Source organism: Fistularia commersonii, chromosome 28 (genome assembly GCF_037954325.1).
Source record: "Fistularia commersonii isolate RoL2024-O1a breed Wild chromosome 28, RoL_Fcom_v1.0, whole genome shotgun sequence".
Classification (NCBI taxonomy): Eukaryota; Metazoa; Chordata; class Actinopteri; order Syngnathiformes; family Fistulariidae; genus Fistularia; species Fistularia commersonii.
In genome coordinates this window covers 8,885,779-8,952,710 of record NC_141311.1, presented here as the reverse complement: position 1 = coordinate 8,952,710, position 66,932 = coordinate 8,885,779, and the positions used below count along the sequence as shown (strand labels likewise).

Genomic DNA, 66,932 nt, shown 5'->3' with positions numbered 1-66,932 from the left:
AATTTTTTGTTTTGTTTTCTTACTCTAGTTCTCTGAGATACTTAGTTTGAAAGGGTCCAAAAACCGTAATGGGTAATCATGTCTGACAAATAATCCTGAAACTGTGTGACAGTTAATAGTTCGTAAAAAGAATATTCCTCTGAAATAGAAGCACTCAGGCAGCCAGAAGCATTCTGGGTGAGTGATACTCTCTTGGTGCTTCTCAAATCATCTAAATTGTTCAGCTTCAGAAAAAAAAGAAAAACAATGGAGCTTGAAAACGCAGTGTCTGGATCTGCTTTGCCATGCTGGGCTAAAGATTTATAACTTAAATGTATTCATAAAATCAAATGCAGTGAAGCTAAAGTAAAAAAGGATGACGCTAACTTCACAAGGACTTCCTGTTTTTAACCCCAGTCAGATTTGTGGAGGCGTAAGTGTGGAGAAAGTAGGGGATTCTCGCTACGTGTAGCCATGTAACCCGTGTTAACCTTTCAAAATGTTAGGTATTTACGTGGCAAGTGGCCCAGACTCGGACACATCCTCGTCCCCTGATGTGGGATCTTCTCAGCTCCACCACTTAGGTGTGTTCCTCAGAGTATCACTGCCATTGAACAGCGCAGACAATTAAGTCCTATTGATGTGATCACATGGCATGCTACTTGTTGTCGTATTCAACATCTTTAATGAGAAAATTGTCTTTCAAAAATCCTTGGGATGGGTAAAGTTCTGACAGACTGAAGTGCTGTTCCTCAAGAGCAAAGAGGGTAGGAGAAATACTGCCAGCTTGTAAATGAGGATTTAATAAATATATATAATGTGTCTGTAAATGTTGTGCATATCAAGGAGAAAGGGAGGGGAAGAGCAAATCCATGAAATGCAACCTGACATCCTGCCTCAATCAATACTTGAAATAAAAACAAAACTAGAATCGTTTCCAGTGCTTTTGGAGCAGCGGGCGTCCAAAGACCCGGCCTCTGGGCATGTCCTGTACAAGAGAGCCCTCCTGTGGTTGAAAGCAGAACAACTGCCGAATAGGAAATTGCGATATTTGAGACGTATAATATAACGAAATAAAAACTTCTTTTTTGTGCTGATCTTGTCCCTTTTTGCTGTGGCATCAGCATGTGTTGTTATCATTCATTCTGTTTAGAAGGTCCTCCACCTCCGCCCTCGAGTTGCGTTCCAAATTCCTCCTCAGTTCCGTCAGATCCGACCTTATCTCCTCAAGGACGCTCAGCTTGGAGAGTTTTTTGTCAATGGACAAAAGAACCCGGGTCCCGTCCGCCCCGGTGTCATCAGGAGGGTCGGGTTCTGCAGGCTCACATGGCTCTGTCTCTTGGCCCATAAGCACCTCAAAGTACCTGTCGATGAAGGCCTCTAGCTGGCGCAGACTGTAGTCGCCCTGCTGACAGGTTGGTTCCAGAAGATCTGCTGACCGTTCTCCTCGTGCAGGACTAGACGGGGAGCACCTGAAATTATCCTCTATTGGCGTGTCACATGCTGGAGGTAAAAACAGAACCACCGATTGACACGGAAGCAGCCAGACTGGGTTTTGCGGGCTCAGTCTCCAGCCACTGAAGGGATCGCCGGGGTTCAGCCACACTGGCAGGTTCATCAGCGATCTACGGGGATCCGCTGCCGAGCTCCACGGCCTGCCTTTACCAGAGAGAGAAGCAGCCAAGATGGGGGTAAAGTCCTCCTTGCTATCAGGTCCACTACGACCTCCTGCCGGACAAGACGCCACCAGACCATCGTCCCCTGGGACTCCCGAGCAGCTCAGTGCAGGACAGGAACAAAGAGGGGTCGACTCGGCTGCAGCAACACAAATAATTATCACATCATCTAAACCGTCAAAAACCCTTCTACCTGTGTAAGCGCTTTAAGATATGTCCTCATCTTTAACACTTTTTTGAACATATACATTTAGACATCATAGGAAAGTGATATAACTTGTCTTTAAAATGCTTTTTTTGAGTTTTCAAATCATTTTAGCTCTCAGGTCATAATTCTTTGTTGACTTAGTTGAAAGTTCGAAATTTCCCCAAGAAAGGAGGATTGACTCACTCATAATTTTTTTTTTTACTTAAAAGAGGCATTCACTTTAAAACAAATATACTACTGCTGTAAATAAAATGAGAATGAGACAACACTTTATTTAAAAGGCAAACTGAGTACTGATGCTAACAAAAAAGATTAATAATTTACAAAGACAGATGAAAACATACTTGAGACCGCCAAACAAGTAAACGTTAAGAACATATAGCTGGACGTCACTTACAGAGATAGGAGAGTCGATGTCCGAGGTTCGGAAACACAGTGGAACCGTTTCTACACGCCATTGCCTTGTCTCCATGTTTCCCTCCTGCCGCGGACACGCCTCCTGTCATGTGATCAGCTGTGCAGCTCCCTGGCGGACGCTCTCCACCCAGAAGCATCTCCTCAATCAGATCCATCAGCTCATCGACCTGAGTGCCGCCCCGCCTCTGTTCGTTGTCCAGGACGTGGTACCTGTTCCCACACCGTTCCACCAGCCCCCGTAGCACCTCGCCCTCGCTCTCTATCCGTTGCTCGACGCTCGTGTCCCCCAACCAGTCGCCAAAGCTGAAGAGCACCAGGGCTCGGCTCCACGCCGGCCGCCCCGCCGCCTGCAGCCGACTCTCCAGGACCTGCATTTGCGCGTCCTTGAACGAGGAGCTGAGGTTGACGACCAGGAGAACCACGCCGGCGGGGGGAGCCGTCAGGAGGTCAGAGGTCAAGTGGAAGCGGTCGGACGTGTCCAGCACCGTCAGGACGACTTTACCTTTTTTCTTGGTGCGGGACATGTTGTGGTTTTCGAAGCTTGTTCCGTTTAGGATGGTGTTCGCGCAGGAGCTCTGACCGCTTTTACCGCCGCCGACTAAAATGACGGTCAGTTGCTGAAGATGGTCTACCTTCCCTGAAAGAAACAAAGACTACTCAGTTCATTAACAGAACTACAAATACGGAATTTATTTCAAATAATATAAAATATAAACAAAAAACAATCATTTAACCACACATAATGTAAGAATAATTCCATTTATTTCCACAGCACTCAAGAGGAAGCAGACACCCCACAGCTGTTATTTCAGCACATCACACAAGATTTTTTATATTTTAAGATTAATGATTGCTCATGTAAATAAACGGGAAACACCGATATTGTTTATCAGCTAATCTGGTCTGACTCACCCAGCTGTGACCTCGCCATCTGCCTTTGCCTGTTCTTCCTCTCCAGCCTCTCTTCCGCTCTCTTTCTCTCTCTCGCCTTCATCCCGTCCAGCTGCTCGAAAGCCGCCCGGTCCATTTCAAAGTACAGGCTGCCCTCGACGCCAGCCACCATTTCCTCAATTTTCCCAATCAGGTCTCTCACCTGGTATCCGTCCCCTTTGGTTTTGTTGTTCAGGACATGGTACCTGTTGGCGCACCTGTCGACGAGCCACCTCAGTGGCTCTCCTTCGCTCTCGATGTAAAGCTCGGGGCTGCTGTCTCCCAGCCAGTCCCCGCAACTGAAAACCACTATGACCCGATTCCAGATGTTCTCGGATATCAGCTGGAGGTGCTCCTGCGCGGCCCTCCTGTAGGTTTCAGTGAAGGCCCTGTCCACACGGACTACCAGCAGGAAGGCGTGAGGCCCCGGGGGGCAGAAGCCGGAGCCGGACCAGATCTCCCTGCGGTCAAAGGCCGAGCTCTCGTCACAGAAATAGTTCATCCACCAGCCCGGCGTGTCCACCACCGTCACTTGCCGCCCAAACACCAGTCCCTCCGCAGCCCAACACTGAGCCGTCCTTCCGGGTCCCAGGACACTCACTCTGTCCAGGATGGTGTTCAGGCACGACGTCTTCCCAGAGCCCTTTGCTCCCAGCAACACAATTCTGAGATGAGTTATGGGCTGCAGCTTCTCTGGAGAGCAGAGAGTGGAAAACGCTGGTTTGTGACTTGCAGGTTGAAAACACCCAGAGGCTCCAAACTTAATGAAACTAAAAATGTAGTTCAGAGACACAGAACTTTCTAGGATTCTTTTTTTTTTTTTTTTTTCAGTTTTCTGGGTCCCGCTCTTAAAAAGGCTTTACCAAATGGAGAGACTGAGTGAGGAGTGTCTACGATTCAAAGATATCAATAGACTACAATTTAAGATAATACACCACATTAACTGATCATGAACTGAAAATAAATGTCTATCCCTCAAAAAAAGATTACATCCTAAAACCGAAACCTCCCAAATAAAATCTGATAGACCAAAAAAATACTGAAATATTCCTCTAAAAATGACCTCTAACTGATCATTCATCAATTTATTAGTGCAGCTCTAATGTACTCATACATTTTTCTCTTATGGCTGCATAAGAGAATCCGTCTTGCTGAATGCAGTCGACGTTTTAAGGAATGTGAAACCGCGTGGGACTTGAGAGTCCAGTGATGCGTTTGATTAGATTAGCAAGGTTTTTCCTGACGCCTGTGTTCATCAGGAGCGACAGAGACATGATCATCTAACCTCGCATGAGTGATCTGCGCTTTTTCATTCCGGTGAGCCGCCGCAGGGCCCTCTCCTCCACCGCCCGCTTGTCCTCCACCGTAGCCAATAGGAGGCTTTCCTCCATTTCAAAGACTTGGTTTCCATTTTCCATGACGAGTCTCTTGATCTTCTCCATAAGCTGTGGGACTCCACCGCCATTGCTTAAGGAGACGCTGTGGACCCTCTGTGCACACTTCTCGCTCAGCCAGCAGAAAGCCGCCGTCCCACCTTCGCCTCGCCACCCTGCTTCTTCTTGCTCAGTCCGGCCAGCGGATGTGAAGACCACGATGCAATGACCCCACGCCCTCTCGCCAAGCAGCGCCACGTGCTCCTCCAACGCCCTGCGCCGCTTCTCCGAAAAGGCCGAACTGGCTTTGACGGCAATGAGGAACACGTGCGGGCCCGGCGAGCACAATGACACGCTTCCTACGATCTCCCTCCTCACCAGCTTGGCCGTGTCCCGGGAGCTGAAGTCACACCACCAGCCCGGGGTGTCCACCACCGTCAGCCAACGACGGGTCACCAAACCCACCCTCCAGGAGCAGGAGGTCCTCTCTCTGGTGACAAACTCCTCTCTGCCCAGAATGAGGTTCCCCAGTGAACTCTTGCCAGAGTTCCTGCCGCCAAGAAGGACAATCCTCAACTCTGATGAACGCCAGTCGTCCACTAGCAGAGAGGAAACAAACAGGGAGAGAAGGGTGAGGAGGGGTGTTGGACGACATTTCTTAATATTTGCAAAAACCAGAGAGTCAAACTGAAGATATTCTTAAAGCTCTAGAACATAATCTTATTACATTTTCAACTCTACAGAAAGTTGCCATATTACCTTTTTTGCTACCTTCAAGACCAGCATTTATGGCATTAAGGAACCTCCTTCTGACATTTGAGAACTTCATTATAGGTAAAATACTTTGTTGAGAAAATTCTGCCAAATTAATCTTAATGTACTGAATATAATCGGTTGGAAACTGATCAAACAAACATTTTTAACAAGGAAAAAAAAACACGTCACCTACTAGGTGTATCACACATGAGAAAAGCATATAAATACACTCGAGCCAACGCTTTGTAAGATAATTGGTGGAAATACTTTAAACAAAAGGTAGAATTCATATCAAAACCACAAGAAACACAAAATTCAATGAGGGACTTTAGAGGTACGGCATTGATGAAACTATTTGGGTTGCCTCTAATCCGTGAAAACTAAATTACGATGTTGTTTATGATTAGATGTACTAAATAAATTTTAAGAAAAACTTACATGCTGACAGCTCAGGGGTGTCCATCTCACATTCTGTACCCAGGCTCAGCACATTCTGAGACGTGAGAACGGACGTCTCTGTTTTATGTGTTTATGAGTCTGAAGGTCAGAGTGAGTTATCATACAAACGTGGAGCGGAATGTGAAAGCCACTCCTTTGAGCTGGTCGGTGGTGCCACTGGAAACAGAAACACGTGTAAAAAAATGTTTTATTTTTATTTTCATTTTTGCGAACACAAACTGATAGGAGTAAGAAGTAAAGAAAGGGACAGACAGGTACATGACAGATCAAGTGACTAAGTCTGTCTGCTGTGAATCAAGTGACTGTCATGGGACCATAACATTCAATGAATGAAATACTGCCACGAAAAAGCAGTGTGTCTGCATTTGAGTGTGTGTGACTGTATGCGCTGACAAGGAAATTTTCCGCACTAACATTCGTGAATAAAGAGATCGGAGGATCACTTCGCTTGTTTGTGTTATATTCTTACAAGAAGGGAGGACCATAGCAGAGTCCTCAAGGGTGTCTGCAGTCTTCCAAAGGATAAGGTGACCAGTAGAGCTATTATAAATAAAAATGGTCTGTTCACACCCATTGGGATCACATGATTCTAACAGGAAGGAAGCGCCTCAAATTTGGTTTTGGGATGAGTTCACAAGACCTTGATTTTACAAAACATAGGAATGATACAACAAAAGCTCATTGTGGAGAGACAGAGTCCAGTTGCAATACAACAAAGATACATTTAAATTTCCATTACAGTGTGTGTGTGTGTGTGTGTGTGTGTTTATGTGTCTATATGTATGTGTATGTCTGTGTATGGTATAAAGTGTTATATTTATCTGCAACACCACAATTCCCTCTAACTGCATCTTATGTTGTCAAATAAAGGCTAAAAAGAGAAAGAGAATTCAAAGATTTCTTTCCAATCATACACTCTGCTCCAGAGAGATGGTTGTTGTCTTGCCAGAGCGTTGCGTCTGGTTGTGTGTGCGTGTGTGTGATCCAGAGTCTAAGACAGGAAAATTGGATGCAGTGTACATTTTCTTTTATCAAACTGGTAAACCCCACCACTTTACAGAGCCCATTTATTAAAGTGCCTCTTTAATTGTGGTACTGATTGATTCTGTTCATCTCTGAGACATGGCAGGAGTCCATTGACAATCCATTCTCAGCACAAATATAGCACAGTTTGCTGACCGAGGGAAATTGCAGGCACGTCTGGAATAGTACCACGAACGTTAGTTTCAAATGTTTTCGTCCTTCTGTGGCTTTGTCAGAACCATTGCTTCCACTGACATTACAAAATACTAGCCTTTACTCAATGAAACACGGTGTCCTGGTAAAATGAAGTTCCTGGGAGTAAATAGAAACAAAATTAGTCTCTTAATTTCAAGTAGAATTCTGAATATGTAAACTTACTGACACTTGTAGTTTCTGGCGCTGCAGATCCTTCCATGTGCACACACTAATTTCTACCCCGTCTCCTCCAGCGGTTCAGCTATTAATCTACTTTTTCATGGTCTATGTTATCAAGCTAAATGTGAAAGATCAGGTTTTATTTAAATTGACCCCAAAACACCCTTGTGCTCTCTTACAGACAACCATTGTTTGGAAGCAGCAAGATCAAAATCTGGCAGGATGAGTACTTCCGCCGTGCATTTGAAGGAGTGGACGCACTCAGGATATTATCCTCTACTGCCTCCAAAATCGTTCAGCCCGGGCCTTCAAAATATATTTATAAAATATTAATGTTATAAAAGTGGAGTTTCGGCTTGGAATGTGGTGGTCACCTGCATTAGAGTCGGTTGGCAGTAGTTGATAAGGGCATTTTCAACTGCGAACAGAAAAGTTAGCATCATTTTGACGACGTTTTTTTATAAATTGATCTCTTCTTCGACCTTGTAAATGACAAAAACAATGTTTTTAACCGAACACACATGGTCATTTCTTTCCCGAGTCGCCTGGAGCGGCTTTGTCATTGAATTGAAATAAAATTATGAAACACGGGGTTTGGTTCCGGCGGACACGGTCGAATCCGCCTTGACGGATGTTGTTGAGGAAAGGCTCCGCCTCGCCAGTACAAGTAGCTAGCAAGCCGAGCACCGGGGTTCAGATACCGCGGTTGACACTGCCGGAGAAGCGTCCGTAAACATGGGACTGACCGTTAAAGTAGAATATTGGTGAGTGGAAGGTATTTTTCTTTTCTTTTCGTCGTTTTTTCTTTTTTCCTTGAACAACAAATCCGAGTTTGGTTGGTGTGGTTACGACTAAGGGAGCTACCGTTAGCAACGTTAGCTCATCACTAACCAATGAGCACCAATGAGCTGTCTCAGCAGATCTGGTAACAATTACATGTCCATTTTGAAAAATAAATAAAATTAATAAATTTTATTTTCTCCCCCAGTGGTGCATGAGGTTACGAGCCCCGCTATCGAGAACTCGCCCTGGTTGTCAAGGATGAGTTTCCCGAAGCGGATGTTTCTGGCTTCGTGGGAAGACAAGGTGCGGATGGCTGTTCGGCGTTTGACATTTCATTATTCTTTTGTTTAGTTTTTGCATCGCTAATAGGAGTGTTGAAGGAAAATCACGGTGGCTCAGTTTGCCCTCCCTTGTCTTACAGGCAGCTTCGAGATTGAAATCAACGAGCAGCTGGTCTTCTCCAAGCTTGAGACAGGTGGCTTCCCCTATGAGGATGATGTAAGTAGTAAACCGGTTCGACTTTCCACGCTCCCTCGGGTCAGGAATTCGGTTGATTTTCTGCTCCTGTTCCAGCTTATTTTTAACTGTAAAAGAAAAAAAGAAAAGAAGTCATGTGTGAAGCGCTACATCTTAGAGGTTTTGCATTTTCCCACTGTATATACTTTCTATTTTGACTGTATGATTTCAGTTACATATGTTTTTCTCAAGGGGTCTGTCATGTGTTTTCTCTTAAACATATGCCACATGAACTGGATTTACTGGATTTTCCCACAGATGTATAATTACTTACTGTGCCAAAGCGCTCCCACTGTCTTTTACTGTACCTGCCACTTAGGGATACCTTAAAGGTGTCCTGCACATAACACAAAAGTAGTTTCCATCACAAATATTTATGTGAGCATATCAGAAATAAGTAATTCTTCTTTTGGCTCTAGTGACAGTGACATGTTTTTCCCACTCGGTAATGATGGGGATAGTTTGCTGTCGCAATGCTGTCAGCCAGTTCCAGACTAGCCAGTGGTATGTCTGGAACAACAGCCCTCTGTCAACTTATAACAACAACCCAGTGAAAGTGTTGTCAAGGCTGTGCCCTCACTTTGACCCTGCAGTCAGAGGACACTTATGATGTTAGTTTTTTACTTGTACTGGTGTTTGCCTTATTGAAAAAAAAACTTGAAAAATAGCTCTTGCGTGTTCAAGGGAGTTCTTCAGAACAGTTTTTATTCTCCATTCAAAATGCTGCGCGTATGTCGTATTGTGATTCCTGTGCTTCCAGTGGAATGAAACTGTTGATCTGACAGTTACCCTACATCTTCCCCAATGTTTCCATACTGAAAGGTGTTTTCTGCGATTACCACACTTTGGGTTTGTTTTTTTTTTTTTGTTTTTTTTGTCTTTTTTTAAATACTGTAACTGTTGTTGCTTCCATGAGGAATTTACTTTTTAAATCAGTCTTTTGCCTTGCCTTGTTTATCAGACACGGTGCTTCAGCCGCCCGGCTGCAAACACAGAAAGTGATTGACAATGACCATACATTTTGAAGTGGAAAATTTGAGGATTTTCAAGTAGAAGTATAAAATAACATAATGCATTATACACACACCTGCTTTTTTTAGTTTTTTATAGAACGTGTCAAGGGACTCCTCATCACCAAGAAACATCCCGTAACAGAAAACACGCTGTGAATCACGCTTTCATTTCCCACCGCAGGTCATGAACGCTGTGCAGAACGCTCAAGACGGTAAACCTCAGCAGAAAATCACCCGGAGCCGCGCCCCCTGCGTCATCATGTAGGGCTATGCAAATGGGCGCCATCCCGTCGTTCCGGTTGGGCTACCCCTCACTTCTCTGGCGTCAGTGACTGCGCCCTGGGACGTTAATGACTGCCAAAGCCTAAATATGTAACAGGTTATGGTACGAGGATTTCGTTCCCGGGACGCCCTCTATTTTGACACCAGAGACAGAGAGCGGTGTAGCAAAGCGGTCTGGAAAGAAAGTCACTCTTTATTCTCCTACTTCCGTAAATGCACAACATTCTCCAATCAACAACTGCCTGTTTTTTTTTTGTTTTTTTTTGTTGGTTGGTTTTGCATTCCTCTTATTACGCAGGTTTTTTTTTTCCCTCTCACAATGAAGTACAAGGTCAGTTAAACAAATGCTGTTTTTAAAATACTAAACATAAAGGGAGGCTCCTGCTTTCTTGCTCTGCTGTCTTGTAATTAGTGCAACTTCATTTTATTTTCTATTTTGTGGAGAAATGGGTGCAACAGTGAAATTTCTTCATATCGGGTTGTTTTTGAAATGCTTAAGTTATGCATTTTACCCCTCCATCCCAATTACCATGTAACAGCATAAGCTAAATCTTTTAGCACATGTTGGTTGTTTTTTTTTTGGTTTGTTTTTTTGATTTAAACCAGTCCAGCACCGGAGCAAGACCACTACCTGCTCTCCCACTCTCAGATTGGTCACAGAGATGTCAAAATTCTAGTCATTGAATAAAAAGTAACGGTTGTTTTCAGCAGTGTTGTCAGTTTTTTTTTTTATTATTTTTTATTTAAGAGTCCAGCAATTTAGCACCAGCTTTTCAGTCTGAAGCATTGTAGTTGTCTGTTATAACATTGATTTAGCCTCCTTTTTCTGCATCGCCTGCAACTGTGTTCTACCAGTTCACAATACATTTTCCCCTCTGGGGGACGCTTGTTGATAGGGCTGGTCTGGTGTTGGACACCCCTGGCAACAATCAGACAGCAGTAATATTGGAGTACAGAAGGGTGTGAAGGAGCAGAGATAAATGTCAAACTGTTAAGTCTATATTTACACTTCAAAGTATTGTCCCTCACCAATAAATGTAGCATAAATCCACAACTTGCACCCCCCTAACAGTCCTGCTTCATATTGCCACTCCCGTTCTCTCAGATGTTTTTCGTCAACTTGTTTTCCATCTGGCTAAGTCCCTCTGCACCACAGCTCTGGAACTCACCCTCCCCCCTCACATCAGAAATGCAGACTCTCTTCCCAAGTTTAAGTCAAAACTCTAAACCCATCTGTGTAAAATTTGACAACCAATAGTCTTGATTCCAACTCATTTAAAACCCGTTAGACTGTTTGTCAGGTGACAATGCTTAGATTAGGAAAGGCACCCATCAATAGAGAGTATTATTTCACACTTTTTGGTGACGGCACGATTGCTAACGGCTGCAGTTCACTGTTGATCCACAAGGGAATAGTTTCACAAGCAACGGATCACCTGATCTCAGGATGATCAGATGACAAAATATGGTAACCTCTGACACTGCTGACCTCCATAAACTGAATAAGGCGACTATAAGAGCAGTCTATGAGGTGCAAGATGGACCTGGTGGGGAGGCATAGTTGTGCATGGTTAAAATGCCTTTTCTTTTTACTCTAGGCCTTGCCTAGAAGTACATGGTTGAGTTGTTTTATTTTCCTTTTTAAATTGAACTGGAGCCCAAGTTTAAACTCACAGCCGGCTCCACCTGCCTGTTATTGGATGTACAGCTGAGCGTGCGCGATGACTAGGCGGGCCTCCAGTCTGACCTCTGGTTCCCAGTGATAACTCAAGTCGGCCTGCTTGTTCAAATGCAGATACAGTCCCCAGCCCTCTTCAAATAGGGAAAATAATAATTTGCTCTGTTTTGATGTCTACTAACCAAGTCAGAGAATGTGCAGGCCGAAGGTGCTTCCCATCTTCAGTTGACCAAACAGTCCAAACACAGTAATGTCTCTTTGGGTAGTTTTGGGTGGCGCCTGATTGAAAACGCCACTCAAATGACATTTTCATTTCCCAGCTATGTCGTCCCTTGTCAGATCCTGGTTTTATCTTATATTAATTTTCAACACAATTAAGTGTCCCTGTTGAAAATTAATATAAGATATTATATAAAAGTCTGAAATCCAGTTCACTATTTCTGCAGCACACATATCCATACAGACTGGGTGTGTCTATACAGTGAAGGCTGACGCATGGACTCAACAGATATCCCCCCCCACCCTGCAAAACTGGTGATAGCAGCTGAGGTCCTCTGTCACTCTGCAGGTGGATGTAAGTTTCTTTGTCACCCTCTACTATAACCATTTACCCTCAATTCGCCCTCACGCCCCTGGCAGTTATTCTCTTAGCATCTGACCTGCCTGTGGACAGAGGTGCAGGTCTGCGTTAGCTGGGTTCAGACTTGTACTACTGATGCTGCGCTGTGAAATGATCCGCTGTTTCAGAGTCTCCGCAGCCATTGTCTTTACCATTTGTTCCCAATTTTCCTGGTAGTTAAAGGACTTGGCAAATGACACACTACAGTTTCTTTTAATGAATCCGCTTTTCTCCCCATTCATCATGTCCTGGACGTCCTCATGACTTTTTTATTCCTCTCTCTGGAGGCACTCTCACACCAAAGGAAAAAGAAAAAATAACATTTGTGCGCCACACCAAAACCAATCATGTTTTTAAAGACCCCTCCCGGGCTGACTGGGTTGTTTGAGCTCCCCTTCAGATGAGTTCTTGAGCCTCACAATGTGAAAGGGTGTTCCTGCGAATCAGATGTTCCATCTTTGCAGCTCAGCTGTTGTTCACGTGGCCCTGAAGTCACTCATGGGCATCACATCATGTTGGAGATCAGACAATGAAGGAAATTTCACTGTCAGATTTCAATGGCAATGTCCTCCAGATGAGTGGAACGAGTGCGTCCGATGTTGGTGACGTCACAGCCGGCAAACCGACTGTGGCAGTGAAAAAGAAAAAAAAATGTATGTATGCTTGTATGGCTGTTTTCTTCTATGTTTTATTTTGTTTTAGTGGCCACGATTGTATTGTGCTGTTCACGTGTTTGTTTTTAATCTGTCAATTTGAAGTTTCATTGACTGTTCTCATGACCAAGTCAGATTGGCAAAAAAGTAGTACATCTGGAATACACCCTTGAATTCATTTGTAACTTAAGTTCATGTATTTTTTTTTCTATTTTGGCCTCAAACCCAACCTATCGGGGTTAGTGTGTAAACTGTAAAAAAAAAAAAAATGCAATGATTTATGAAAATATGATTTTATTCCCAATTGAACAACATATCAGATGTTGAAAGAGACAATTTGTTGTAAAATATTAGCCCACTTTGAATTTGCAGCATGTGGTTCAGTGTTATCTTACTGAAATATGGCAGGCCTTCCACGAAAACGCTGTTGACCAGATGAGCGTAGACGTTTTCTCGATGTACCCATGAGCATCAATGATGCCTTCGCTGCCCGTGCCACACAGCAGGCACTAACACAACCCCAAACCATCAGAGATGCAAGCTCCTGAACTCTCCGCTGATAACAAGTGGGGTGGTCCCTCTCTTCTTCTGTCCGCATGACACGGCTTTCAAAAAAGGAAATTCAAATTTACATTCAATTGACCACAACTGTTTCCCATCGGGCTTCAGCTGAGCTTCGGTAATCTCAAAATCACTGACAGAAACCCAGCAGTCCCTCAAAAGCAAGCACTTGGTGAGCAGTTTAGCAGGCAGAAACATTGAGATCCAAGCTCAATGTGGGCAGCTTTCTGCCTCAAGATGGCCATGGCGATAGAAAGGACGAATGTGATGATACATAGGTGCGTCTGACGGTTCGGAGGGACAGGCACAAATGATGTAGTGCTGACAGTTACATGCAAACAGCTGAAATGAATACAGTAATAGCTTTAGCATTCATAAAAAAAATAACAGTGAAAATGGAAGTGCGCACTGACTCAGGAGAAGATATGAGCTTACTATTAGGCATTGATGATGAGACATGAGTGCAGACGAGTTAGGAAGAGGTCCATCATGGGATATCCCTCAGCAGAGTAAGCCTATGGCAGCAGAACTCAGGGCCAGTCTGGCCCAAACTAAGCTTTCTCAAAAAGGGAGGTTTTGTGCATGTTCTCAAACCAAGAGAGGACGTCCGTCCCCGGGATCGTGTTTTGACTCCATGGAAGAGGAGCTCCGTAACTGAATGCCCCGTCTCCTGTTCTGCTTTTAGTGACCTCAAGTAGCCCCTCGTGCTATGAGCGTAAAGATCTGATTGGGTGATAGGGTTCCAAGAGTTCTTTGAGATGTGATGGCGCCCAGCCATTTAGCGCTTTTTATATTCTATTCTGAATTGTACAGGGTTCTGACCAGTTCTGACCTTCAACTTTGTCCCCTGCTCTTTTGACGATATTAAACACTGTAAATGGTGAGAGCTTCAAAGTTTTCGCAATTTAAGAGCAATATTTTCTAAAATGATGCAGTTTTTCCCAGATTAGTGCCCATATTTACAACTCCCTCTCTGAAATGCCTTTTTTGCACAATCAAACCACCAGCATTGCCCTTAAAGGGACGCCTGCTCTGCCAACTGAGCTACATCGGCCCCAGTTAATCTAATAGTCAACAAATTCTCCTCCAGTTGTTTTTGATTTGTGCCAATTACTTTTCCTGCTTTGCATTGCCCGTGTTAATCATATCGAGATGTTTTTCTGCCATCAAATTGAAAATGAACTAATATTTAAAATGTCTCAGCGTTAACATTTGCATCCTGTTTATGTTCTATTGGGTATTCAATATGGAATTATTACAAATCATTGCATTTATTTTTAACTTACTTTTTATGCATTGAGCTGCCTAATCAGCACCCTGGTGGTGTATAGACACCTGAGGCCTGAGAAGTTTTCTGAGCCAATGAGAACTAGCCTTGGTTGATGAGAATGAGAATACAATCCCACACACAGACATGGCGAGAACATGCAAACTCCACACACAACCCATTTCTGAAAAATAAAAGCAGTGTTGGTCTGAAATGTACTTCTTGCAAAGTGAAATCATTTCAAGTGGCATGGTTTTTGGTACCATGCTATCTTTCTAAAATGCTCACATCCAGTCCTTACTTGTATTTATTTTGCAGCCTTAGCACTTGAGGACATGTTGACTTCACAAAATTTGTGTAACTTTTGCAACTTGTGTGTGATCACACATTGCACCGAGTGATCACCAATGAAGCCGCCCCCCCCTCCCCGAAAAAGGGAATCCCAAGAACATATACAAGGTGACCTGAACAAGATGATCACCTGATGCTGTCTGCTGATACCTTACTTTCCTACCCCCTGGCCCCCTTTCTCCCCCCTCTCACCCCCGTAGGTCGGCGTCCCCTGCGAGGGAGGAGCAGGCGAACATGGGCTGGGATATCCCTGCATCAAGGTGTCTCCGAGTGATAGGGCTGTTTGCCTGTCAGGCGGTCCTTATCTCCCGCTCGCTCCATCAGGTTGCCAGGCAACCAGAGGGGTTTGTGGGGTCCTGCACCTTCTGGGGCAGAGGTGGTATTCAAACGGGTGCTCCCGCTCCTCTGGCTGCGTACCGTCCCAGGTCACTTTGTCGCCAGGCGCATCAAGACTGACAGCTTGGTGATCTTCCTGCTGACCACGCCAGAGACCAGGTGGGAGTACCTGCGTGCAGGTAGGGGCGTGGCCTCCCCAGGACAGGGGTCAGAGAGGAGCTTTAGCATGAAGCGAGAGGTCAAAATAGACAGAGCAGGGTTCCATTCCTTAGCGGCTGATTCTAAGATGCTGACGGGACGCCGGGCGTTATCTCTTTGAAAGAATTCTTTTCAAACCAATTTGTAATGCCAGGGTTTATTTTCGAATGAACTGATCATGCTCAACAAATATCTCACTTTGCATTACTCTGTGAACGTGCACTGAAGGTTGCATCAGATTTGCATTGTCGGCCACCACAAGGCAGTGAGATATTTCAACATTTGACACGGTTATCTGGCAAAAATTATACATCTCTACACAATGACAAGCTTTGTGTTTGTATATTGTTGTGTGTTACTAGGTGAAACTCGCCATCAGTGAGCACTTGAGTCAGCTGGGCTCCAAACACCCTCGGATTTGTCACAGCATTGCTATTCATTTTTTTTTTTTTATAATTCTAGGTATGAAAAGTTTGCGTGACAAATCTTCTTTCTTGTGAAGCCTCCTGACTCCAGCTGAAGCCGCCTGACAGGAAACATTCGATTATGCTCCGTGGTTTGTCAGATTATGATATAAATGACTAAAAACATATTGCGACATAAGAAGCCGAAAATGCAAACCTGAGGTTTTATTCATTTGAAAGTTTCTCATGTTGCATATTAGTGATTTTGTTGTGCAGTTATTGAGGACAGAGGTGTCTGGCAGGAGACAAACGTGTAGCCCAGAGATAAGGTTCTGTATCTCCTCCTTTAAAACTAAGATGAAGCTCACTTTCTCAACGGCTGCTCCATTATCTGCTTTTGGGGACGTACAACGCGGCGTTAGGCGTCCAAATCTGCATTAAGGCTGCTGATGCTTAACACATCAACAGAAAAATGTTAAATTAAAAAAAATCATTAATAAAGCTATTTATATATTTTCATGTTTCACTGAATTTGATCCTTTTTCCACAGGAAATGTACAATAGAAGCTGAGGGTTTAAACCTGGTAAACATCAATGGAAAGCAAATTTAGTTTTGACGAGGTTGGTCACTTTCTCGTGTGTGTGTGTGTGTGTGTGTGTGTGTGTGTGTGTGTGTGCGTGTGTGTTTCAACGTGGAGAGCATAAATTGAGCTCTCTTCCTGTCATCTAGGGCAGCACCATGTCCTACGAAGACAGCGACACCGCCTTCCCATCCCCACTGAGAATGTGAGTCTGTGTGTGATCTTTCTGCTCCTTTACACTTTGTGTGTGTGTGTGTGTGTGTGTGTGTTATGCATTCTTAACCTCACCATCAGTCAAAGTTAATGCGACAAATTAGTGGTGAGTTGAATACATCAAGTGGTGCAGATAAGATGTGAACCGTCACAGCGATGGTCGTCCGATCATAGGTTTTGGTTCGTTCAGGCCTCCTACTGTGGATATTTCACAGCAGCACTTTATTTGCAAAGTAGGAAGTGCCAATAGTCATAGCCAGAGAATTGTCACCTTCTCCCTGTGAAAGATTTACTGTCTTTCAGCCTATTTTTCCTTTTTCTTTCCTGTTCTTTTTGGGGGCACAAGGTACTTTTGTAACCGGTTTCTCAGTTGGCGGTGAATTTCTGAACCCCAGCGGCTGAGTGAGGCCAACACAGTGGAAACTTTGAGTGTGTTTCTGTCATAAAATAGAGGGAAAAAAAAAATCAGCGGGATGAATAATCACCATTTGCAGAGCAGCATGGCTCTGAATCGATGCTGCTGCACCTTCATTGCCCTCTGGTTGTCTGAATTCAAGCGTTTGCTATAATAATAGATTCTCCACCACAACAGTTTAGGATAAAAGCATCCTTCAAAAAGCAAAAAGTCCCTCCATTTTAAGTATTAAATTGAAAGACAAATAAATGTCTCGCCAAGTGTCCTATCGGTTTTGACTTGCGAGAGATAAAACCTTGGACAACTGGAACTCTCGGTCTATTAACAGTAATTCAGTTTAGTCACATGGAATTAAGCTTATTATCTGTAAATATTCTGACATCATTACTCAAAGTGTAGACAGGAAGTGAATTGCTATATGTGGAGGGGTCCAGTGAGTTTTGATGCCAGGAGTGTGTCTGTGATGAGAGTTATGTTTGAGCATTCCTGCCCTCCTCTGGCCATACATGGAACAGCACCAATAGCGAGAGAGGTTTAAAAACCCAGCAGCTGATGAGAATCATTACAAAAGAGAAATAGATTTGATAAAATAAAACTTATGAATGATAAATAAACTTGTAAATAAAGATAAAAAGGTATTTATACGCTGTGATGACTTCTGGATTTTATTGGACAAATGTTTACAATGCCGGAGATGAGGAACTGTCTGTTGTTTAGCATTAAAATTGTTTGATATTGTTTATTGATTGATTTATTTATTTATTTATTTATTTATTTATTCTAAAAGGTATGCACATATTTATTGATGAATTACAGAAATGAGGGAAAATGAAATTAATTTTAATTAATTGGACTTTGACCCATTTTTTTCTGTCCACTGATACAATTTGGATCATGGAGTTTAATCAGAATCATGCCTCATCTTCTTCTGGCTATCTGGGTTTTTAGTTAGCATATTGTTTTCGGGTCATCTTTGATTTTATATGTGTTTCATATTTCTCCGCACCGCCAGGAGTCCACCACACCAGGATGAGGTGTACGATCTGGAGAACAGCAATCCCGAGGAGGAGGACGACCAGCCGCCTCACGAAGCCCTGGTCATCCCCAAAATTGCCGATGGTTTGGCTACTCTTATTGCATCATCAATGCTTTCAATTTTGGCCGGGTTTTGTTCCAAAGACAACTTTTAAGCAAACCTTCCCTCCATCTTTCTCATCTCTCAATCAGCTTTCCTGAACTTCAACACCAATGCCACCACAAGAGGCGACGCTCAGGTCTGTCCGAACCTCACCCTTCACTTGAGGTCCAAGTTACGAACCCAGTGATAATAGGCTGGCGATGTTGCTTAACCTCAGGCTTACGTGGAGCTGAACGAGCTGCAGGGTAACGCCTGGCAGGAGACGAGCCGCTGGTTGGGCTACGAGGAGAATCTCAACACCACAACCGGAAAATGGGGCACTTCCCACGTCTCTTTCCAGTCCTTCAAGAGCTTGATCCAACTCCGCAGGGTCATGAGTACAGGTGATTCTGATCCATCCTGCTTTAAATGAATCACCTGAGAAATATTTGATGGAAAAGAACGCAAGTTTAAGCCCGTCCCTGCCCGCAGGCGCCATCATCTTCGACTTGAATGCCAGCAATCTGTTCACTGTGGCCGAGAAAGTGGTGGACGAGCTTCTGAATAAGAATGAGATCCGGGCCAGTGATCGAGATGACCTGCTGAGAGTGCTCCTCATGAGACGCAGGTAATCTGATTTAATTGTTGTTGTTATCTTGGGCGCCATGGTCTCCATGCAGTATGTTTACCGGCGACCCTAAATTGCCCGGTGTGCTCGACTGGTGACCAGTCCAGCGTGACCCCTCACCTCTTGCCCAATGACAGCTGGGATAGGCTCATGCAACCCAGAATGCTGAATAAGAGATATAGATAGGGAATGAATGATTTTCTGTATATAAATAACAAGACAAAGGGGTAAAAAATAAACAAATTACAACAGAAGCTGTAAACAAATATGTCGTCCAAAATTGATTAAAAATGGGATCATAAAAAAGGGAAGCCATCCATTAAACATCAATGCAATAATAGTCATCATTATCATAAGAATACAAAGAAGAAGAACCTGCAGTCTGCAGAAGATCAATAGGATTCAGATTATAGATACCTGTCATTCAGCAGATTAAGGATTGTAGTTATACATAGTCATTTTATACCCGTCTCTTATTTTAGATTGCGCAATCAATTATCATACTTTACGTTGATCGTATTTCTGTGCCCTCCAGTCAGTCTCAGGGTCCTGAGGTCACTCCTTCTGGAGATATTGAGATGCAGACCTTCTCTGTTAACAACAAGGTATAGTCCCCTTTTATTTTTATTGACCTTTCTCCCCCTGTGCATACTGTATATATCCAGCAGGGCTTACACTTACATGTCACTGCTACTCTGTTGCTTTTGCAGAGAACCTGCGCTGAAAACATTGAGGCTTCCGTTGTCCTCTCAGGTACATCCATGTTTGACAAATTACACGACGCACCCCTAGGGTTATGTGATGTGATCCTTGGCTAAAGGAGTCTCTCCCCACCAGGGGTCGTGGATGTCTTGCAGAAGCCAGTGATGGCTTTTGTCAGGTTGAGCGACTCTGTGGTGATGGAGTCTGTCCTGGAGTGTCCCATCCCCGTCCGATTTGTTTTTGTCCTGGTGGGCCCCAGTCGGAGCGGGATAGACTACAGTGACAGCGGCCGCGCCATGGGGGCCCTCATGGCTGACTGGGTGAGAAAGAGCAGAGACTCCGGAACCCTCGGAGATTGGCAACATGTGTCAGGGGGTAAACGTATCTGTGGTCGCCCCCCGCCTCTCCCTCTCAGGTGTTCTGCCTGGAAGCGTTCCTGGCTAAGACCCCCGAGGATGTGACCGACGCCATCGCCGACTTCATGGACTGCAGCATTGTGATCCCTCCCACTGAGATCCAGGAACAAAAGATGCTGGAGCCCATCATTAAATACCAGAAGAAAATGCTGCAGGATAGAATTCGCCCCTCTGACCGCCGTCTGGCCTTTGGTGACAGGGTCAAAAGTAAGCACACCACAGTCGAGCGTCACAAAAGGGGAACCTACGGGAGGAGAAATAGCTATAGGATAGAAAATAATAACAGACATGCCTTGTCTTAATAGCCTGTATGAAATGAGTGGGCAGGGCCAATTTGAATCTTATCCTAAAACCTCAGGTTTAGAATCCTCACCTTTTGGCCACAAGCGACGCCACATTTGAATGAGATTTGTACACTCGAGACACCGTGAAGGACTTTGCTCAGTTTGACATGTTTCCCATCACAGTTGAGAAACCCCCGGAGCCGCCCAAGGAGGACCCGCTGGCCCGCACGGGTTATCCCTTCGGCGGGATGGTCAAGGACATAACACGTCGCTACAAGCACTACCTCAGCGACTACACGGACGCTCTGAACGCCCAGGTCCTTGCTGCTGTCATTTTCATCTACTTCGCTGCCCTGTCACCGGCAATCACATTCGGGGGCCTTTTAGGTGAGAATGTGCCGAAGCGTCGGAGAGATGCGTGATTTACCTTTGGTGTTCGATTTACAGTGAAAATGAAACTGAAACTCGTTTTGCTGTCCGACCCCAGCTGACAAAACCGAAAAAATGATGGGCGTATCAGAGCTCATGATCTCCACCAGCATCCAGGGTATCATCTTCTGTCTCATCGCCGCCCAGCCTGTCCTGGTTATAGGCTTTTCCGGACCACTGCTAGTGTTTGAGGAGGCTTTTTACGCCGTACGTACAAGCTGCATTCTCAGATGCTCTGCCCTCTGCTCATCATAACCATCTCTCCGTTTCATTCATGTCAACTTTTGTATCTGTTGACTCCACGCTAGTTCTGCAAATCCAACAACATTGAGTACATTGTGGGCCGCATCTGGGTGGGGATGTGGCTGATAGTGATCGTGGTCATCATTGTGGCTGTAGAGGGCAGTTTCTTGGTTCGATTCATATCACGCTTCACCCAAGAGATCTTCTCCATCCTCATCTCTCTCATCTTCATCTACGAGACCTTCAAAAAGCTCATCAAGGTTTTCTCATCCGCTTGTTTTTGTCGGATATCATCTCTGAAACCGTCTCGTCGTGGGGAGGGTCGCTTTTTTCGTTGCTTCCTGTTCTGACTCTCTCTAATTACCCCCCCTCCGCTCAGATCTTCGAAACTCACCCTCTGATTCTGAACTACGAGTATCTCAACGATACGCTGGAGGACCCGTTCCACCTCGTCTACAGGGAACATGTCGTAGATCATGACAACGGCACTAAATCTGTCAAGCTGAAAGAGTTTGAGCGACCCTACCCCAACACTGCCCTGCTGTCCATGTGCCTCATGTTTGGGTGTTTCTTCATCGCATATTTTCTTCGCCAGTTCAAGAGCGGTCATTTCCTCCCCGGCCCGGTGAGCTCAACCTTCTGCACTTTAGGGTCACAATGTAAAAATGCATTTTTCCTTGTTAAGCCCCTGCAGCAAGAAACCTAAACACCAAGTCCCTTCTTGTCCCTTCCAACTAAACAGCTCCGTCGCCTGATTGGAGATTTTGGCGTGCCCATCGCTATCTTCTTCATGATTGCCGTGGACATCAGCATTGCAGACGCTTACACTCAGGTGAACACTCGATGTGCAAATGTGTTGTAATATAATGTAATTTATTGTCACCTCTGCTCACAGTGTGTAGTTTTCTTGATGTATCCATAAATGTTTTTACAAAACGGACCCAAGTGAGGGATGCAGTGACATCTGTTGGTAGAGCTGCAGATTGCAACAGAGTATTCAGGCCAGCCCTAGCAATGCTAAGCCTGTGGCACAAACCAAGGGTGGCCTCCACCCATCCTGTACGTTCCAGAAGCGGTGGTTTCAGCTGGTGCTTTGCAAAAGCTTTTCCATTTTATCAGTTTTTCTGAATCGGAGGTGAGATGGTTGCCGAGAGACACCGTCGATGGTCTGATGGCGAACCAAATCCACAACAGGTTAAGAGTAACATTGAGCAATAAGCAAAGAAGCAGTAATTGTTTTCAGGAAACGGTTGCAAACAGACATAGACACAACTCTCATTGACTTTTTCTCATCAGATAACACCATTCGCAGCCTTTTGTCATTCACACAGTTCATTTGAAAAATAAACATCTTACGTAACCGCGTTAGGGAGGCTGGAAAATGAACCGCAAACAACGATATCACAGGTCGAAGGCCTTCCGGGTTGCCCTGAGTTCTTGTCCAAAGAGCAATTGTCCTCTTCCATTTTATCACCTAATAAGATGAATATACTCTGTCCTTGCAGAAACTGGTTGTGCCAAAAGGTGTGCAAGTGACCAAACCAAGTGCCAGAGGCTGGTTCATTAATCCCATGGGGCACAGACAAACCTTCCCCTACTGGATGATGGGTGCATGTTGTGTACCAGCACTGCTCGTCTTCATCCTCATCTTCCTCGAGTCCCAGATTACCACGTACGTGATGAAAGATGAAACTGTCGCTCTCTGACAGAACTCACATCTATTCCTACTCACCTGCTTTCTGTTCATGTTGCAACCCAGTCTGATCGTGAGCAAACCTGAGCGTAAAATGGTGAAAGGATCCGGTTTCCACTTCGATCTGCTGCTCCTCGTCACCATGGGGGGAATCTCCTCTATTTTCGGAGTGCCCTGGCTGAGCGCCGCCACCGTGCGATCCGTCACCCACGCCAACGCTCTCACTATCATGTCCAAGGGTCCAAAGCCAGAAGTTGAGCGCGTCCTGGAGCAGCGGGTCAGTGGCATTCTGGTTGCCATCATGGTTGGTAGGTGACGCTATCCACACTGCAAACATGCATACTGGAGGACTGAAATAAATCACAATTTTATTTTATTAATCTGCTGCATGCTCTCTGATCACCAGGTGTCTCCATTTACATGGAACCCATCCTGAAGATGATTCCCATGACGGCGTTGTTTGGCATCTTCCTCTATATGGGTATCACCTCTCTGAGCGGGATCCAGATGTGGGACCGAATCCTGTTGCTGATCACGCCCAAGAAGTATCATCCCTCTGACCCCTATGCCACCAGGGTAGGGAATATCTTTAATTCTGTGTAGAATCATTTTTCAGTTATTTTTGGCATTCACCATCTCATACTCACCATGCATCCATTCACCCACTCACCCGAAGGTGTTGCTGCTGTAAGCGTTTGTTGTACACAGCTATTTTCTGCTTTTGCACATGTTTAAATTGATTATATATAATTTATAGTATTTATCTTTATTTCTTCTTTATTTTTATTTTAGTTTTATACTTTAATATTTTCTTCAGATTTTTATATTTCTTCATGCTGCACATTATTAATGCCCTCTGCTGCACGATCCACTTTCTGCTGTGTGTGAAATTTCCCCACTGTAGGAATATTCTATTCTATTCTAGTCTATGTCATCTTTACATCACTGGGGCTACTGATGCAAATTTCTCAAAACCCCAGAAAGGCCCCACATAAGTCTGATCCTCCAGATCGACCTGCAGCAACTTGAAATGTATTTTGAAAAAGTTTAGTACTTCTATAACATGTACTGCTGATTCTAATATGTAATGCTGATTCTATGTATGTATGTATGTATCCATGTATGTATGCATTTATTTATTTATTCATGTATGTGTTTGTTTGTTTAGGCGGTATGACTGTATTCTGATTGCATTTTTTAAAAATGTGTGCACATTGATATCCGATATAACACTAACAGCCTGATATATATAAAGTTTGGATGAATATTTCAAGATGCTTAACGCACATACAGCAAAATGGCTGTTATTTCTAGGCCTCTTCATGAAAGTGATTGTGTCTGCATGCTCTGTGTTATGTGCAGGTGAAGACCATGAGGATGCACCTGTTCACCCTGATCCAGCTGGTTTGCCTGGCCATCCTGTGGCTGGTGAAGATGAGCCCCTTCTCACTGGCACTGCCTTTCGTGCTCATCCTCACCATCCCCCTGCGCATGTTCATGACAGGCAGGATCTTCTCTGTCATGGAGATGAAATGCGTAAGTGTCATTCATTCACCGACTTGACGTCGACGGCGCTCAGAGGGTTGTGGTCACACATCTCTCTCTCTTTCCCTTTCTCTCTCTCCTCCCCCATCTCCCTCTTGTAGCTGGATGCGGACGATGCCAAAGTGACATTTGAGGAGGAGCCTGGGGTGGACGTGTACGACGAGTCCCCGTTGCCGTGAGCAACCAGTCCAGCAACTTTACAATGAACCACAGTGACAGTGATTCATTTCAATGTTAAATACATGTCGTGCATATTCAGGGGAATGTATTTAAAATTTGCAGTTCTTTACCTTATTTTGATGTTTTAAAGGGAAATTGCCAGTCATTTTGGAATGTCACACATTATTCCTGTTACTGAACCTGTATCTGTGACTGTGGACCAATATAACCACTTTTCAACGACACTGTTGTCATCTCAATGTATAGCGTGTCCTGAGTCATCCCATAATCACATTAATCCTGTCTCGCAGTCCTGCTTTAATATTTTCACTTGGCATGAGATTATGAACTGGGGTCATTTTGTTTATAACTGGGCATTAACAGTACAAGTTTTTCCTTAAATTTTGCTTCAATACCTTAACAGACCAATTGTCATCCTTAAAGCAGAAAACGAGGTTTTCTCATTGTTCTTGAGTGACAGTCATTTTGTGGCTGCAAAAGTGTGGATCACTCTGCTACAGGTGTGAAACTTGATAAATGATAGTGGAATTTGAATAGGTGATAAATGATTGTGTTTTCCTGTTGTTTACTCTCACATCTTTGTTTTGTATTACTTGAGACTGCTTCATTTGGTATGTTGTGTATAGTTAACTTGATTAGGTAGTCCCCGGACAGTGTGTAATTGCACTTGTAACTTTGAAATCAGAGTCATTAGCCAGATAAATTATTACTTGCAGATATATTAATGAATAAATCAAATAAGAGCAAATGTAATGATACTATGATCTGGGGAGGGAAAATTATATGCGTTGCTTTATTTGTGATGCCAAAGAAATGTCTACGATTTAGGTGTTGCAGATGCTGTGATGTTTCACGGTGAAATAAAAAAATGCCTTTAAATTGACTTTTTGTTAATGTTGTGAAAACTGCACTTGTATTCCTCTACTCTTAAGCAAGACAGTGGAGCAGAGTGGACGACAAGGGCTGCCACTCAACCCTGTGATGCTTTCAAGTTTCACTGGTAAATTGCGAATTCTCAAAGGAACGGCACTAACAGAAAAGCCTCGTATATTCCACATTTCTGAAATAACACACCCCACGGCGAGAGAACTACATCAAGTGACATTTCCAAGTTACGACTGCTTTATTAGGAATTAAATACGACTTACATTCAAGACAAACAGTACATTAACAGACAGCGACCGGGTTACACATCGATTTGTCAGCGTCACATTTGAATACAGCAAGCACACTTTGCAATCAAGACCCTTTAAACGGTTGGAGTCCATTTTTGGTGTCTGTGTTTGGAGTAGGAACCTGGGATATTTCCGACGGCAAGCGAACGCAACGTCGTTTAACAGGCCGAGTGCCTGAAAGCAATTTGTTTTCCCTGTATCGGACTGCCGGGATTGGACGGCCGCGGGTTCCACCCACAAACACACAAGGTGGAGTTGAAAGAAAAAGCCACGCTGGGCCAACATGAAGCTGTCAAACAGCCGCTGACAATTCGCTAAAATACAGGATTCCCGCGATGTGGCGAACCTCCGGAGGCCAGTTGGGAGACCCCTCACATGGTGACATCTGATGCAGAGAAGTGGCGTTAAAATCAAAGTGGAAATTCAAACTTTTTTTTTTCAAAAAGATTTTAAATATTTAATGCTCAAGTCATTAAAAAAAAACGAAACCGTGAAGTTTGGCGGTCGCCAATCCGGTTGTGCAAACTGTCACCGTTCGGAGCTGCCGTGACAGTTACTACCGGATCAAAAATACCCGGCGCAAATGTCGGCGGCGGCGGCTCCGGGAACCGTCGCCCCCCACAACTTCAATAACCGCTCTCGATTGGACTCGGAAACGACGGTGCGGGTCGGGAAAAACACGTCGCCGAAACGGTGTAGCGAAATGGTTGGGTGGAGAGAAGGAGGCTGCTGCGCGTTGACTGGAGGGAGACGGCAAGTGAGATGGAGGCGGGGGGGAAGAATCATTTCTGCGGGGACTGGAACTCTGCGTGGACGGCGCAGTGCTGGCGATCGTTCAACCCTCCCCTTCTTCCTCCACAGCGACGCCGAGGCTCACGCCGAGACGCAGGTAAGCGAACGCAGCACTCAGCGCGGCGGAAGAGGAGCTCCGAAAATAGCGACGAAACAAAGCAAAAACCGAAAAACAATAATATTCGAGGTGCGGTTTTTTCGTTTAAAAACACGCGTATTGCTGGGTAATCTCTTTGTGGTAGCGAAAACAACAAACGGCCGTGGGGGGACGTCGGAGCACAGGCGAGGGCGGCCATACCCGATTTTCTTGTCCTCTACGGCGGGGAAGATTCTGGAGGGAAGGCCCGGAGGTAACGGCGGATTCGGCGTTTTTTTCTCGTATCATCGCGCCGCTCGGGGGGAGGGGGCTTCCGAATGATACCGCCTAACGAAAAGGCGCCGAGTCGTGCTCTCGCCGGGGTTCCTTTGCGTATGGAAATCAACGGTGGTCTCCGCGCCGAGACCTCCATGCGGCTGCTAGCGGAACAGCCAGCCGCCTCTCTCGGTTAGCCATCTGGGATCTCGGTTTAATATCTCACCGTGCAGAGACTCGCCCTCTCTCTCCCCCTCTCTCTCTCAGTGACTAGCCCAGAACCACCGACGACCGAGCACGGAGAACCCGCCTTCTTGCCCTCGCTTATGCGCTTTTGGGTCGAAGGGAAGGGAGTCTGCAACGCCCTGGGTTTAGTTTTAAGCTCCGTTTTCTCTGTTTGCAGTGCGCCATTGGACCTTGTCACGGTAGGTTTCCTTGTAGAGCTGAGGCGAAGCATGGCGGACCTGGAGCTGTTTGTCGCGCCAGTCGGTCTGCTCCGTCTCGGATGTTTCCTTCAAGCTAACATTTGTGTTTTTAATCGGGGAAAGAGTCGTTTAAACCCCGCGCAGCTCGTTAACTCAAATGTACACTGATCGGAATCAAAATACTAAATACGGTCGTGGTGTATCGCACGGTTAATAAACAAAAAAACGTGTTTCTCTCCCCCCTCGGTTTCTTCATGCACCTCCACAAGTCCCACTAGCCCGCCGCCGCGGTCTTAGTCTCGGACATTTTTGTTTAGACTGACGTAGCCGAAACGTTTCAAATTTAACCCAACATTCGCCCGAAAATCCGATTAGTCCTATAAATATTGTTGTTGTGGTTGTGAATTTAGTCCGGGTTGAGCGTCGGTTATTGTATTTTGTTCGATTTCGACGAGTTTTGCTCGTTTTCCTCCGCGGTTCATTGTATGGTTAGACATGTCGGCTGTGTGCCCCCCTCTAAGCTGCCTTTAGCCTGCCAAGTCGCCCTTGCTCACGAAGAGAGCCCTGGTTCGTGTCTGGCGTCGCGGAATGTCGCATAAATAATAAAATTAAACGTCTAGTTTCACCCCTAACGGCGTCTAGGCGGAAGCTATTGTTCGTTCGAGGTTGAAATCGGGGTTTGCGTGGCGGAGGAGGCGACGGTTCTCGGACCGAGGACGCCGCAGTTAGCTGGGGCGATCAAGGACACGATGGAACAACGAGCGGCCGCCATCATTGGAGCGCAGCTCGGCTACGCCTCGCTGAAGAATGTACTGGGGTTTGCGCTAAAATCCCGACACGAAGCGCCTAAAACCCTAATAAAGCCTTCTTGAAATGCTGTTCGAACACATTTATTCACTGGAGCCGAGAATATTGCTGCTTTTTCCTCGCTCCAGTACAAACAAAGAGCCGGAGACGAGATTTACAGGTCTGCGTGGCGGAGCGAGATCCGCATCCGTCGGTGGTGAGGCGCCTCTGCCGAGTGGCGCATTTCACTGCACTCGCTTCCAGGCCACCATTCCCCCTCGCCGGAGACCGAAAGCAGATCCCCGTGGTCAGCTGGTCGCCTGCAGCTGCCCGTCCGTCGACGTCCATTCGCTTCCTCCTTCCGTGGATCCTCCCCAACCTCCGCCGCGACTGAAAATCCTCCATTACCGAGCGGTCCGGGGGGAGAAAATGGTCGCTCCTGTTGTATCCGCGGCACTTTTTTTCGATCGAGGAGGGAGTGAGGGAAAAAAAGGGCAGCGGAATGGACGCTAAATTCCGTCCGACGAAATTTGCGCACCACCGAGGCTGCCGTTGTCAGAGCCAGTTGTCCCGGTTGAAGCCCTCTGCGGTGTTATTTGAGATTTGAAGCCGTCACAAGCAATAGCCTATGTCTCACCATGTAGCGTAAACGTTTAAGGGGCGGTGTAATGAATATAACCCATTATGTCGAGGCAAATTTAAATCCCACGTTTTGGAAGCACCGCTCTGCGTCTGGATCCAAGATGGAGACGCTTTGACGAAGCGAGATGCGGTTTAAATGTGCGCTTTTAACAAACGAACACTTAAAATTTTATACATTTAAAAAAAATGATTTCGGCATCCAATCGGATTGCACGCGATCTTTAACGCATTTGTTAAATAAAAAAACAATATTGTATCGGTTTTTAAACGACATACCCATGATAATTTTCGTTTTTTTTTGTTTTTTTTTGTTTTCGCAGATATCAGACTGCGCACCCACAAATGAATGGAGACATGGAGGCGACATCCCAAGACCAAGGTTCTTCTATTTATATTTAAATGTTGAATTTCAACGAGTCACAGAAGCGACATAACAGATGCAGGCATCAAAGTGTTAATTCTCATATGTACAAAGAAACCGGCCTATGGGTTAAATTATACTACATTTTAAGCACATCCTCCAGTACCTAAGCAGAAATTTAGCCAACGTTTTCAACAATTTAGACAACACTTTCCCTTTTCCAACTTGTTTTGTTGCTTATCCTCTGCACATCTCCAGTGTGGGCTCAGGATGACCTGCTGAAACTGCTGGATGCCATGAAAGTGGCGCTGCCCCCCAAAGACCTGACCAAATACAAAACGTCAGAGTCTCACCTGGACTGGAAGAAAGTGGCCTTCAATTCTTACACAGCAGAGATGTGTAAGCAAAAGTGGCAAGAGGTGTCTAAAGAGGTGAGCGGGGGTCTGATGACGGGGGTTGCTGGTTTTGAAACATCAATTTTATGTATAATCGAATGCGTTTGTCGATTTCTGTCACAGATCCGTAAATTCCGAACCCTGACAGAGCTGATATTTGATGCTCAGGACTTCATCAAAAACCCTTATAAGGGCAAGAAATTAAAGGTAAAATAGCAGATCTTTCCAATGACCTCCTGTGATAAACTGGTTGGTCTTCATTAACTTTCTTTCCCCTTTGATACACAGAAGCACCCCGATTTCCCCAAAAAGCCCCTGACTCCATATTTCCGCTTCTTCATGGAAAAGAGGGCAAAATATGCAAAGTTGCACCCTGAGATGAGCAACTTGGACTTAACTAAAATCCTCTCCAAGAAGTACAGGGAGCTACCAGACAAAAAAAAGGTTAGCCGGAATAAATATTGCTGATTAAAATATCCTTTTGTCTGCAGTTGTAAGGCTATGAAATTGCCAATTTCAATTGAAATGTTTACATCCACAGATGTATGGCAGTCATGCATTTCCTCCCAATATTGAAGTGTTTTTTTTTCCTTAATCAACTCAGTGCTGTACTGTTGCTCACACGTCTGCCACACTGTCTTTGTGTTCATAGAAAAAATATGTTGACGACTTCTTAAGAGACAAATCATCGTTTGTACAAAGCATGATGAAGTTCCGGTGAGACAACCCCCCCCCCCTTTCTACATATAATCATTTTCATTCTGAGGCTATCACGTAGGAATGTAACCTGTCTTCAGCTGTAATTCATTTCTTATGCAAAATGTGTTTGACATGTAGAGAAGAACACCCAGACCTGGTGGAAAGCATGGCCAAGAAAGGCTCAAATGTACCAGAGAAGCCCAAGACTCCGCAGCAGCTGTGGTACAACCATGAAAAAAAGGCTTTCCTCAAAGGACACCCAGATGTAGGTTCCAGTTGCAAACAAACAGGCTAATTACTCTTCCACATCAGGCAGTTTCATTTTTATGTGTGTGACACCAGGCAACCACGAAGGACATTAAGGACAGCCTTGGGAAGCAGTGGACGCAGCTGTCTGACAAAAAGAGACTGAAGTGGATCTCCAAGTCCTTGGAGCAACAGAAGCAATACGAGGTGAAGCCATGGCGAGAGCTTGCCCGTAGCCGGTGGGGAAAAAAATGTGTTGGGTCAGTGGGAATGCTTTTGTCACTGTTAATGATGGGTTTGTGTGCAGGAGACCATGCGTGGGTACATCCAGCAGCATCCAGAGCTCAACCTCACCCAAGAAGACATTGTGAAGTCCACCCTGACAAAGGCTGAGCGGCACCTGAAAGACAAATCTGATGGCAGACCAGACAAACCTCCTCCGTGAGTCCCGCTCAAAGTTATCCCGCATGCTGCAGAAAACTGCTTTGAGCGACATGTTTGAACGTGACATATCACACATTCGGGCTTTCAGGAATGGTTACTCCATGTTCTGTGCCGAGCTGATGTCAAGCATGAAGGACGTGCCCAGTACAGAGCGCATGGTGATGTGCAGCCAAAGGTGGAAGCTGCTAAAACAGAACGAGAAGGACGCCTACCAGAAACGTTGTGAGCAGGTGAGGTCTGAAGCATCATCTTGTATTAACAAAGAGAAAGGTGTACCGCTTCTGTCTCAATGGCACCCTTTGTTTTCTCCTTCAGAGGAAGAAGGAGTTTGAAATTGAGATGAACAGATTTCTCAGTGTAAGTTTCAGTACCTGCAAACTTTCACTTAATGTGTCCTGTTTTCCAGTCACAAGCTTTTCATTGCTTTGAATAACTAATAAATGCACATCTACACCGAATCCAGGGTTTGTCAGAGGAGGAACAGCAGCGGGTCTTGGGTGAGGAGAAGGTCGGTTTTAAGAGAGGCACAGGGGCCAGCAGTCCCGCATCCAAAAAGAACTCTAAAGCAAAGGTGAACCAGAAATGCAGCACTTTATTTGATTTTCATCACTGAAACGTGAAGTCTGACATAACTGTTGTGTAATGCACAGCCTCAATTAAGCACCGTATTTATGAAAGAACGACCTTTGGCAAATCTAACTTTACATGGATCTGGACGGCATTGTCTGATCTCCTCTTTTCAGGCAACTCCAGAAAAACCCAAACGACCTATCTCAGCCATGTTTATCTTCTCGGAGGAGAAGCGTCCCAAACTGCAACAAGAACGACCTGATCTTTCTGACAGCGAACTCACAAGACTCCTGGCGCGCATGTGGAACGAGTTACCAGATAAGAAGAAGGTGAGAAGTCACGGAAGGGTGGTAAAGAGCACAACCACTCTGGGTTTCCGCTGTTTAGAAGATAGTCAAGCCGTTGCATCCGTTTGATGTGTTGTGCTAACTGGCATCATCGCCTTGCTTATGCAGGAGAAGTACAAATGCCTAGAAACGGTCTTGAAGGCAGAGTCTGAGAAGAAGGAGAGGGAGGATCGCAGTCGTCTGCCTGACCCACCCAAGACCGCTCAAGACATCTGGCAGCAGAGTGTCATAGGAGACTACATGGCAAGATTTAAGGTACACAATAGGTACTGAGTAGGTACTGCTCCAGATCATTACACCAAAGATACTTCTTCAACAGGTGACCCTTAAAGCTATGAGTTGCCCCTAAAACGGAATGGTGAAGGAGCAAAATGCTTAAAGGTTCTAATAACTTTTCATTTGTTTTTAATTCTCTGATCCTGTTTAATTTAGCAAAGTTAGTGTACTGATTTAGTAGCCTAGTTGACTGATAGGATCATTCTGTGACTAAAAAAACACTACTTCTGATGTCAGCAGAATCCAATATACTTATCAAAATAAAAAGGGAGAGGCAGCCCAGCCCTTTATCGTACTACTATCAAGAGTGCAAAGGTGATTGGGGGTTGGTGTCACAAATGTGGTAGGTGACACCCCAGGGGGATGCTGTGCAACTGTCTGGGAAGAAAAAAAGTAGGGTATGGAAATTAGGCTGGCAGCACAAAATGCATATATAGTTAATTCTTTGAGAACAACGAAAGATTAAGGACAATGTTCATAGCAACGAATGCTAAAGGAAATGCAGACACAGGGGAGATCGGGGGCGGTTGGACCGGTTCCATGGATCCGGCTCTATGTAGGAGGAAGCTATGATGTTGCTAAAAGAGACAGTGGGGGGTTTTGATGTCAAAGTGAGACTTAGGTAAGCAACTGAAGGCTATAAAGCAGGATGTTCTAATGTCACATGGAGGGTTGTGTCGGGGGCGCACCCACTGCGGTGGTGTGCGCAAAAGATGGAAAAAAAAATCGATAAAGCTCTTAAAAATGGGATCAAAGGTGATGATGCAACTCTGCCAGTCACAGTAAAACCTCCAACAGAGTAGGACACGAAAGATAGTAGGAAGGTTAAGTAAGCGGATGAAGTACAAAAACAAATAGTCATTGCTGCCCCAGACATCTCATTCTGCAAATCTCTGCTTTTATAGAGCGACCGGCCCAAAGCCCAGAAAGCAATGGAAGCCACTTGGAGTACCATGGAGAAGAAGGAAAAGATCATGTGGATAAAAAAGGCAGCAGAAGACCAGAAAAGATATGAGGTTGGAGGAAAAACTTGACATTTGCTTGAAGTAAACTGTGGATCATCTATGACACTGATGGTGGTGCTGTTGGTCTTTGATAGCGGGACCTGTGTGAGATGCGCTCCCCTGCTGCTGCTATTGCCTCAGGGAAGAAGATGAAGTTTGAGGGTGAACCCAAGAAACCTCCATCGTAAGTTCATCACCTCGGAGCAATGTGGGCACGTCTATCAACAGTGTGGAAGTCGTAACTTTGCTTTCTCCCGTCTTTGCAGAAATGGATATCAGAAGTTCTCTCAGGAGATGCTGTCCAACGGTGAGCTCAATCACCTACCGATGAAGGAAAGGATGACTGAGATTGGCAGCCGCTGGCAGAAACTGCCACTGAAGGAGAAGGATCGCTACAAGAAGATAGCAGAAGAGAAGCAGAAGCAGTACAAAGTCCAACTGGAACAGTGGCTCGCTGTAAGATGGGTTTGTCCCGTATTTGACAACAATGGGGGGTGAACATCTTTGTGACTTAATATTAAAAAGCAATTTCTCCTCCTCACAGAGTTTATCCTCACAAGAGAGGAACACTTACAAAGAATATAATTCTCAGGTGAGTTTTCGCACCAGATGACCTGTGAAATCCTAGGGAAGTAATGGAGCATGCATTTTTTAGATCACATGATTAATGTGTATTTATTTCCTTTTTTTTTTAGAAAAGGAGAAATGTTGCAAAGCCAGGAGGCCCCAAGGCAAAGGTCAAGAAGTCTGTAAGTGCTGACTATTCTGATATCTATAGCTTAACACCTCCAGAAAACCCCTTACTTTCAGTTTGTTTGCTTTTTGACCATCTTCGCCATTTTGCTCCGAGTAGCCGAATTCCGAGATGTGGGCATCAGCGATTGTTGCCTCCTCAAAAAAAAAGCAAAAAGATCTTTTCCTCGAAACTGACGTTTGGCTACATGAGAAGGGAGCGTCCTTGGCCTTGTGAGGGAAGTTCCACACTTGAAGCAGGAGACAGCTTTTCCAGCAAACTGAGCATGTTTAGGCTGAAAATACATTTTCAAAGGACAAGTGTAATTTGCAAGTTTTATTTGCAGCTTGAGATTTGTTTTTTATTCTAGCCAGTGGTGTGATAGTAGCTGGCAGGTGTTTGAAGTCACTGAACTCGTGCCGTTTTCCTTTAAGGACAAATAGCGCCCCCTACTGGCAATTCGGTTTATTCATCTCACTCATGCAAAACGTACAAGGCCCTGCAGTAGTCTTTGAGTTTTGGAGTTCACAGTCTCACGCTCTTGACATGTGACACAGGACACAGAGGAGGAAGATGACGATGACGAGGATGATGACGAAGATGATGAGCAGGAGAGGGCTTCCTCCGAGGCAGACTCATCTAGTGACGACGACGACGACGACGACGATGACGACGACGACGATGAAGTGAGTTGCTTCATGTTCTGTCAAATTTTCAGATAAATTAAAGTAACTGTTAAAAGGCACTAAACATGGTTCATTTTAAGAAGGACGATGATGACGACGACGATGACGATGATGACGACGATGATGACGACGACGACGACGATGACGACGGGGCGGATGACAAGGAGAATAAGTCAGAGGACAGCAGCAGTGAGTCAAATTCTGCAGGCACATCAGACTCTGAATCGGACTGAAACAGGGCGCACGTCGTTCTGAGACGAACTGAGCAGCGCTGAGCTGAGCCAAGGGTCCAGGGAGCTCTGCCACTGTGCCAACCCTGCTCTCTTCCCACCACCAGAGGGAGCCCCTACATCGCCTCATCCATTTCACACTCGCCCACTCTTTGCAGGGAGGGACCCTGCTCATTTACCCAGATCCCGTCTTAATTCCCTCCCACGTGTGACAGTCATCTCACAGGCCAGCGGCGCCCCACTGGTTCGATGCCATGAACATTTCCGCTGCTGGCTTCAGTCGTGATTTGCAGGTTCAATGGTTTATGGTTGGAGTTTTAATGTCTGGGGTAGTAAAATACCCCCCAGTGTTCTATTTTTTTCTTCTTTTTTTTTTTTTTTTTTTTTAAATTCTTGAATTGGAGACATATGGCAAGAGTTGTGAACAGGCTTTTCAGAGCCAAAGAACAGTGTGGTGCGTCACTTTGGGGGGGGGGGGGGTGCAGGGTACTGAAAAATTGCACTCTTCAGAATGTTTCCTTGTGAATATTTTTTTTTCCAGGAAGTTATTGTGTACTCTGTTTTCAATTTTTTGTAGATTTTATCATTTGGTTCTTAAAGAAGTGGTATTTTGTTCAGGAAAAAAATAAGCCATTGTGAATGTTTTTTTTTTTTTTTTTTTTTCTGGAAATTTATGTTTCAGATTTGTTACCAACCCATATTGACATTTAAAAGATGCGGTGCCCATAAAATGTTCACCCCCCTTTTAACCAGTCATGATTTTAGTTGTTTTATTTTATTTTTTTTAAAGTTTTACCAAAGTGAACATAATTCGGACTTTGGATAACCTTGACAAGCAGCCATATTTGTCAGGTCACAGTGGAATCCGTCTCACAAGGCCTGCAGTTATTACTGTTACGCACTGAAGGTTCCTCCTCCAATCAGCTGCAGGCGTGTCCGCCGAAGCAGCATCTGTAATGGCGGAGGCTCTGTAGTGGTTACCAAAGTGACTTGATAGGACTCAAAGAGGAAGTTGTTCCTTCAGCTCTCACTGCAATATATAATTTCCTCTTCTGACTGGCCCCTGTGGTGATTGTTCATCCAATCACACGCTCACCTATTTTTGTCTGCCCACAAATTGTTGGTTCCTGTGGCGTTCTGAGCTGCAAATCGTATCAGTTATTGACATTTTTGAGCCCAAAACAACAAATAAATGGTTGCAGAGTATCAGAGGAACGTACTACATAATGACTGTTTTTCTCTCGACTCATTTCAAATACACAAATCAAAATTTTAATTTGATCTCAGTGAATTTGTCAAAAAGGGTGACCTTAAGCATACGTACATAAGCTGAAGGATGTGGGGTCAAAGAGGTTTTAAACTAAACTGCAATTTTATGTTAAAAGTGCTGCCACTGAAGCTGAATTCTACGAAGAGCTCTGTTGCCTCAGCAAAGTGCTCAAGACAAAGCAGTGCCATTCCTTGACTTAAAAAATAAAAAAAGATTGGTGGGCTTATCTGTGCCTTAAAAGCTTCCTTCCCCTGAACAGTAGCTTCCAGGTAGCCAACTTCTTTTAGAATGAGTTAAAAAATATTCCAAATCCCTGTACGTTAACCTTTAATCCTGCTGCAAACTTACTGCTTTACGGGACTGTTGAGTTCTCGTTTTTTTTCTTTAGATCGGTTTGCTAAGGTCTGACCCCATCTGCATCTGGTCGGGCATAAAATCACTAGGGGTGCGGATTTATTTTATAGGCACTGCAAGATTCATTTTCATGTCCGCGGTGGAAATTTTCCACCTTTCAGAAACTTCATGTTTTGACATGCAAGTGTCTGATCGGAAGCAGTTCCAATGGGTTTGTTATGTCCTGACAGTAATAAACAGTTCTCTATGTGACCAGAGTTTATGATTGAAGGGACAACGATTTTATTTTATCCGTTGTCTTTGTTTATAAAGAATATGCCATACAACAATATGTATGCGTCCCCTGAACAGTTTTGTACTTTACGGTTTATTCAATCCGCTACTGTTAGCTGTTTGTTTTCACCTTGAGCGTCTCTTTTTTTCTGAACCGCCTGCAGCAGTCATGTGTGAGCGAGGAACTGAATGGCTTCTTTTTTATATGGTGTAGACTAAAATCCCTATGGGGTTTCGTCTCACGCTGGTCCCCACCTAACCCCCCCCCCCATCTCCACCAGAAGAAAAAAAAAGGATGCACTTAATGTAAAAGAATCCGCCTGTGTGAGTTTGTGTGCATGCCTGCACAGAACTGTGTATATACATGTGTGTGTGTGTGTGTGTGAGAGAGAGAGAGCGTGTGTGCGTTTTACTTTTGCTTTAATGTGTGTTGTTTTTCAGTGTATTGCTGCATACCATGATGATGTGACTACAGCATGCATGTATGTGTCTGTGTGGGGACATCATACTAACACCATGAATGTAGATATTGTCTTTCTGGGGGGGGATTGTTCCCAAAGTTTGTTTTTTTTTTTCCCCTGCCTGGTACTGCCATGTCATGGGTCTCCTGAAAACAGCTGACGAAACCTCCATCACTTTGGCTCTTGAGACAAAAGATTACAACTGCTTTTTTTTTCCCTCCATTTCCAAGGCTCCTTGCTATAAAACAAAAACCAGCGTTTATTATTTGAATAACAAAGGGGGGTCGAGGGGTCGAGAAGAAGCTGATAATGATGGATGGGCGTTTGTAAAAGGGATTTGGGGAACTGAGTCGCCAGTGGAATTGGGTCAAATACTGATTTGTAAATACAGGATTTTTTGTATTGAGTGGTTACCGTTTTTGTTTGTTCTCTAATTTGGTGAACCCTCATCTGTGATGTCTGCGGCCTGTGAGTCTTTTTCTCACATGTGGGTTTGGGTGGGGGGGTTGGGGGCAGGGACTTTGGGGTACAATTCACCTGTTTCATTTGTTTGTTCTCCCTTTTTGTTGGTTTATAGAGATATCTGAAACAGCAAAGCTTTACAAGTTTGTACTGCTGATAATTTGACAAAATTTGATGTTTTCTATAGCTGAGGGTGTTCTTATGTCATTGTAGTTCAAATATTTGGGCAAATAAAAACCTTTAACAGTTGTGTGTATGTTTTAAGAATCAAAGAAACCATGACATAGCAGAAGTATGATCAAAAATATATGGGCCAACTTAATTATAATTCTGCTATCATTTTGGAGGAGTTCTGGATAAAGTGTTGAAGTTCACTCAAAGGGTGTGTATTGTAGGTGTTCATCCTACCTACATGACTTGTTGTTTTATATAATAAGTTCTTCCTTTCTTGCAACTTAAAATCATGTGCTGGTTTATTTCCAAACTCAACACACAGTTACAATATTGTTACCACATGTAAGAACAGCTAAGCAAAAGAGGAGTACAGTAATTATAATTTTTTTTTACCCCCCGTGGGGAAATTTGTTCTCTGTAATTAACTTAAAATGGATGAACCATTAGGAGAAGAATGCCGTTCACCAGCGCCAGGGCAGCAGTTAGGAGTTCAGCGTCTTGCTCAACAACACTTCAACACACTAGGAGGAGCCAAAAATCAAACAAGGAATGTTCAGTTCCAAAGGCGATAGCTCTACCACCTGCGCCAGTCATCATATTTAAAATTAATTTGTTCATTTTAATCATTGTTACTGCTGGATTGAAAATACAAACCATTTTGATTTGAAAGGGTTTACTCCCATTTAATGGGTGAGAACAAAAGTTAGCATACCAGGTGATAACTGGAATGTCAAAATCTCAATGCACAAGTTATTTCAAGCACAAATACATAACAAATTACATAATAAAGCAATTCCTGTTTTTGCAAAAATACAGATGAATTTAATGGGGAAAAGAACAATCTAAATCAGATGAAAGTGGAAAGATAGTTGCATTAGTGGTGTTTAGGAAAATTATGATTTCAAATTTATGAGATAGACTTTATTGATCCCACAATGGGTAAATTCAATTGTCACAGCAGCATTTCAGGGTAGAAAAAAGTGTTTGAATAGTAATAGAAAAATATGCAAGAAAGGATATAGATATAATTGAAAAAGACTATGTACAATAGCTAAAAAAAATATGAAAACGAAGTGACAGATATGCGTTGTGCATACAATGGTCATGGAAATAGCAGATGCACAGTAGGGGATGTGGATAGTAAGTAGGAAATTATAATGAGTCCTGAATGATGTATAATAAATATAATTTTAATGTAAATGTTGTACAGACAATACTGGTGAGAAGAGGTGGGGAAAGCGGTGTAGTACAAAAAGACAAGGGTGCTTTGATTTGCTTGAGAGCAGCATTGACATTGGCTACAAGCAGAACTTTATGTGCTTCTTGTATTGTTGTATTTTAGATAAGAATATGTTATGACGCCAAATCTTTTAATAATAAAAATAATCCTCCATTCTTCATTTTCAGATGTTTTTACCATACGGCTGGAGCATATACTTGGAAAAGATTGATTTGCATCAAATACACCAGATTGCAGAAGATGTTACTGACAACCTTACCTGAGCAGTCAACATTATTTTGAATAGTTCTGGGACACCGCGCAGCCTCTGTCCGGCCCCCCGGGACATCTTTTCCACTTCAATGTCGTCAGAGTCTTCCCATTGGCCTACGTTGTTGACGTCACCATCCGAGCCGGAAGTCTGTTGTTTTGTTTTCTGATTGGCTCAGGCGCTGCTGCATGGCCGCCTCGGTGTCAAGCAGGTTAGTAACGCCCATTTAATCTACACCTGCGTGAGGAAACACTTTTCTGTCTTTATTTTTTGTTTTTGAGACATTTTGCACCCGGGTTTTACATATTACGGTAGACACAGGGGTCCCGTTGAACGGCGTTCCTGCGGCCTGGCGTGGTGGTGATGCTTCCCCCACGGAGACCCGCCTGTTCGGGCTGAGTTCTCGGTATGACGAGGTAAGAGGAAACACATTCTGTTCGATATGTTGGGGGAAAAAACAACCGTCTATGCGGCTTGGGTGTGAGCGTTTAGCTGTGTATCTGTGTGTGTCGCGTCGATATGTGTCAAACGCCCTTTTATATGTTTTATACGTGAGTGCGCGGTCGCTGAACGGCAGCTAGCTAGCCAATGCTAACACGGGAGCGGTGCTTGACGCGGATTTGCCGTCGGACTGTGGTCTCGCGCTGCTGTTTCCTACAGCAACGGCTGGAACCCGAGACGGTCTCGCTTACCGGCTGCTGGCGCGACCGCTAGGGGGCGCTGAAACCGGCGGGGACGTGGTCTCCGCCGCCTCCCGATAACCGCCCGAGGTCGTCACCTCACTGTTTATTAAGTTAAACCGGTTCTTGTTTACATTAATTGCATGGTTGCACTCTTGCCAACTAGGTAAAAACACGTGATCTTTATTTTAGAGCAGTGTTTTGTAATATGGTTTCATGTGTTTATCGGACTCGTGGTGTTCCGGGTCCCTCTGGTGGTCTTTTCTTTTCGTTCGTCATCTTTGTGGTTCCGGACCAGTTGCAGGGTCCGTTCCTTTATCTTTGTTTTTTTTCCCCCCCAAGGCCTGACATTTATATAGGTTCATTTCCGTCACTTTCCCCGTTTTAGTCTGCATTCGTAGCTTTGCTTGTTTTCCAGTCTCGTGTACGTGAGTGTGTGTCCACCCCTATACTTCTTATTCTATGTGCCCTTGTTTGAATATTAATAACCATACCAATATGTAATTATGGAAAGGTGTACAAGACAGTGGTGAGACCAGCAATGCTGTACGGTTTAAGGACAGTGGCGCTGAGGAAAAGACAGCTTTTAAGGTTCTTAATCCCTGTTGCCTTGTAGGTGTCTGAATGTTTATTCCACTCCCTTTTTTTCTGGAATCTCAAATTGTGTTTTTCACAGACAGGGCAGGGTGTTAATAAAGGCATGGACATCTAAAAGAAAAGGTGCAGTTCTTCAGTATGATTTTAGGACCGGCTTGATATATGTATGTACCCACCCCCAACACGGTCTATTCACACTCCTATACTTCGGACGGAGGTACAGGAGAGCGAAATGTAGAACAACACAACTAAAGAACTCCTTCTACCCAACTGCCGCCAGACTCATGAGCAGCTGACAAGAGTCAATAACCATGTACTACCTCTGCATCCGTACTCAGCTGTTCATGTGACTTGATTGTTTATTTAAACAGTCTGCATAACATCTACACCTGCACTTAGTGAGTTTGCCCATTCAAAGCTGAAATGAACTTTAACTTATACATATTTCTAATACTGTTTAACTTTCTGTCTACTATTGACATTTATCTGCACTGTTTACATCTAGTTACGACAGTATGTTTACACTTTATTATTTTATCACTACTCACCTGGCTTCACTGGGGACAGCAAAGTATGGATTTCATCGTACAGAGCAACAGGGTAACAATGTCTTGTTACTGATGAGAGGCAGGAGGTGTGTTGCTGTGACACTAAATTAACCCATCCTGTTTTCTTTATGACACGTTGGTAATTTATTGTCTGCCTTGTGATTATTGTTTTAATATGTTAACATGTCTGCAATGACCACGGCCTATTCTTGATGGTCAACAGAGTCCAGTTTAACAGCATTCACAGTTTATTGCATCAACGTTGGGAAATAAATTGTTTTGGCGTCCATTGTTACAATCATTACAGTAAGAGATCACTGTGTTGAGGGTTTCTACCATTTGAAGTAGGTTCACTGTGAGTAGAGAAACTTGTCCAATATCTAGTATGTGATTATTTTAAAAGTATATATTTTTTCCGTCCTCAGCACAATGAAGACAGATGTGCCACAGCTGTTCAGAATTATTCTCAAAGTAAGTTATGCACACCCCTGTCAGCAGATCGGAGCTCAGATTATCTCAATCCCTCCACATGTGAAAAGGCACCTATAAATACTCCAATAAAAATTAATTTGACAATCAGTTCTAGGCAGTACTTCAGATGCAAACATTACAAAAATTCCATATTTTTATCTGATATATGTGTTTGAATATTTGCTCTAACGTGAATGTATTTTAATGTCTCTGAAATGAAAAAAATATGACCAGATCTACACGGCAACTTCCTCCCCACAAGTCCTGTGGTTGCTTCAAATTTTATGTTTCATGAGCACGAGGATTGCAGGATTTTATTATCATCATTATATTTGGGGGTGACGGTTTGGGCGGTTTTAACTTAATCTGCTGACTCTTCTGACCACAAATGCATTTTTTTTCCCTCAAGCCACTGGTCATCCCCTCCTTGTGAACAAGATCTACCATTCCGGTTTTCAAATGAAAATGGAGGATATGCTCCTGTCAGGCCCAGACAACACCAGGCTGGAGGTCTGGACACACACACACGCACGCATGCACGCGCAGACGCACGCGCAGACACAGTTCCCAGACAACCTCTGATCAAATCAGTGTTCAGTGTGAAACCCTGTCCCTCATATTGCAGGCCTTGGTTCATGACATCTACTCTGAGCTGGTGGAAGATGCCTGTTTGGGCCTGTGTTTCGAAGTGCATCGCGCCGTCAAACACGGCTACTTCTTCCTAGATGAGACGGATCAAGAAAGCATGAAGGAATTTGGTTTGTGCTGGGGCTTCTTGTGCTTCTCAGCATTATATCCCTACTTTTCTTGGCTATGTTGTTCACAACACATGCTTTTATTATTATTATTACTCCCAGAAATCGTGGATCAGCCAGGGGTGGATATATTTGGGCAAGTTTACAATCAGTGGAAAAATAAAGAGTGCGAGTGCCCCAACTGCAAAAGACTGATCGCCGCCTCCCGCTTTGCCCCACACCTGGAGAAATGTCTCGGCATGGGACGCAACAGCAGTCGCATTGCCAACCGCAGGTTGGTCAGTCAGTTATACCAAATTCAGGAGCCAGCAAGTCAACGGCAGGTGGAATTCCACCTTGTGCTTGTTTTCCTGTGATAAACAGGGTACCAGACATATGGAAGACTCTGGGGTTTTGCCAGATTCTGACAGTAATGGCAGGATTTAGCGATCACAATCTGGGACGCCTAGGAGGAAACTTTTGTTTATGGGAAAAAAAAAACAAGCGCAGCTGATTATAATCAAATAAACCCTGTGTTTTAAGTAAAGCAATCTGCTCAAAGATTTCTGAAGACTTGGTGTTTGCTGTTATGCACACATACACACACACACACACATGCAGCGTGTCTTAACAGAGAACACAAGGAAAAGGCACTAGACGACAAAAACAAAGTTTAAACAAAGTCAGATGTGAACCAACACAACCTGCATACATATCTTTATTACTGGATTTTTACATTTTTGTTTTGTATCCTATTGTGATTGGAAAAAACAAGTCTGATCAGATCAATTGATAGTCTATGTTTTGTTTCTCTAAGGCTAGCCAGCAATAACAACATGAGCAAATCAGAGAGCGATCAGGAGGACAACGACGACCTCAATGATAATGACTGGTCATATGGAGCAGAAAAGAAATGTAAGTTACAAACAAAAAAAATCGCAATAACGAATTAGGAAAAGAATGCCTGAAGAACTACTTCTCTATTTTTATTTCCCTTTTACAGCCAAGAAGAGAAAGTCAGACAAGGTACGCTTTAATTTCTTCCCCTTTCAAGCAGTACTCTGTTTTTTATTTTCATCAGTTTTTGATTTTGTGTTTTTTTTTTTTTGTTTGTTTTGTTTGTTTGTTTTCAATCTTGCATGCAGAATCAGAATTCACCAAGAAGATCCAAATCACTGAAGCATAAAAACGGTGAGTCGCATAGACATTTGATCTGCATTGTTTTCAGAATCAGCAGCAAATGCCTGTATCATTAAGAACTGTTTTTTTTGGGGGGGGGGGGTCATGTGACAAAGCGTATTTACACCACATATGGGATAAAAGTTGGGTCGTAGGCAAAATATCTCCTCATTTTTTGTAGTTTTCAGAAAGACACACCTCTAATGATGCAGCCTTTTCTTTGTTCACCATGACCTCGCTGATTCAGACAGATGTGAAGCTTCTGTCACGCCATCCTTCCATTCAACAGTTTGGATCCCCACATGTCAATGAGATGAGGTTTCCTGTCAAAAATCCCAAATATCCACCTGTCACTGAAGGACATTATAAAGTTTTCTTCAAAGAACAATATTGTGCAAATATTACATCAAGTCTCCTTCATGTTCCTGCAAGCAGGCTTCCTCTGAGTCATGTGACCTGAATATCTACCTCCCCCACGATTCCTCTACGGATATAGGATGTAGATGATGAGTGGACAAACAGTGGCTCATCTGGCTCTCAGCCTGCGTATCTAATTATGTTAGATTGTGGGAGGGCACGTTCAAGTCTATATTCAATTCACAAGAATAATGTTGAGTTCTTGTGTTTTTAGGTGAGCTTGGAGGCAGTATGAGTTCAGAGCCCTATAAGGTAACAAGGCCCTCCTTTTTAAGAAAGCATCTGCAAAGTCGCAGAACACTATGGTATTCACTATACAAATACAATAAAATACTGATATCTGCCTTTCAGTACAACTACAACGCCGGCATCAGCTATGAAACATTAGGGCCCGATGAAGTCAGATCACTTTTAACGACGGTGAGTGTGTAACAGATTCAGTCTGTTCCTCCTGATTGTGTTTGCTCACCCCTTTCAATTATAGAAGTGCTGAAGTTTGAAAACGGTGTTTCCCCTTTGCAGCAGTGTGGCGTGATTTCTGAGCACACCAAGAAGATGTGCACCAGGTAAGTACTGCTCAGTCCTCTCACACATCACTCCGCAGGCGACCTAGTGACGCCGGGGGCATAAACACGGTTTACTGCCAATGCATGACGCAGGTTAGATTTACAACTGGACTGGAGTCGCTGTTGTTTCCAAGACTGTCTCTGTTGCCATTTCGTTGACCATTGGAAAGCTTTGCCGCAAAAATCCCAAATCAGCCTAAGAACGCCTTTTGGAAAATATGTCATTTGTTATAACACGATCCGATAATTCTATCCGTCTCGGAGAATGACAACGTATTGTGGGAACACAGGTGGCAGATAAATGTGTCAAATGGTCATTTGTTTTCTTCAGGACCAGTGACGGACCTCTCTTTATCTTCCCCAAGTGACAACATACAATGCTGTTTATTGCAGGGCATCACCAGTGACTTGACTTCTATCACTGTAAAACCTCATGACTCAGCAGTGTGTTCGGTCACTGGGGGTGTCCATGCATGCAGCCCTGCCTCCCTGATCCCTGAGGCTGTCGGTGGGCTGGCAGGGTGGTGCTGGGCAGCCCTTGGTCGGGGATATATAACGCCACCTTGTGTCCCACCAGGTCTCAGCGATGTCCCCAGCACACGGACGATCAGAGGAGGGCCGTCAGGGTGTTCCTCCTCGGGACGTCGGTGTGAGTTTGCCTTGTCCCCCTTCCTCCCTTGGCTCACACTGTCATCAGGAAGTGTACTGAACGAAAGCCATGTATGAATGAGTGTCACGACCCTGATAGTGACCACGTCCGCAAACTGAACCGACTGTCCGATTAGACCGGAGATGACATCCGCCCGTGTCGGTGCCGTGAATACTTGAGTTTCGAGGGCTGTCATTTTGAATTTTGACAAAAAGTGTTCACTGCGGGTCAGGAGGTGTTTTTACTCAAAGGGTAATTCATAAAGTACTACCTTTTTTTCTGGATCACTTCAGGCTTCACTTTACTGGTTGATGCAATGATTTGTTCCTGAAACTGCCAGGTTTGAAACTGAAAAAATTGTAGATATAGCAGACCCTTACGTTTATGGACATATTCTTAATCTAAAAAAAAGCCACTTCATCTAAATACCCACTGCAGGCCAACCATCTGCAAAGACTGCAAAAATTATTCGGCCGATGAATGGAAAAGGCTGTTTTGTACCTGCAGGAGAAAATCCCAACGAAACAGCAGGTCTTGTCCATGGCAACGACACAAAACCTTCTTCAGTTTTGGTTCAGAGGTCACCACTGTCACCTCACAGTGAGGCGGTTCCACATTTCTACGTGGGTTCTCGATGTTCTCTTGCCTGGGTTCTGTCCAGGTTCTCCGTCTTCCTCCAGCAGTCCAAAGCAGTCAGCGGGTCCATTGATGACTAAAATTGTCAGTGGGTGTGAATGTCGGCGTGAATGGTTGGATGTCTGTATATGTGCCCCCCCTCCCCCCATGATTGACAGGTGACCCGTCAAGGTCAAACTGCGACTCTTGCTCCAGCACCTCGCTGCAACCCTATGAGCAGGATAAGCGGCATTGGCAATGAAGGAATTAATTTGCTTAAAACACAGAACTAAATCACCTTCAACATTATGGCAGCTTTCACTGCCCCTGCACAAAGGAGCATAGTCAAAATGTGACTAAACAAATATTGCCTTTACACAAAAAAATACACTGAATTTCACTGTATCAAAGCAAAATTTGAGGATCAAGTAAGTATTTGTTTTTATGAATTTCTACAGACTTAGCAGTTTTCACCTCCTGGATTGAAACATTCAGAGTGGGATCAGTGTGGTCGATCAGTCAGTGACACCTGTCTAACCAGAAGCTGCTGTGTTTCCCGTCACAGGCCCTCGCTGCCTGACGCCGACGCTGCGGTGGAGAGCGACAGTTTTGACATTCCGGATGGACAAACCCTGATGAGCCGTCTTCAGTGGGAGGACTCTCCTGATATTTCCCCGACCGACTCCGCCTCGTCCAAAGCCAGTAAGTAGATGAAAAACCAAAACAGAAACATAGAGCGCCGCATGGCTTTGAGGCAAGTGAGGTTGGGGAATCTATGGTATGCTCTTTACTCCCTGCCTCACAGGCACCAACCATTCAGACTCCAGGAGGCCCAAGAAAAAGAAGCGGACTTGCCACGGTTTGAACGGGGGAGGTGGAGGTGGAGGAGGCAGCGGAGGAGGTGGCACTGGTGTCGGTGGAGGAGGAGGAAGCGGAGCAGGTCTGACCGGAGGGGGCAGCAGCTCGCAGACGAACATCAGCCTGTCGACCAAAAAGAAGAGGCCCAAACTCTCTGCGCCTTCAATATCCAGTATCTACGAATAATTTAAAGTCACTCATTTGCCGTTTGTCGTTCCGACCTCCGGCCTGTCGACGCAGCCCCTTCTTTCGTTGCCATGGCTACCGCTCTGAACCAAGCTGAGCAGAGATTTCACAGGTCTGATGTCATGACAACTACCGTCTGGCTGATTCTGTCCTCTGGAGTTGACGCCAGAATTCATATCATGTAGTTATGGTAGTTTCTGCTGTGTGGGCTTGTATTCCTTAAGAATGAAGCCAAAGTACACAAGGTACTTTTGTTTACTGTATCAGAAGTAGCTGATGGAAACAGCCCCACCGGTGTTTTATTAATCTTTGAATACAATTTCACTGAGAGTTCCTTCCTTTAAAATCTCAGCTGAGGCTGCTGTCCATAGTATGTCAGAAATCAAACGGAAAGATGTTGAATTCTAATTGGAAAAACTGAATCACGTCAGTCCCCAGCCGTGGAACGGAAATCAACAAAATCTCTATTTTATATCCGTTTACAGGATAATTTACTTCCTAATTCAGTATCAAGGACATCCAGGTGTTGAAAGTGCTTGGGTTAGTTAATAATCCAACAAAGTGTCTAGAAATTCTCTACCAGCTCCATCAACCTGAACAAAAAGACTTAAGGAGCGCAGCAGAGCATCCCTGCGGGCGTCGAATCATGGATGCCCTTTCAGCATGCAGCTCTGATACTGATAGATTCGTATCCAGGGTCCCTCAAGAGACCTCAGCTGGGCTCAGATTCTTCTTTTACATCCTTAGACCTCCACTCCTCCAACCCCCTAAAAATCAGAAAGAAAAGAAAAATATCCGAACCAGGAAAACCGCTGTGGCCGGAGGTGTGTTTCAACCTCGAAACTTTTAGAACCCTCCCCGTGACTCTGGGGGGGTGGAAAGAGAAAGTTGTGATGGGTCCGCGGGGCAGCTCAAACAGGCAGAACCTTCTTCTGTGTTGTTTTCAATTTGCCTGCTGGGAGGAGACTTTTTAACTCCATGGATATAACGGAGCTTTCATTCGTGGCTTTTTCTTGTTTTTTTCCCCTCCTCTCAATTCTAGCATCGTATTGCACAGTTGTGTGTGTGTGTGTGTGTGTGTGGGTGTATATATGTTTGTGTGAGAGAAAGAGTATCATAAGCAGTGTTTTGTTGTGTGTGCGTGTTAATTTTTTTTTTGTAATCACAAAACTATGCATCTTGAAAATGAGACGTGAGAAGCCATTTTTAATATTTAAGTTTTTTTTGTGCACATCAGCAGTATATTTGAGTTTTCTTCTGTACATGCCTACAGAATGAAAGGCAGTGTTTGCGTGTAAACGCAGATTTTGATGGACTCATGCACGTATTCTCTGAGGTGAGGGTTGGGATTGGGTCATGGGCCCACCTTCCTTCCTCAGTGTCATTCCCATGTTTGGTAACTGAGCCTCTACAAATGTGTCCCATGTAAATGTTTTAAAATATACTTCCTGAATGGGTGTGTGACTCCTCGCTGTTTGTAGTAACCTGCTGCTTCATTGCTTCACAGCTGACTTGTGTTACATGATAGTTTTTCATTCCAACATAGTTATGGACAATGAAAGATTTTCTTTAATATTATCTTATTCATCACATTTAAAAATATTTCTACCTTTCTCTTTAGTATTTTGAAATGAACTGCAAAAACAAGAACAGTTTACTTCCAAAATAAGTGTATTTTGATGAGGCAGGATTGAACATCTTTTTTTCAACCACATTTTGAACCATGATTGTTAAAAACATCACCGCTGCACCATCTAGGCTTATTTTGTAAGTTGTCATGTTCATCAAAACGAACCGACAAAAACACTATCCCAAATATATTTAATATTCAGTTGCTACATTTTTCTGTGATTGGTAAAACCAACTAGATTGCGCTTATTTTCTTTGGAGAATAAAACTAGTCTTCTTTAGACAAAACACAGCGCAGACTTTTAAATGCTTTAATTTTTCTATAAGCCAGCAGTCCAGCGTAACCAGGCGAGGTCAAGATCCCCTGCAGATCTTTTAAGTGCCAGATGCAGGTTCATCGGCTTCATTCTATTATTTACAGAAAATAAACCGTGTAGTCGGGTGATAAATTAAGGGAGGAATTTTAAGAGTGGAGTGATCTTCAGACGGGGGGGAGGGGGCTCAAGATAGAATGCACATCCCATAATTTCTCCATGCCAGAATCAAACTTGGCAAGTGAACTTTCATGAAGATGTCTCTTTACCCTTGGTTTCAAAGCTCTTAACTCTCCCCCAAGTTCACCCCAAATTCTAACAACCGGTAGTCCATCTACCAAGGAGTGTCAGAATCGCAATCGATAAAGGGTGACAAAAGCACCGGGGCGGCTCCGAACACCTTAGGGCTTGTAGGAAAGGTTGTTGATTGTAGGGGGGGATGAAGCACAAAATGGGAAATGACTGTTCAGACTGAGGCGACAGTACAAACATCAGACCTGTTTCTGATGTAGTACCACATGCTGAGGTGGTGGAAGGCTAAGTTCATGTTAATCAATAGTGACAGGAAGAAAAAAAAACAACTTGGTTGGAATAGTTGACAGTTTGTCATGGCCTTGGTTGGATGACTCCCTGACGGAGATGCAATGGTGGTTGTAGTCCTGGTCACTGCTGATCCTTTTCCTTTATTGGATGAGAAGATTTAAGCCTGATGGTTCCTGTTACCTGCAGCAGTTTAGTTCTCAATATGGGTAAAAGAGTCACTGGGAGTTGGATGGAGGGGGACATCGGTCCAAGAGCTACATGAATCGTGCTGTTGGGGCACTGAACTTAGCAGATCACAACTCAATGGAGCAGCAGTGGCTGATTTAGAACAGACAAATTAGAAGGCCCTCCCGCCAAAACCACCACCACCAAACACGGGAGGATTATTCAAGTTCAGAGAAGCTTGGAATCGAAGCGCGCGTGCACTGAGACTGTTCAAGTAGTGCGACCTGGCTCCGCACAAACCGATATAAATCCTTTCATCCATCACCCCTCTGTAATTATATTTGCCTTTCAAACCAAAAAGGTGTGTAATTTTATGTCTAATGATTACTTCAAATGGCCTATATCTATGAAGAAGTACTTCAGAGGAGCAAAAATACTGCCCAGCAGGAGGCAGAGTGTACGGTCCACTACCGCTCCTATCACTCATAAAACTAAGTAATCGTAAGTAGTCTTCAAGTGAAGAAACTCAAGTACAGTTGCCAAGACAAGATGATTTTGACAAGAATAAATCGTATATAGTTGAACTGGCAAACTGGGTACAACTGTTCCAAAACATTTTGCATCTACGTTTTTTTTTTTTTTTTGATGAAGGATAGAAAGGAAGCCAGAGTGTTACACATGGTGCAAAACACAATGTCATGTTTGAAGAGAAGCTAAGTACTGAGCTTTGTTTGAGCCAGCCTTCACTCAGTCCCACACAGCAGATTATTGCTGACCCTGCAACCTTTCACTGTTTTACATACTTACTGATCATCTGCCCACACACACACACACACACACACACAAATGGTGCAGGAATCCAATAAACTGCTGGGGTTGATTAGTCCGTCTCTTTACAAACCCACTGCAGTATTTTTATTTTTCTTCTTCCATGTTTGAGCAGTGTGCCTCTTCGCCCCCTCACCGGCTGTGCATCCCAAATATCAGAAAGCTGAAAAAAACAGTGACTCCCACCAGTGAGATGGTAGCGGGTGCGGTGAAGAACTGCCTGTAGTTGATGCGGAAGTACCACACCACAGCCAGGATCACCACAAACACGGGCACCACCAAGCTGCCGGTACTTATGGCCACACTTGTGGCCCGAAATCCCCCGGAGTTAACAGCGGCTCCAGCCCCGGACTGAGCCCCTTCTTCTGGACCACTCTCAAGCAGAGCCTGGGAGACGTGGCAGTGGATCACACTGTTGTGTGTAATGTTAAGCGACAAGAGAGTTCTCTTGGGGTCCTGCAGCAGCTGGCCTTGGTAGATGAGTTTAATTTGATGCTCTCGACCCGAGAAGTATTTACTAGAATCAGAAAAAGATGGAGGGGACAGTTGAAAAGCCGTTCAATGTTTAACATTTAACGTTGGAATAGTTACCCACCTTTTCAGTATTGCCACTGTGTCATGAGGTTTCACCACAGCTACCTCCTCCGTGTCATTTAAAAACTTAAGACGTACTGAGATGGTGGTAGAGATGCTGCTGGACAACACTGGGAGTTGCCTCACAGCCGATTTGTATTCTTCCCCTAACTCCTCATCTTCGCAGTCCTCCTCCTCCTCTTCGTCATCAGAAGCATGCAGCATCCCAGCTTGCAGTTGCTTGCTCTGTATGTCCAGCAGCAGGTCAGTCCTCAGCCCCTCAGCTCCCTCGCCCGTCCCTTCACTCTCTCCTCTTTCGCTGCCTGGCTCATTATCGTCCGGCTTGTTCTCCTGTGAAGGTGAGGGGGTCTGCTGTTCCGGCACGTCGGTGCTGGAAGTCCCTCCGCCGTAGCTGTCATGGCCTCCCAGTCCGATCAGAGAGGCGTGAGCGCCCACGGTGAGGATTGTGCCCAGGATGTGGTCTCCCCGATCAGCCACATGTGTGGAAAGCCAAGCCAGGATGAGGGCCAGGGCTAGGAGCAGCATGCCGCCTGCGGCCGTCACCTCGTTCTCCATCCCATCCAACATGGTCAGTGCACACACTGCCATTGTCTGACCTTCACACCTGGAGAAGCAAAAAGGGTTCAATTTCATGGTCATTTGCCTTAAAACGGACAACACAGTAGGATAGTGCTACTAATTTATGGCAAATAAATTATTTTACAATTATCCCTGGACATTGAATTACATGCACAATGATTCTGTCATATCTGTTTTCTTATTACTATAATGACAATATAACAATTATATTTAATAGTAATTAACAATTCAAAAAATATATACATTCCGTTAATTTACATGTTGCTTCTCAAAATTGTCCTTTCATTCCTAATTCAAAACAAAGTGTCACCGATACAGACAACAATATTGGAATCTTTATTCATCCCAAAACTAAGCTACAATACCTCGTCATTTATTTTCTGGGTGTGTCAGATGTGTCAGAGCCGTTACAAAAGAACTGATTTACCTAGGTCAGAAAGGGCTGAGCACAAGTAAACAATGTGGAAAATGAAATAAAACATGGAAACTTTAGGGTCATATCTGGATGTGTGACCTTCACAGTGCATGACAAAAACAACCAGATCTCCTGTGTTACATTTGTTGTTGTTGTTTTTATTCATTTTCTGTCGACATCTGCTCTTGTTTTGAAGTTACAGCTAACTCATCCAGTGACGTGACATGTAGCCTGTCACATTCGTAAGGCTGGTCCCGTATTTTTATCTGATATTTATTTTGCAGCAAAGGTGCCCGATTAGTGTTTTGTATCACACAGTGAATCGTCTACAGTTCCCGAGCAACAATATGTAAAGAAACACTCCAGGAAAATTATGTAATCCAGGCTCGAAAAGCAGGGGACTGGGAGCAGTTTGGCTTACAGAACAACCCGTATCGATCAACTTACGATTGAAGTAAATCAACACGTTTTTGAACAGACCGCGAGCTTTTGGTCTGAATTGGGATTTATTGGAAGGGAGTGTAGACAAACTCCACACCGAACCAACCCTTCTTCAAAATACTCCGAACCTTGAACCTTCTTGCCGAAAGGCGAAAGAAGCACTGCGTCGCCGTGAATCCTATCAGTATTCTGGCAGGGTGAGCGCCGGGCCTGCCAATGTGCCGCACCGATCCGAGCAGGACATCCGGACAAACAAAAACAAACAAATACAACCCCGCACAGGACCCTTGAAATATAGATACAATTGCAATAATGTAGTTTGTTATAACTACTGTCACGCGTGGCTTCTTGAACAAGGACAAGACAAGGACGGCATTAGCCAAAATGCGACTTCCGATCAAAGTTATTTAACCGAGAAGCTATCGGGGCTCGTCAACAGCTGTCTGGGGTCCCTCCGAAGCGTTCCGGAGCCGTGTCAGTGCCGGTCCCTCAACACGCCCGACACCGCATTCGGTACAAATAAAATAACCTACACCGAAAATTAGTCTTTCCGCATGATACTCTTCCTTGTTGATACCTTGGACGTGGTGTAACGTACGCTGCCGCTCCCGGCGAACTGTTAGCGGGCTACGTTAGCACTGCTAGCTGCCCGTTAGCTGTGGGGGTTGGAAACGACCTTCGGCTGTTTACGACTCGCTTCGCGACTGTCTTAGTCGACGAGCTACAAAAAAAACTACCCAAAGCAGAAGTTTACTTTAAATGTTTCCGGTTTCTTCCCCTTATGTGTGTTCCAGATCCTTACCCAGTCGGTGTGAAATCACTGCATGTTTTTGAAGATGCCCCCCCCCCTAGAAAAATTGGTAAACACAAGTTTGTGACGTCATCAGCGGGTAGCTGCTGCCGCTCGCGCCCGACGCTCCTCCTTCACGTAATTGCGTCATCATAGGAACGTGATGACGTAATGCACATCAACGTCTTCATCTCTCCTACCTCAACATCTGCCTCCTGTCTTTTCCTCAGTGCCACCGTCTCTAAACTAGACAACATGGCTGGTCTTGTGCGCCTTTCCTTTTATTTTAGCTAATGCTTCACACAATCATGCATTACACCTGACACTTGTTTCCTCTTGTTCCAGTCTTCTTGCACATATTTATTCTCCTCTTCTCCTCTGCACTGGACCGTTGACACAAAGAAATCCTCCAGCTTCTCTAAGAATAAGAATAAGAATAAGAATAAGAATAAGAATAAGAACATCTTTATTAATCCCGAAGAAAATTGTTGTTATCTCCACTCCCTGTAGCCTCACCATTCCACTTTGGGCCCTCCCATTGACGCATGTGTATCTTGTCTTGCTGCAACCAACCTTCATTTCTTTCCTTTCCAGAGCATAGCTCTACCTCTAGATTTTCATTCACCTGTTCCCTGCCCTCACTACAGATCACAATGTCATCTGCAACCATCATAGTCCGTGGAGATTCCTGTCTGACTTCATCTTCCAGACTGTCCATCAACACTACAAAAAAAAGGGTACCAGAGCTGATCCCTGATGAAGTCCCACCTCCAGCTTCAACTCCTCCATCACACCTACAACACACCTCACCACTGTCTCACAGCTCTCATACATGTCTTGCACCAGTCTAAAATTCTACTCTGCCACTTCACACTTCCTCACGCAACAGTTCTGCCCTTGGCTCCCTGTCATCTAGGTCTACAAATAGACAATGCAGATAGCTCCCTCTGACCTTCTCTACCAGCATTCTCAAAGCAAATACTGCATCTGCATCAATACTGCATGAATGCTGACTTCTGCCTGTAATTGGACAGTATGGCTCAGTAAATTTATTCCTCGATGGACGCTGACAGCGCTGCACATCTTCATTGTTCTTAAAAATAGCCACAATTACACTTCTCCCCCATTCTTCAGGCATCCCCACACTCTCAAACATCCTGTTATGTGATCTAGTCAAACCTGCCACCTCTCCTAGACACTTCCATACCGCCATAAGATCATCAGGACCAACTGCCACTCTCCATCCTCTTCAATGCACTCCTCACTTCACCTTTACTAATCTCTGCTACTTCTGATACTCCTTCCATCTTCCATCACCTTTTCTGGCACCTGTCACACATTTCCCTCTCTATCCTTAATCAACCCAACCTGCACGTCTCTCTCTCAATCGGTCCAATATGGCATCATACGCCCTTTGTGTGGTCTTTGCCACTTCTACCTTCACATTACACTGCATCAAAACAACACACTACCTTTTTCAGCTCCCACCACTTTGTCCTCTGCTCTGCCTTTAGTCCTCTTCATCTTCCTTACAATCAGTTGACCTACACACCCCCTGTCACACATTTGTCAAACTCAAGGCCCACGGGCCAAATGTGGCCCGGCATGTCTTTTTATGTGGCCCATGGGAACATCTTAAAAGGTCTGATTGTCTTAAGTCCAACACATGCATTGATAAACTGCATTTCCCACAATTCATCCAGATCATGTTACCTGCAAAGTGACGGCATCCCGCCATTGGATTGCAGTGTATCCACATCGATCCCATTTTCAACAATGGAATTGAGAAATACAAAAGATCTCTAAATTTCCAAGAAAAAAAACTTGATGGAGATGGAAGGCTGCTTCAAGAAAGATGGGAATTCAGATGTAACATTTTGGATTTGAAAAAACAATAAATTCAAGAGTTATTTCAAATGAAGGAGTAGTTACATTTATTTTACATTTGCTTATTTTTAGTTACATTTATACTGTCATTGTTACAGGTAGCCCTTTGAGGGCAATCATGCTGATGTGGCCCTTTGGGAAAATGAGTTTGACTCTCACCTACCACTAGTTTGCAGTCTCTGATCCCGTTCATGTTACATCGACTATACAAGATGTAGTTCACCTGTGTGCTCCTGCCACCACTTTTGTAAGTTACTGTGTGTTCAACAGAAAAGTTCATTCAGTACCTCTTGAGCCAGAAATGCAATCCAATTATGTTTTAGCACATAAATAATACATTTATTCTTATTTAAACACAAAGTGAATAATCTAAACAGAACTAATGTTTCCCTTCTGACCAACTGTCTTCAAGAAACAAACTTAAATCATAATCACTTCACACATACACAGAGATGCTTCCCAAAAGCATTTTCATTAAAAGTATTTGAACGTTCTCAACTACCCAGTTGTTCATATGTACGACACAAAATGTTTCACTGGAGCGTTCCGTTGTACTGTAGCAGCAGGAAATCCTTTACGGGGCGGGGAATGTCCAGTTTACCAACTGCTTTGTAGCACCGGTCCCTGAAATGTTGACGCAAAGTGCAGCGACAAAGATGCTGCAGAGAGCGAGGCTGACCGCTCTGCTGTCGCACTAGGTCGAAGAAGCTGGGGTGTTTCTAAGATGAGGAGGAGAGAAAAAGAGATGCAGATGTGAGACGGAACAGTTGGGAGGATGACCTGATAGTGGAGAGGGCCTACATCGTAGATCTTGCTGGACAGGGAGTCAAGCCAATCGATGGGCGGGATCACTGCGAAGGAGTTCAGGAGCACTTCCAGGGTGGCAGGAGAGAGGGCACAGTGCTTCAGCATCTAGAGAATAAAAATAAAGCATTTCTTGTTCAGGAAGCTTCACAGTCAAATGGAATATATATCTAAATGTTGTATTTTTCAGTACTATTACTCAGAACAGCAAGGCTTGGAGTATATTGGGTAGTCACACAATTCTATGACATGGTTTTAATGATTGCATTTGATGATAGACAAGTTTTAAAAGAAAACTACAAAATAAGTAGAAGGTATCTTTAAGTCGATGGTATTTTTTTTATGTATCATATCCTGTCTTCCACAAAAACAGTACAAAGTTGTTTTACATTGAAAGAAAATGCCCTAACAGGTCGGTGACTTTTACTTTTGTTTTCAACTCTTTTATAAACTGTCAGAATCCCGAAGGCATTTGACAGCTTTCCTCCAAGTATTAAATGTTCCTTTGAAATGCTCTACTGCTGAGGACACTTAAACCCGACCTTTGGGGAGACTGGCTTGGCGCCGTGGTTCAGCAGGGACCGTGCAATTTCTTCAGGTTGCTGGTCTGGATAATCTTCAACCACCTTTAAGAAAAATAGCAAAACAGGGTTTATTCCTCTGCCTCGCTGGAATCATCCCTGCATGATGACTGCCTTCCTGAGCTGTAATTCTTTGTCGTTTCACACTCTGGGAAAATCCTCCTAGCCTTTATTAGCTACCTGCAAGAGGCAGTCCATCGGTGTGTATCCTGCACTGTTTGCAACATCTGGCTTGGCTCCATTCTGCAAGAGGAGGTCCGCAATCCTAGGGCTGCAGTTTGCACAGGCGTTGTGCAGGGGTGTGTGCAGCTTCTTTCCTGCGGTTCGCGGGTCAGCTCCTGCGTGAAGGAGCCTTTGGATCACGCGAAGGTAGCGGCCAGCCTCGGAAGGCCTCTCTGCCCTGGAGCATGCGGCGTTCAGCGGGGTCTCTCCCCCTTGATTCGTGGCCAAAACATCAGCCCCGTGGGAGAGGAAGAGCTCCGTGTGCTCCTCCAGACCCCGCAGAGCGGCCACATGCAGGGGTGTGAGCCTCGACTTCCCCGTCCTCACATTGACGTCTGCGCCGCCTTCTAGGAGCAACTCAGCACACCTGGAAGAAAATGCACAAATTTAGTAGAAACTGTTCCAGTTTCAAACTATTCTGGAATCCATAAATGCATAAATGCGTAAAACTGCAAAAAGGTAAAAGAAATATTCAACCACTTTAGTTTCGTTTGTATCAGGAAACTTTCGTACCAAAGTACACTGGGATAAAAAAACAAGTGGTGTTTGTTGCATTTTATAAACAGTAGAAATTTGCAATTCCTGAATTGATAAAAGCTCCATATCACATCTAAATGATCTAAATTATAATGTGCTGTAATTGATTTGTTATCTTTTCATTTGACATGATCTTTTTATGGTGGAAAAAAATGCAGTTCACTCTCAAGTCTGAAACTCCATTTTCAAATAGATAAGCATATTTTTCTGCAAACATCAAATGCCCAATATTGGCGCTCTAGCTGAACCGCTGACTGAGAAAATACCCCATTGTTAAAGATAATTTGTATTTTTGCCCCCAGAACAGTCTATCATTATCAGATGGTAAAAAGAGGGCCTGGCTTAGATCAAGCTTCAGCTCTCATTGGTAAACCAATCTTGTGATCCTGAGTGGGAATAATCCTTATTTTGAAATTGGTTTCAAAGTACCACTCACTGAAGGGACCTTGGAGAGGTGCAGACGTGAAGCGGAGCGTTGCCCTCTTCATCTACCAGCTCAGGCTCTGCTCCGTGAGAGAGCAGCAGCTGGACACATTGAGTGTGACCACCAGTGCAGGCGTCATGGAGTGCAGTGCTGCCTCCGGGGTCCGCATTGACCTCGGCCCCACGGAACAGCAGTTCTTCAACACATCCTGCGTGTCCTCTGCTCGCAGCCAGGCGTAAGGGTGATGTTTGTTTCACCTTTGAGCTCAACGTCCACATGCCTGACAGGAACAAGGATGTCATTAGTGATGAAAAAGCAGACCAAACAAAGGTTGGTGTTTACAGGGAAGTCTCTTACCCATCTCCGGAGCCCAGACCATCTCATCGTGCACCGTCTCCATCAGGGCATTGACCATTGCAGGGTCCTTCAGCACTGCATACACACCTTTCATGTCCCCACACATGAATGTATTGTGGACAGCTGTGTCTCTGCAGCGGACCTGGGGTCGGGGAGCTCTGACCTCCTGGATGCGCTGTTGCCTTTCTGGCGGCTTGGGAGCCCTTGGCAGAGGAGCCCGGCTCATGGCTCGCCGATGGCTCAATGCCCGCCGTGCATCTTCCCACTCCTGGAACTCCTGCTCCAGTCTCAGGGAGCGTAGTGAGGAAGAAGTAAATGGAAATGTGTCTTTTGACATGGCAACTTACCTATTTAAGAATAATGATGCAAAAAGAAAAATGAATAAGATTTCCTGATTTCTTAATGTAAGATGACCAAGTCTCTCAGCAGAAAGAGATCTTCTGCCCACAGAACAAAACAAAGCTTCTCAGAGAAATGTCAGTGATTCTACTCACCCTTTGCAGGAAGTGCAATGAATTAGGGATCAAACTGAGACTTTCAATGTTCAAATGAGTAGTGTCCCCTTGCTGCAAAATATTGAAAAGCAGAAACGCATGTCGAATGCCGCTCCTTTGTGGTCGCAGTCACAAGATTGTTTCCCAAATCCAAACCTGGCGCAGCTATTAATAGATGTGTAAACAGATAGCTGTATTTTACAAAATAACCACGAGGTGGCAGAATATATCCTATATTTACAAAATATCCTCCAACATGAACCATAGAGCCGAAAGACGCCCAAGTTTATCCCATCTTTTTTTCAATTGTTGTGTCCTTTAATTTTCTGCTGAAATCGATATTTTGTGCATGGCGGGGTATTATGCGCAGGTGGGTAATAATTCGATTTATTATTTGTATTAGAAGAAAAAAAATAACTCTTTCACTGAAAAGAGTTGAGGAACCGACGACGACTCAAATCTTGGGCGAAACCGTTCATTTTTAATTATGGGTGAAAACTGGGAAAACGATCCAGGAAGTAAATCTGGTGTGATGATGGGAGGGGAGGGGATTCATCTCGCTCTGCTCGCTTACTCTTTGAAAGGAAAAACATCCCTGACGTAGATTTGAATGTGCGGCGCGGAGGCAAGCTACTACCAGAAGACCACGGAACTTTCCTCATAATTTTTCAAATGCGTCCACTTGTGACATGGACCACTTTAGGTGTCTAACTAAGTTTGATGAAAGTGTCGGGACGGATTTCACTCGCGTCGTCACATAACTGCGATGGTAATGGCAGTGCATTAAAAACCTCTTAGCTTAGAGTGCTAACATATGCTAATGGGACGATGTCAGCTCTTAGACGGCTCCCGGATGTTTAACAACTCTCGCTAATTGCTAATGGTCTCGATAACTCTGTTACAGACCTGCAAATTGAGCGGCCTGTTCAGTCTGGGTGAGGATTTCGACGATGAGGTGATTTTGTTTCCCCCCCGGCCGACATCCAGCACACCTCCGCCAGTTGCTTAACTTGTCCCCCCCCCCCTCAAAAAACTCGTGTTTTCTATCTGCGTGATCCTCCTCTTCCTCTCCCCTCCCTCCCAGGACCTGCTCGGAACCGTCTGGCCCGCCCCTCCTGCGTCCGTACCAGCCGATGCTGGGGGCGCCGTGTCCTCCTGTGCGCTGCGGGCCCCCTCGGCCTCCCGCGGGGAGCCCACGGTAAACCGGGCTCTGCAAGCCGGGAAGAGCTCTGCCGGGGCCGGACTAGCTGTGGCCCGGAGCTTGGAACAGGGGGGCACTGGGCTGAGACCCAGCGCGTCTGCATTGGGAAGGCTGCAGAAAGAGGACGTTGTGGAGGCCCAGCAGAAGTCCTCTGTGGCCCAGGATGATTTCGATGACTGGGACATTAACCTGGCTGACCTGGAGGAATGTGACAGCCAGACGGTTCAGCCTCCTCCCCTTGCTCCACCTGCGGGTGAGCATGCCACCTCTGCCAAATCACTACGGCCCCCAGCCTGTGCAGGGATCCAGAGGCATGGGGAGCTCGGCGCTGCACATGGACTCGCCGATCGTAACTTATCAGCCCGTGTAGAGTCTCCTAATCCTGGCCGTCCTTGGACCCCTGCTGATTTACCAGGCCTAAACAAGGCTTCCGTGACGCCGCTCCACTCATCTAGGACAGTCCAGAGGCTGCAGCAGCCAGTAAAATCCTTTGTCACTCCAGGACCCTCCCACCGGGCTCCCAGTCTCTTCGAGACCATCTCCCCCGCGAGCACCCCTGCCCTTAGCCCGCATCCCCTCCGCACACCGGTGCTCACCAATCGCCTGGTCCAGCTGGTGTCCGCATCCAGCAAGGTCCCCAGGCAGAGGCCGCGCTCCTTCCCCTGTAAGCCCCTGGCCCGGCGCTTCCCCGGCCCAGCTGGTCTACTGCCACAGCAGGTTCGTATCTTCCAGCCGCGCCCTCCCAACCCAACTGTTCATGCATGTCCAAGCCAGCGCTTCATTGCTTATGCATGAGATTATACGGCCTAAGTTGAGTCATGGAAACCAGTTCTGCAGATGTCAGAATCAGAATCCCTTTACTTTTCCTGGACCAGCAGCTGAAGGTACCACTGGTACCATAAACATCAGAAGATTCAACATCTATAAATAAGCTATTCAAGTGCGAATTTGAATTAAAAAAACTGTACATTTGTACATGTGCACAGATGGCTGCACATCTATAAATATCTTCACAACTATAAAATGGGCAGATACCAAAACTGCACATATTTACAGGTGAAAATTCATATTTGCATAAACGTGTCTTTGTGTGTGTGTGTGTGTGTGTGTGTGTGTGTGTGTGTGTGTGTGTGTGTGTGTGTGTGTGTGTGTGTGTTACAGTTTAAAGGTATGCATCACATAGCTGGTAGATGTATTGCATGTTGTTAGCCCCTGAACCGCAGAGGGTGCTGCAGGGTCAGTTCTGCCTGGCCGGCGTCCTATTGGACAGAAGCTGATGGCTCTGCAGTGATATAATAATTGAGAATTTTACACTCTGATTCATGTTCAAAGAACATTGAAGAAATTACATTTGGAAAGAAATGTCGTGTAATGGTTGTGTAAATCGGGGGTGTTAATAGTGCAATGGTAGACCTGTGTAGGTGCAATGGTAAACTTTATTTATCCCAAAGGAAATTGTTGTGCCAGAGTTTCAAGCAAAAACATAACAGTAATAGATAAAAACTTGTATGCCTGCATTGTGGTGCAATGGCTAGAATCCCAGCAAGAAGTTCAGGGGTTCGTTTCCCTCTGGTTTCTCCTGCTTGGTATCCTTCCAGGGACCCCCCACAGTCCAAAACATCCAGCAGATTCATGAGGACACTTGCCATAGGTAGTAATGGTCGAGTGTCTCCATATGCGGCCCTGTGATTGACAGCTGTCATGTATAGGTTTAACCCTGCCTCTTGCCTGATTTGTTTGTGTTCCTCCCCCAAACCTGCATTGTTATAACTCCACGTTTTTCACTCAGCCGCAGGGTCAGAGCCTGGATCAGATTGTTGTGTCAGTTCCCCAGATGCCGGCTCATGGCGCCGTGGCCCGGGTGCCCGACCAGGTAATTCCTTAACCTCTCTGGAGACGGGGATCCGTGGGGAAAAAAAAAATGATCCGCCTGTCGTTTATTCAAAGAAGCGTTTTGTGAAAAATCACCGTTGTGAGCGTGGGACCGGAGAGAAAGAATCATTTTTAGTTTTATCAACACATCATTCCAGGAAAGCTCTTTTACTCTTTCAGATCTCATCATTTTTACTTTTTTTCTCTTCATTTTGAGAAAGCAGAAAACTATAACAGACTTTATAAAAATATAAAGGTGGCCTCCGGCCTCTGCATTAATTTTTAATTCCTCTGGTTCAGTCAGTTTCTCTTTTGTTCAAAAAAAAAAAAGAAATTGAAATTAGATTTTTTTTCATAGAGTTTTTAGCAAAGTGTTCCAGTTATTTGACTGAACTGTGAGATTAAGAGGCGCAGAGTAATTAGAAAGTAAATATAGACTCAGAGGTTGAAAGGGCTCGGCTGTGCCGCAACTCAGATCAATGTCCAACTTCACTTCAAGGGTTCCAGCTCTCAGATGTCGGTGGACGAATTCAGCGGTGGCGGTTGGGCGGCGATGAAGGCAGAGATGGGATTGGACGAGAGAAACCCCTCGTGCTTCCTGCACTCCTACAGCGTGGTCATGGTCCTGCGCAAGGTCAGGTCTCCTCAAAAACCAAAAGTCACATCGAAACCCCTGAGTCAAGTATCATTTTTCACGTCAAACCGTTTCGATATATCCCGTCATATTGGACGGTGTAGTTGGGACAATTAACAGCGCGGCTGGAGGGTTTTGTAACCATGAGCCGTATAATTGGCTTCCCGCGAGCTCGTAAACATGGCGCCCCACGCTGTGAAGTCCGTCGTTGCCTCTGTTTGCACCGAGGAGGCCCAGGACGCGTGCCTTGCAGGAGCCGGTGTCCCTTCCTACCTGCGCGGCATGCCACCGAGCACGTCCGTGTGATTTGTTACCGAGTAAACTTTAAAGAGCTGCCAGAACAACAGGGTCTGTTTACATCTGCAGCCAGTTTGTCAGGCACCACCTGCTCCGTGTGCACATCGATTTATCAACAACAGGATCGTGGCGGTGAGGAAAGGTGATACATCTGTTTTAAATAAATAAATAAAAATCCACTGCCGCCTCTTGTACGACTTAAAAAAAATATATAGATCTTTTTTTAAAGGCTGAATGCTTTGGCAGATCTGAGTTCATGTTGGATTATCCTAAAGAGGAGAAGCAGAACTAAAGGGGCTTAAAATATATCGGTGCAATTTGCCAGAACTCGATTGTGCGTCTCTGAGTACTGAGCAGGGATGGTGTTTTGTCTCAATCAGTGGAGTTGTTGTCTTATTTACAGTCAATTTAAAGAGCCACAGCAGCCGGAGAACTTTTAATATAGGTATTTATTTAGCCAAAGTTCACGTTCATTGACGCAAAAGTAAGAAATATTAAGTTCAACTCAATTCCGATGTGAGCAGGACACCAGAGGGCGTCGCTGGTTTCTTCATTTTTCCTGCCCAACATATTCCTGTGGCCACAGGAAAGGAAGTAACAGGTTTCAAATAATGCTTTTGGGTGTGTACCATTTGGAGAATAACACGCGCGTCGTTTTGAATGATCCTGTCCGACCATGCGATGGGGGGGGGCCGTGTTTCCTCCCGGAGCCGGATGGGGAGGAAAGTGACATACGGATTCTTGCATGTCGTCCTTCCAGGCTGCCCTCAAACAGCTGGTCAAGAACAAGGTGCCCAACATGGCTGTGCAGTTGAAGAGCATTGTTCACACACACGCTGACGCCAAGGCCGTCTTTAGAGACCCAACAGGTACAAACACATACACACGGTCGCAACGGTTGCTCATGGTCCCCAGCTACTTCTAAAGGCGATGAGTAAATCGTGCAAGGAAAAGGGTGTCTGAAATGGTGTCATAAAGGAGAATAAAGGAATGTGCACATGTGAGGCAGGGGATTTGGGGTAAGTTTGTGAGCAAGGATCTGCGAGCACTTGCCTGAAAGACGCTTGATAAGTCACACACAGATGCACACTCAATGTAGTTCGCCCCCTTCCTGCTCAGACAGGAAGCAGCATCTCTGTTCCTCCAGAGCTGAGCCAGTGGATCCATGCGCCCTCACCTGAGGAGCGCCCGTTGGCAGCGCTCAGGAATTGATGTCGCGCCTGCCACAGCTGGACTCAGGTCCTCATCGGTGATGGTGATTGCCGTCACTTGGTGTCATAACAGGCCGGCTGATGGAGTGCATGTGTGTGTGTGTGTGTGTGTGTGTGGTCTCATTTGTGATGAGAGAGAGCTGGTTAGACTGGAGGTGTGGCTGCCGTTCATGAGGTCGTGGCTCAGCTATGGAAGAGAAAACATGCCTGTTGCAACCACATCTGTTGCAAACCAAACGGCTGAAATTCGGGATGCCCTCGGTAACTGGTAGCGTCACCTTCTAAACGCTGCTATTTCTTTGCTGCAGGAGAGATCCAGGGAACGGTGCACCGGCAACTTCTGGAGGACAGAGCTAGTGAGCTGAAGGTCGGCGCCATCCTGCTGCTCAAGCAGGTAAGCGAAGAGGATCTGTGACGGGAGGGATTTCTTTCTCCGCCCAAATGCAGACGGCTGTTGTTTTTTTCCTCTGTACTGGAGATGAGTCTGGTTGCTCTCGGGACAGGTGGGCGTGTTCTCCCCCTCCCACCGTAACCACTACTTGAACGTGACGCCCAACAACATGCTCCGAATCTACTCCCCCGAAGGAGACAGTCAGACCTCCTCGCAGCTCCCCCCTTTGGTCCCGGTAAGCAAGGCGAATACCCCTGCCGTCACATGTTGCGTGCAATTATCAGTCCTAATGGATTTTTTTGGTTTTCCCTACGCCTGCATTCAGGAACCCGGGTTCTCAAATCCAGCCCCCCAGGCACCGGTATCCCGGATGCGGCTGCTGTTCGACGAGGACGACGCTGGGGAACAGGCGGAGAACGACCGGGGGCGGAATGCACATGCTTGTACCCGGGGCCGCCAAGAGGCTGCTGGAAACTCGGGCCCTCAGGACTCCGGCTGGGGCGCAGGTACACACAAAATGACCAGCTGTCATTCACATTCAGGAGTTCCTTTGTAAAACATGGTCAAACCGCATGGAGTTAGAAACCAAAATGCACAAAAGACCATTTGATGGTGTCTGATCACTTCTCCAAATCCTTCATCTTCCTCTCATGACTCCGGCTGTTTAAATTGTTTAAAGAGGGGGGGGAATCCACTTTGCAGTCAAAAGATTTAATTAAAAGAAGCAAGGATCAGCTTTTTTTTCTAAAGCGCTATCATGCGCATTTCTGGTAAAACTACCACCACGTGCGGTTGAGGACAGAGCAGCAATGTGACAGGCGTATTGGAGCTCCAGCTCCAGGGGCCGGGACTCGAGTCTCTGCTGAGGGACTCCCCTCCGACCACATGCCCGCGGCGCATTTTGTTTCCTGTCCCTGTGGCCGGGCCTGGGCGCTTTGGACTCGGTACCTCATGCCCTCTCTCCTGTGCGTGGTCTTTTTCGCAGATGACGGCCTGGATGAGCTCCTAGGGGAGTTACCTGAGGACACCTACACCCTCTGATGTGAGCGCCGCATCGGCAGCACAGACCTCCAGCAACCCGAGTCATTAAATCAGCCACAAACCGTGAAGACATTATCCTCCCACAGCCTCGTCCGACCCGGCGCAGAGACACTTCAAATCACTGCCTGGTCACGAAAGAGCTCCTGAAAGTGTGAATATGTTATAAAAAAAAAAAAAAAAAAAGTTTGCTGGGAAGAAGTCAGTTTTTGATATTCGGAAAAAAAATATCTTGAGTTTATTACTGTCATCGATAAAGTGCAGTCACTCAAATCCCGCAGGCTCAGCTTTCATTGCAAAGTGCAAAACGACCCCGCAGAGTTATACTTCTTGTTCTCCCGAGAGCCCAGATTATTCAGTCTTATGTTTAGTTCGTGAGTGTAGTCAGGGCACTGCTCCCCCCCTCCCCTGGTTCCTATTCATTGTATTACTTCACCTCTGTGACCTTGCCCTGGAAAAGTCTTTGTCATATTGATTTGCCAATTAACGTGAAGTGAAATTGAAGCCCGGCTCAAACACCGGCTGAGTTTTCCTGCTCCCCTGTCTTCTGCTAAGGATCTGGGTTTTGGGTCCAGGATGGCGCGGCTCTTTGTCCCTGATTCTCTGGTTCTTTTGAGCGGAGCCAACCCCAGACATACCTGTATGCTCCTTCTCCTGTTTGTAATCAGACTCAAATCAATCAAACTCTCCATTCACCCCCACCACCAGCTGCTGAAATATATATTTGTGTTGAAAATTGGAGGCTCAGAACGATAGCAAGGAGCAGTCTGTGATTAACAAAGATCTGTTTCCCTGCTGCTCTGCTGGTGATGTTCACATGTTCACTTCCCTCCGTTCCCACTTTTTTTTTTCTTGCTCCAGCCAGTTGAACATGGTGGTCAACAAGAGAGAAAAAAAGAGGAAACATCAATTTTCACAGCGGGGTTTTTCCAGCAGCCGCCTCGTCTCATTGCTGCCTTGAAAGAATGAAAGAATGTGTAATAGCACATGAGGGCCTGTCATGGTTTTTAAAGAGATTCTTTTTATTTTCAACATATATTTTCATGGACTTGTGACGGATCGTCCATAACAAACACCATATTCAGGCATACAGGTGTCCATATGCGCTCTTGGCCGCGACGTGCCTTAGACCGCAGTTCTTTGATCGACCTTGGGGTCGTGTTGTCGGACTTGCGGCTGCGTGTCCTGGACACTCAGGTGAAGAGAGAGCCGGAGCTGCCAACTGACCACCACCTTGTGGTGAGCTGGCTTCGATGGTGGGGGAGGATGCAGGTCAGATCTGGCAGACCAAAATGTACTGTGAGGGACTGCTGGGAACGTCTGGCAGAGTTCCCTGTCAGGAGGAATTACAACTCCCACCTCCAGCAGGACTACAACCACGTCCCAAGGGACGCGGGGTACATTGTGTCCGAATGTGCCATGTTCCGTGCTTCCATTGTCGAGACGGCAGACCGGAGCTGTGGTCGGTGCCTGTCGGGGCGGCACTAGTGGACCCCAGTGGTGAGGGATGCCGTCAGCCTGAAGGAAGAGTCCTATCGGGCCTTTCTGGCCTGTGGGGCTCCGGAGGCAGCTGCCAAGTACCGGCAGACCAAGTAGCAAGTGGCTTTGGTGGTTGCCGAGACAAAAACTTGGGTGTGGAAGGAGTTTGGGGAGACCATGGAGCATGACTTCCAGCGGGCTTACAGGAGATTCTGGTCCACCATCTGGCGGCTCAGGAGAAGTAAGCAGTGCTTCGTCAACACTGTACAGTGGGAGCTGGGCGCTGCTGAGATCAACTCGAGATGTTGCAGAACGGTGGCAGGAATACTTCCGAGACCTCAATCCCGTTGAAGCACCTTCCAATGAGGAAACAGCCGGGGGACTCTGGAGTGGACCCACCTATTTCCAGGGCAGATGTTACTGAAGCAGTCAAAAAGCTCTTCGGTAGCAGGGCCCAGGGGTGGATGAGGTCCGCCTTGGGTTCCTTAAGGCTCTGGGTGTTGTAGGGGAATCACTCCTCAACCTCCCTGGAAAGGTCTATTCAGCGGTGCTGAAGAAGAGGATCCACTGGGTTGTACCTCAGATCCAGGAGGAGCAGTGTGGTCTTTCACCTTGATCATGGAACAGTGGACCAGCTTTATACCCTCAGCAGGATCCTCAAGGGGGTATAGGAGTTTGCCCAACCAGTCTATATGTTTTGTGGCTCTGGAGAAGGCATTCAACTTTGTCCTGCGGGCAATCCCGTTGGCTCCGGG

General features: G+C 45.1%; 8 protein-coding genes and 1 long non-coding RNA gene across 18 annotated transcripts; 5 read left to right on the top strand and 4 right to left on the bottom strand.

The window, feature by feature from the left end:
• Positions 1–1,099: 1,099 nt before the first annotated feature.
• Positions 1,100–5,845, bottom strand: LOC147217461 (uncharacterized). Its single transcript, XM_086176443.1, has 5 exons — positions 5,778–5,845; positions 4,496–5,182; positions 3,193–3,903; positions 2,261–2,917; positions 1,100–1,482 (listed from the first exon to the last, which is right to left on the bottom strand). Exons 1-5 carry the CDS (start codon positions 5,800–5,802, stop codon positions 1,100–1,102), a joined length of 2,463 nt encoding a protein of 820 aa, XP_086032569.1. The 5' UTR covers positions 5,803–5,845.
• Positions 5,846–7,812: 1,967 nt separating this feature from the next.
• On the top strand, positions 7,813–10,497 carry LOC147217460 (migration and invasion enhancer 1-like). Its single transcript, XM_086176012.1, has 4 exons — positions 7,813–7,960; positions 8,185–8,282; positions 8,401–8,477; positions 9,690–10,497. The coding sequence occupies exons 1-4, from the start codon at positions 7,932–7,934 to the stop codon at positions 9,771–9,773; spliced, it is 288 nt and encodes a 95-aa protein (XP_086032138.1). The 5' UTR covers positions 7,813–7,931; the 3' UTR covers positions 9,774–10,497.
• Positions 10,498–15,258: 4,761 nt separating this feature from the next.
• slc4a1a (solute carrier family 4 member 1a (Diego blood group)) lies at positions 15,259–25,182 on the top strand. Its single transcript, XM_086176010.1, has 21 exons — positions 15,259–15,414; positions 16,408–16,478; positions 16,588–16,643; positions 18,079–18,185; positions 18,294–18,340; positions 18,422–18,587; positions 18,676–18,811; positions 19,347–19,416; positions 19,522–19,564; positions 19,649–19,833; positions 19,929–20,136; positions 20,397–20,600; positions 20,701–20,849; positions 20,951–21,145; positions 21,265–21,510; positions 21,628–21,717; positions 22,391–22,557; positions 22,645–22,886; positions 22,985–23,154; positions 23,941–24,114; positions 24,225–25,182. The coding sequence occupies exons 2-21, from the start codon at positions 16,452–16,454 to the stop codon at positions 24,300–24,302; spliced, it is 2,760 nt and encodes a 919-aa protein (XP_086032136.1). The 5' UTR covers positions 15,259–15,414; positions 16,408–16,451; the 3' UTR covers positions 24,303–25,182.
• A 225-nt stretch (positions 25,183–25,407) lies between these two features.
• On the bottom strand, positions 25,408–26,774 carry LOC147217458 (uncharacterized). The gene is made up of 2 exons (XR_015108959.1): positions 26,569–26,774; positions 25,408–25,863 (listed from the first exon to the last, which is right to left on the bottom strand). It is a non-coding gene; the product is annotated as an uncharacterized LOC147217458 (long non-coding RNA).
• On the top strand, positions 26,101–36,342 carry ubtf (upstream binding transcription factor). 3 transcript variants are annotated; one of them, XM_086176007.1, is made up of 22 exons: positions 26,101–26,367; positions 27,026–27,047; positions 28,796–28,854; positions 29,095–29,267; positions 29,355–29,438; positions 29,520–29,675; positions 29,884–29,948; positions 30,069–30,195; positions 30,273–30,383; positions 30,484–30,617; positions 30,709–30,850; positions 30,936–30,977; positions 31,084–31,191; positions 31,364–31,519; positions 31,646–31,792; positions 32,719–32,829; positions 32,913–33,001; positions 33,084–33,273; positions 33,362–33,409; positions 33,513–33,566; positions 34,108–34,236; positions 34,317–36,342. In XM_086176007.1, exons 1-22 carry the CDS (start codon positions 26,241–26,243, stop codon positions 34,467–34,469), a joined length of 2,427 nt encoding a protein of 808 aa, XP_086032133.1. In that variant the 5' UTR covers positions 26,101–26,240; the 3' UTR covers positions 34,470–36,342. The 3 variants fall into 3 exon arrangements, with proteins under 3 accessions (XP_086032133.1, XP_086032134.1, XP_086032135.1); XM_086176008.1 differs by lacking the exon at positions 27,026–27,047 and having other exon boundaries at positions 26,251–26,367; XM_086176009.1 differs by lacking the exons at positions 26,101–26,367; positions 27,026–27,047 and adding an exon at positions 26,380–26,457.
• Positions 36,343–39,129: 2,787 nt separating this feature from the next.
• On the top strand, positions 39,130–47,907 carry atxn7l3a (ataxin 7 like 3a). Of its 3 annotated transcripts, none has more exons than XM_086175458.1 (15): positions 39,130–39,161; positions 39,266–39,366; positions 41,201–41,246; positions 41,656–41,756; positions 41,872–42,004; positions 42,104–42,275; positions 42,798–42,895; positions 42,984–43,006; positions 43,126–43,171; positions 43,791–43,828; positions 43,928–43,996; positions 44,099–44,142; positions 44,720–44,791; positions 45,972–46,108; positions 46,212–47,907. In XM_086175458.1, the coding sequence occupies exons 4-15, from the start codon at positions 41,706–41,708 to the stop codon at positions 46,448–46,450; spliced, it is 1,122 nt and encodes a 373-aa protein (XP_086031584.1). In that variant the 5' UTR covers positions 39,130–39,161; positions 39,266–39,366; positions 41,201–41,246; positions 41,656–41,705; the 3' UTR covers positions 46,451–47,907. The 3 variants fall into 3 exon arrangements, with proteins under 3 accessions (XP_086031584.1, XP_086031585.1, XP_086031586.1); XM_086175459.1 differs by lacking the exon at positions 39,130–39,161 and adding an exon at positions 40,307–40,625 and having other exon boundaries at positions 39,172–39,366; XM_086175460.1 differs by lacking the exons at positions 39,130–39,161; positions 44,720–44,791 and having other exon boundaries at positions 39,172–39,366.
• A 196-nt stretch (positions 47,908–48,103) lies between these two features.
• On the bottom strand, positions 48,104–52,916 carry tmub2 (transmembrane and ubiquitin-like domain containing 2). Of its 4 annotated transcripts, none has more exons than XM_086175461.1 (3): positions 52,761–52,916; positions 50,525–51,127; positions 48,104–50,446 (listed from the first exon to the last, which is right to left on the bottom strand). In XM_086175461.1, exons 2-3 carry the CDS (start codon positions 51,109–51,111, stop codon positions 50,062–50,064), a joined length of 972 nt encoding a protein of 323 aa, XP_086031587.1. In that variant the 5' UTR covers positions 51,112–51,127; positions 52,761–52,916; the 3' UTR covers positions 48,104–50,061. The 4 variants fall into 4 exon arrangements, with proteins under 4 accessions (XP_086031587.1, XP_086031590.1, XP_086031588.1 ...); XM_086175464.1 differs by lacking the exon at positions 52,761–52,916 and adding an exon at positions 52,713–52,747; XM_086175462.1 differs by lacking the exon at positions 52,761–52,916 and adding an exon at positions 52,536–52,699.
• A 2,036-nt stretch (positions 52,917–54,952) lies between these two features.
• Positions 54,953–59,020, bottom strand: asb16 (ankyrin repeat and SOCS box containing 16). Of its 2 annotated transcripts, XM_086176006.1 has the most exons (8): positions 58,961–59,020; positions 58,055–58,126; positions 57,561–57,907; positions 57,216–57,483; positions 56,201–56,609; positions 55,982–56,065; positions 55,437–55,547; positions 54,953–55,354 (listed from the first exon to the last, which is right to left on the bottom strand). In XM_086176006.1, the coding sequence occupies exons 3-8, from the start codon at positions 57,895–57,897 to the stop codon at positions 55,169–55,171; spliced, it is 1,395 nt and encodes a 464-aa protein (XP_086032132.1). In that variant the 5' UTR covers positions 57,898–57,907; positions 58,055–58,126; positions 58,961–59,020; the 3' UTR covers positions 54,953–55,168. The 2 variants fall into 2 exon arrangements, with proteins under 2 accessions (XP_086032132.1, XP_086032131.1); XM_086176005.1 differs by lacking the exon at positions 58,961–59,020 and having other exon boundaries at positions 58,055–58,187.
• Positions 58,652–64,926, top strand: hrob (homologous recombination factor with OB-fold). 2 transcript variants are annotated; one of them, XM_086176004.1, is made up of 11 exons: positions 58,652–58,823; positions 58,959–59,009; positions 59,139–59,508; positions 59,758–59,972; positions 61,045–61,128; positions 61,627–61,761; positions 62,819–62,927; positions 63,578–63,663; positions 63,773–63,895; positions 63,986–64,166; positions 64,646–64,926. In XM_086176004.1, the coding sequence occupies exons 1-11, from the start codon at positions 58,821–58,823 to the stop codon at positions 64,699–64,701; spliced, it is 1,413 nt and encodes a 470-aa protein (XP_086032130.1). In that variant the 5' UTR covers positions 58,652–58,820; the 3' UTR covers positions 64,702–64,926. The 2 variants fall into 2 exon arrangements, with proteins under 2 accessions (XP_086032130.1, XP_086032129.1); XM_086176003.1 differs by having other exon boundaries at positions 59,139–59,972.
• The last annotated feature ends 2,006 nt before the right edge of the window (positions 64,927–66,932 follow it).

Bases quoted from the DNA above. Each gene is read 5' to 3' on its own strand.
- LOC147217461 (XM_086176443.1), bottom strand. From the start codon at position 5,802: ATGGACACCCCTGAGCTGTCAGCAT. The intron at 5,183-5,777 runs GTAAGTTTTTCT...CCTCTCTGCTAG, and splicing joins CACCCCTGAGCTGTCAGCAT to TGGACGACTGGCGTTCATCA. The intron at 3,904-4,495 runs GTTAGATGATCA...TCTGCTCTCCAG, and splicing joins GCGCAGATCACTCATGCGAG to AGAAGCTGCAGCCCATAACT.
- slc4a1a (XM_086176010.1), top strand. From the start codon at position 16,452: ATGGAAAGCAAATTTAGTTTTGACGAG. The intron at 20,137-20,396 runs GTAAGCACACCA...TTCCCATCACAG, and splicing joins CTTTGGTGACAGGGTCAAAA to TTGAGAAACCCCCGGAGCCG. The intron at 21,511-21,627 runs GTGAGCTCAACC...CCAACTAAACAG, and splicing joins GTCATTTCCTCCCCGGCCCG to CTCCGTCGCCTGATTGGAGA.
- ubtf (XM_086176007.1), top strand. From the start codon at position 26,241: ATGGAGGCGGGGGGGAAGAATCATTTCTGCGGGGACTGGAACTCTGCG. The intron at 30,851-30,935 runs GTGAGGTCTGAA...TTTCTCCTTCAG, and splicing joins ACCAGAAACGTTGTGAGCAG to AGGAAGAAGGAGTTTGAAAT. The intron at 33,274-33,361 runs GTAAGATGGGTT...TCCTCCTCACAG, and splicing joins AACTGGAACAGTGGCTCGCT to AGTTTATCCTCACAAGAGAG.
- atxn7l3a (XM_086175458.1), top strand. From the start codon at position 41,706: ATGAAAATGGAGGATATGCTCCTGTCAGGCCCAGACAACACCAGGCTG. The intron at 42,276-42,797 runs GTTGGTCAGTCA...TGTTTCTCTAAG, and splicing joins AGTCGCATTGCCAACCGCAG to GCTAGCCAGCAATAACAACA. The intron at 44,792-45,971 runs GTGAGTTTGCCT...TTCCCGTCACAG, and splicing joins TTCCTCCTCGGGACGTCGGT to GCCCTCGCTGCCTGACGCCG.
- tmub2 (XM_086175461.1), bottom strand. From the start codon at position 51,111: ATGGCAGTGTGTGCACTGACCATGTTGGATGGGATGGAGAACGAGGTG. The intron at 50,447-50,524 runs GTGGGTAACTAT...TTCTGATTCTAG, and splicing joins ACAGTGGCAATACTGAAAAG to TAAATACTTCTCGGGTCGAG.
- asb16 (XM_086176006.1), bottom strand. From the start codon at position 57,897: ATGTCAAAAGACACATTTCCATTTACTTCTTCCTCACTACGCTCCCTG. The intron at 56,066-56,200 runs GTAGCTAATAAA...TTTTTCTTAAAG, and splicing joins CGATGGACTGCCTCTTGCAG to GTGGTTGAAGATTATCCAGA. The intron at 55,548-55,981 runs GTCGGGTTTAAG...TTTATTCTCTAG, and splicing joins CCAAGCCAGTCTCCCCAAAG to ATGCTGAAGCACTGTGCCCT.
- hrob (XM_086176003.1), top strand. The intron at 61,762-62,818 runs GTCAGGTCTCCT...TCGTCCTTCCAG, and splicing joins TGGTCATGGTCCTGCGCAAG to GCTGCCCTCAAACAGCTGGT. The intron at 63,664-63,772 runs GTAAGCGAAGAG...CTCTCGGGACAG, and splicing joins CCATCCTGCTGCTCAAGCAG to GTGGGCGTGTTCTCCCCCTC.